We start from the raw sequence: 70,726 nt of genomic DNA on the forward strand, positions 1-70,726 counted from the left end.
AGAAATCCAGATTTTCATCATAGTATCCCTCTGGTAAGTGTCTCTCAGCCCTTTACAAGAGTCACCAGTCCAACCTTTTCATGCTGTAGTAAGAGGATCTGGGACAGGGAATAAAATTCATCTGTTCTTCCCTGCACCCACCCTCCGACATTAAGGAGGAGAAGGAGCTTTCTCAGAGTCAGGTACCTGAGAAAAAAGGCCAAGGATAGAGCCCCGAAGCTCTGATCCCTAAACCTCTGCACCTCTGGTGGCTATACACAGAGGGCTTCTCCCCTTCCCGAGCCTCGATGTTAGTCCCTTGGCCACTGCCAAGTTCATTCCCTGCTCTCATTTCCTTTCTCTGATCTACCCCCTCCAGTAGCTCCAGCACTAAAGTTAGTGTTAGCTAGCTGGTTTATTTCATCTTCGGCATTACCAGGCCTGCTCGGGTCCCTCTCTTAACCAAGAGGCCTGCTTTCATCAGCATCTCGTGTTGGCTGATTTCTGAGAAGGATATAGTGGTGCATGTCTGAAGCTGTTCACATCTTGACTTCCTGTCAGGATAATCAAAAGTGCTTTCTACCAGGAGCTAAAGGAAGATGATCCAGCCAGGGCTCCTCTGGGGCAGAAGACAGAGTCCCCATGGTGCCCTACGCTCTTTAAATTATTTGGACTTCGAAGTGATCTGTTTAGACCTTTAGGCCAACTGAGTGCTGAGAGATAGAATGTCTGCTGTTCTTTGTTTCTTCTAGGAGCTCCATAAGGAAAAGAAAAATAGAGGAGTCTATGAACCCACCATCCCAGTGACCTGGCTGGAGAAAAGGTGTCACCTGCCACGTCAGCCTCTCACCTAGCTATCATGGAGGCTCTTGGAACACTTCCGATCCAAAGAAGGACCTAGAGCAAGGAATGGATATGGTAGGTGCCCAGCCAATATTTGTTGAATAAATAAATGAAGTTTTAATATCTTACAGCATCTCTTCACCATTGAGATTACCCTCACTCTGAAGTAGATAGAGGCTAAAAGAGACAGAAAAGAAATTAAAATGCATTTGGCACCAAGACAGAGTAAAGCTGTGTCTAAACATGAAATGGAAATCGCATCCTCTCTTAGCACCCCAGATTCTCCAAGTGCAACAACTCGGGGGCTGACACTGGTACACAGAAGAAAATGAAAACTTATTTCCTAGACCCCCCAGCCCAGTGAGAGTGTTCTATCTCCATGACCCAAAGAACATCTAGGCCTATTTCTGACCAAAAGAGAGAGATAAAAATTCCTTCTCAGGAAACCCAAATTTTTGCAGAGCTGAAGAACTTGCTATATCACAGCTTTAGCTAAACAACACGAGCTTGATTATCAAATATTAGAATTGGAAGAAACAAGCATTGATGCAAGTAAAAGAATATTCTGCTGCTGATTTAAAGACAAGTGAATCGCTAAATATTTTTATTAGCAGCAAATTTGCTGCTTGCTGGAACTAATTTCACGCCCTGTAGATATGGTGCTTAAGTTGGAAATGGCGTTAAATTGCTCTCTCCTTGAGGCGGGTAAGGCTTCTGGTGGCAACCACCACTAGATGGCACAGACAAGGTAGCTCCTCTAAGATAGGCAGCTTTGGAGCCAATCATAGGGAAGTCCAGAGGAAGTTCCGCCCTACATTTCCCCTCCTTCCAAAGAAAGATTTGTGTCTCAAACATCCAAACCTTTTTAAAAAAGGAGTTGACTAGAAAGGACTATTCCTCCCAAGGTTCTTGAATTTCCCAGTTCAGTCTTTTCTCTAAACTCATACACCTCTAGTTCATATATCCAATTAGTCAACCAACTGTAATTTATATAGTTTCTTATGTGTTAGTCTGGTCTCTTCAACGGCACCATATAGCTTCTAGAAAGGAAAGATTACATTTTATCATCAGAATGGAAACCACAGTGAACAAACAGGTACAACTTGCAGGTCGGGGAGCTAGAATGGAAGAACTGAGATAAAGATGGTAGTGCAAAGGATGAGACCTAGGTTAGACCAAGATGGAACAGAACACACAGAGGTCACTGGAGCCCCCAGGGAAATGAAAGCAGGTGAGTAACCCAAAATGAAGACAAGGCCAGCTCTGAGGGTCAGGGAATGGCTGGGACTCAGAAGCCACAGCCAGAGGACACATTAAATAGTAAAGGTCAGAGTAGGCTGTGGGTGAACAAATAAACCAACAGAATGCAGAACACAAATGCCTAAGGAGAAAAAAAGGCAAGAGGCCAAAGGTCAAAGCAGCAGTCAGGAAATGCGTAGAAGCTAAAGAAGTAGGAGCAAAAGAAAGATTGAGGTGCTTACTTTTTTTTAATTAATTAATTAATTTTTATTTATTTATTTATTTATTTGATTGAGGTGCTTATTAAACAGATGCTTACAGTCAGTTACTACCAAGACCGACACAGGTTCACTAAGTTTTGCCCAAATGAACTCATTTCCCTGTACAGTAGAGTTATGAAGTTGATAAATCAGATCATGCCACTGATTTCTCTTGCTTAAAGACCTCTGAGTTGGCTACAGAATGAAGCCCAAACTCTTTAAAATGGTGGCTGAGGCCCTTCACACTCTCCCACCTTGTTTCCCATCACTCCTATCCTTGAACCTGGCACTCCACCCACATTGGGATATTTGCTCTTCTTGAACCATGAAGGAATGAAGACATGTTTCTTCCATGGTTGGCTTATCCCGTTTCTTCACCCAGAATATCTCCCATCTCCATGCTCTACTCATCTCACAAAAATCCCGCATATCTTTCAAGGCCCAGTTAATGTCACTTCTTTGGTGAAGACTTCCTTTCTCCTTTTTTCCCCATGAAGAAGTAATCTTCCCTTGCTCCAGGTCCTCTGTAAACTTTGCTTATACTGCTAATGTGGATTATGATATAATATATACAAAACCTATTATATTTTACATTGAAAAACAAATATACCCCTAATACAAATTAGAGGTAATGCATATCTAATTATACACACATTAATTTGGAGCTAGTATATATATACGGTTATCACCTCTGCTAAACTGTGAGCTCTTTTAAGACAAGAATGATGTCTTGATCATTTTTGGGTCCTCAGCACCTAACACAGAACCTAGCGGATAGGGGGTCAACAATAAACATTTATTGGTTTGAATGGGAGTCAATGCCAACCACATATATCTTCAAAGTTATCATTATGAATAATGCTGTAAAATGGGTCATTAGGCAAAACTGAAGCTGTCTGAACACATACACAGACAAGAAGGAGGTTTCCAATGCTGCCAAGCTTTATGCTAGACAACACTTTTAATAATGATCCAAATTAACATACAAAGAATGTTTATCAAATGTGCAAGGAGACCCACTAATATCATAGGGAAAAGAATCAAGACTTTAAAAATAAACCTAATAGGCTGGAATCTAGTAGTCTGGAAAACTAACAAGATAAAATTGAAGTAAATGTAAAGTCCTTTATTTAGATTTCAAAAATAAATTGCACATACCGAGTAGGGTGGAGATGTCACTTGGCAGTAATAAATGTGCAGAAGAGTAAGAAGCTTCAGTTAATCATAAGCTTTGAAAGCAGACTGTGAGATGTGACCAGTGACAATCTAAGGACACGAGTCCCTGATGGTTGTGGAGTGTCCTGCTCAAAAGAAGCAGGAATAACGTCACTCTGCTCCAAGCTTATGTGATGTATTATGAGGAATTCTAGCACCAGATTCTAAAAGATGCTTTAATAAGCCTCGGTTCAAGTCCAGACTAAAAATAAACAAACAAACAAACCACAGTTCATCTGTGAACAGATGGTAAAGGAGTCTAGATACGGTAAAGTAAATCAAGAACAAGGGAACTCTGTGTGTGCTTAACTTGGAAAGCTAAAAACTAAGGGAAGGCTTCATTGATATCTTCAAATATTTTAAAAGTGCCTGTTATATGTTGCTACAAATGGCAAAGCTAGACACAGTGAGTACGAATTATGAGGAGGCGGAGTTTGGCTCAGTGTAAGAAAGACCTTTGTAAGATTTACAGCCATCCAACAATCAAGTGGGTAGCTTTGGGAGGATGAGAGCTCTCTAACCCTGAACAGATTCCAGCAGAGGCCAGATAACTAGGTAGGTATCTGTAAGAGACTTACAGAAGAGATTGTTTATATATACAAAATATAAATACCTTCCCTTGTGAAATCTCTCAGTGGCTCATCAGAATCTGCGGGATAATGTCTAAATTCCTCATCATGTTGGGGCGCCTGGACAGCTCAGTCGGTTAAGCATCTGCCTTTGGCTCAGGTCATGATCTCAGGGTCCTGGGATCTAGCCCTGCATTGGGCTCCCTGCCCAGCGGGGAGTCTGTTTGTCCCTCTCCCTCTGCCCTCCCCCGGCTCGCTCTGTCTCTCTCTCAAATAAATAAAAATCTTTAAATTCCTCATCATGTCATGCAAGCCCTTCATGACACAGATCCCAATGACCTCCCTCTCTTCATCTTCTGCCCTTACCCACCTCCCATGCCTTCAGACCCAGAACAATCCATATCACAGACACTCTGAACTCCTCACCTGTCCCCTATTTGTTATTCTCGCTCATACCACTAAGTATTTGCATGTGCTGGTCCTTAGGCCTAGAACCCTTTCCCTCTTATCCTCTGTGGCTAATTTCCAGTCATCCATAAAGACCCTGTTCCAGAGTCAACCTTCCCTGACTCCTCTATTTCCTGCCCTGTACTCAGGAAGCACCCCCAGATTCCCTCTGATGCGGCCTTTATTAGAGTGTTTTTTTCTTGTTTGTCTCAAACAGTAGAATATGAAAAATTTGAAGAAAAAAAAAAAAAGACTGTCTCTGTACCTCCCATTTCTAGAACACTGCCTGATGGATGGCAGATGTTCAGTTTTTGAAGGCCTTTATTCCGTAGGTCAAAACACAACCAAGAAAGGGGTCAGGCAGAATCTAGAATTTACTAAATGGGCAATCATCTCCAGAAATGAGGGTTCGGAGAAATGACCAATTCAGAGAATGGCCATCCTTCTCAACCATAGACCACCTAAATAATTACACACTTCGTGCTTTCTTTTTCTTTAAGGAATCTGGCTTCACTGTCTTCATTCCTCAAGCCTCTGTTCTTTGTCATTCCCTTCATTTCTTCTCCTTGTCCCCCACTTACATGCTCCCTGACTCTCCTATCTCAACCAGCGAAATATGTTGGCAAAGCAACCAAAGAACCAATTCTATTTATCATCATTTTTTTATTAGATTAACTTAAATCACATCTACTGCCTTCAGGGCCTCTTGAGTTTGTGTAACAAACTCATGTTAGTATTTTCTATCGAGGATAGTTTGGCAAGTGCCCCAAACATTAGCAAAACATGGTTCAGGGGCAGAAAATCCAAAAACTGAAATCCTCAAGGCTTCTTTTCCTCCTTGTGGAAAGGGCTCCTTGCCATTAAAAAATGTGGAATATTTATGAGACTACCCTCTCAAGCTGGAATATTTATAAGACTACCCTCTCAAGCTCAAGCCGTACCTAGGTATTTGTGTGCTCCTGAGAGAGTTATATTCCTAAACCTGTTTTACCCCTTAGATCTCCTTCCTAAGTATGAGGTCTTTCAATCCCAGAACACAGCACCAACCTATAAAAAGCCTTTCAATTTGAGTAGCTGGGAGCTCAAATAAGATTTGTGTCCATATTTTAAAATCGCTCCATTCCAGCCATCTCCTCGCATTCAGAGCCCAAGAACGGTGATTTCTACACTACCTACAAGCTCAGCTTGACCCTCTTCCGAAATGCCCTGATGGAACCGACTGAGTGCTTACTGGTGTGACCTCAGCTGAATGGGAGCATTTTTCAGCTGCTTCTCCGGCACAGTGAACTTCACATCTTGTAAGGAAGCATGGAGATCAGGCCTGTCATGGGCTGTAACAATGCCTCAAGACATCTGCTAATCCAGAAACCCCATGGTTCTTCTAATACTCTCACACTTCCCCACAAAGCATGGCGAGTTTCCTTCTCCCACCCACCAAATGTTCCTATATAGGCTCCAGCTGAGTTTTGCCATATATATCCTCCCTGCAGCTGCCTGGTATGTGTCTCTCAGGCTGCCGGCCTCTCCTTCACAAGAATTGGGGAAATCAGAACTCACGGAATCCTTTTGCTGGTTGATCGCTTTATGTCAGCTCTGCAGAAAAGAACGCTTAGACCGTGAACCCAGAGGCTGGGGCCAGTGGCAACAGTGGTAACAGATCCTCCTGCTGTTTGAGGCTTTATATCCTCCTCCCAGTCTGTAGGAGAACAAAGGGACATTAAACTCCACCTTATCATCACCCTTGGCACTCTCCAGGAGAGGATGCCATTTTACAAAGAACAAAGAAATCCCACCCCCACTGGAGATGAGGAGACATGAAATGAGCCTTCGCACCCCACATTCTGGGGAGGAATCACCAAAAGCTACTTAAGGGCTTGGTCTTATGGGAATCAGGCCCCATTCTGACCATAGGTTTTACGAACTGTATTTGGCATACTCATTCTGTGGTTGATCTTGGCAAGTCAAATCCAGTCACTCCTCTGCTCAAAAAGCTTCCAAATGGTTTCCCATGTCACTCAGAGGAAAGCTCAAGGCCTACCAGGCCCCCTGTGCACCGCCCCCGCCCCCAGCTCCAGCCACATTGGCTTCCTTTGCTCTTCTTGGACAATGCCTACAGACCTCGCCTCGAAGGGCCTTTTGCCTGCTGGGCCCTTGGCTCTTCACTCTCTCACTTCCTTTAGGCCACTGCTAAGATGTTACCTCAGGAAAGAGGTCTTCCTTCATGACCCTGTGTCAAATAACACCCCTCAATCTACATGCCCCTCATTATTCTCTACTCCTTTATCCTGCTTTTCTTCTTCATAGCACTTGAAACCCACAGGTGTTTCACATTTATTTGTTGATTATCTGGCTTCTCCCACTAGAATGTAAGTTCCATGAGAGCAAGGACTTTTTTGTTCATTCTTTACCCCCACAGTCTGGAATAGGGCAAGGCATCCAGTGATACTCAGTATAAATATTTGTCAAACGAATGAGCCCATGAATGAATGGCCCTGCACTTAGGCATCCATACTAAAGACATATGATCACTTGCCTTGAGCCAGTGAGCAGACAGTGCCTGACCAGGCAATGGAGCCTCTTGCCCCCTGGCCCAGCTCCTCTCCTAGTTTCCAGAACTCTGGCTTTTCAAATGATTACTAGCATAATCTGAATTCAACTGCTTCTCTACCAACCAGCCTTTTCCTGTTCTTCAGCTTAAGGAATAGACCTTAGAACTCCTTCCAGCATGAAAAACCTTCCCAGCTCTCAAATAAGCCAAATGGACTCAATCTTTTGGCGGCTGAGTAGACTAAAACATGTAATTTGGTTCTTCTTTGTGTGAGCGAAGCAGTCCTTTTGGAAAATAGACAAAATACCTGGCTCTCAGTTGTTGAGCCAACAGGTTGAATTTTCTCTGAAGGACATTCTGACTTGTTAAGAATGGACAAATACTTCAGAAATCAAAAGCCTGTTACTTGTCTCATCTGTTTCGGAGGCCCACCAAAGAGGGAACTCGCCCCTTTCCCCAAACCAGGGGAAGCAGAGGCTTTCATAAGACACAATGCTGCGATAATGCTGAAGGAAGCTGTGCAGGTTTGCTTTCTATCCTATTGTCTTATCCTGTCAGCTCCCTCATCTCCCAGAATCCAGGCTCAATAATTCACAGCGGAAAGACGTTTAATAAACGGCCAGATTGGAGCTGTCAGCTCTGCACAATGGGGCTGTTTGCATCTTTCGCTCGGCTTCAGCACCCGCTCTCCCGGCTTGCTTCGGCTAAAACAATCCCGTTTGCTATTTTCATAAAATTAGTTCCTCTGCAGTTTCTGTTAATCAGAACATTCTTTGGAGAGAATTATACTGGGATTTCATCACCATCGGAGTTCAACCGTTATGTGAATCTGATGAATTTTTATCACCTCTATGACTGGCAGAGAAGGTAAAAAACTTGGGTGGGCTGCGGTAAGTGGGCAGAGAGTTCTCCCCTCATATCAGCTGAGGTCTCAGAGACCTGAGAACCCAAATCAGTCTCCCCTGCCACACATCTGAGCAGTTTTCTCCCACAGACACATCTCTTTTTTATATACCTATAATTCTGAATCTTCTTGGGGTCATGGACTCTTAAAAATCTGAAGAAAGCTATGGATACTCTCCCCAGAAAAGCCTACATATGCACACACCCACTAAGCCTTACCATTCAAGGCGGTCTGTGGACACTCTCCCTCCCTTCTCTGCACATATGGCCCATCCATGGACTCCAGAGTAGTAACTGTGCATCCTATGGCTTCCTAATCATCCTCATCTCCCTGAAGAAACTTAGACTGGAATAGAGACTCAGTCACCTCTGAATTCCTTTGTTGAAGGAGGAAAAGAGATTTTTTTAAAAGAGAAAAAGAATGTAGAAGGAGAAAGTTTTCATCATGGTCATATACCTTTGAGAAATGAGAAAAAAAAAAAGGAAAAACAGAAGACAACTCATATTGGCTGAAATAATGCAAGTCCAAGGATCCATCAACTGATTATTGTGCACTGTATTTGTCAGGGGATCAGAATTAGGAAAGATCTGATGAATTCTCCTTGCCTCCAGACTATACAACACCTATCCCATCCTAAGTAAGATAAGCTCTATATAAGAAAAGACACAGCATGGATGAAGGAAACCTTGGACCAGAGGAACCAGGATTCTAATACCAGCTCTGTCCACAGACTATGTGGTTTTAGGCAAGAAATAATTTATCTCTATCAATGTTAGTTTTTGTTTTGTTTTTTATTGACATGATTTCCAAAGTCTGTTTTGGTTCCAACATTCCATGGGACCTGATTCATTAGAGACCTCTTTAAAAAAAAAAAAGATTTTATTTATTTATTTGAGAGCGATAGATCATGAGCAGGGGCAGAGGGAGGGGGGAAGCAGACTCTCCACTGAGCAGGGAGCCTGATATGGGGGCTCCATCCCAGGACCCTGGGATCATGACCTGAGCCGAAGGCAGATGCTTAGCTGACTGAGCCACCCAGGTGCCCATCATTAGAGACTTCTAAGATAGTAAGGCTCAAAGCTTTTTCTTAATGGCCCAGCAGTAAATATTTCAGGCTTAGGGACCATATAGTCTCTGTATTAACTACTCAGCTCTGATGTTGTAAAGTGAAAGCAGCCATAGACAAACTGCTCGCACACCTGTGTTCCAGCAAAACTTATACTGAGACTTGAGTTTCCTATAGTTTTCACAGTTTTCTTCTTTTGTTTTTTCCCCAACCATTTAAAAATGTAAAATTCATTCTTAGCTTGCCGGTCATACAAAAAATAGATGGCAGGCCAGAAGAGGCCCCCAGACTGTAGTTTGCTGACCCCTGGTCTACAGCATCAGGTAAATATTATGACCTGGAACATCATGGTGGTAATTCTGAATGATCTTAGAAAGCCAGTAACTTGGGTTCAACAAGTGACAATTGTACTGGGTGAAATTTTTGTTTACCCAGTTTCCCAATTAGCAGAATAGAACAATGGTAGCTTTTTAGTCTCAGTTAATAACCAACAATCACTTAAGTGTTGGGTATATTTTCAGACCTACAGAAATGGTCAAATAATCACACAAGAGAAAATTTATATAAAAAAATTTAGGACTCTCTGGCAGAGAAAGTTTTTACTATAAAATAAACATGAAAATTTTATGCCTTCTCCTGAAATCACTCCTTACTCTTTGCCATAGTCTTTTTGCTACCCTACCTCTATCAGACAGCATAACAAATGATTTTACACATTAAAGAAAGAGGCAACTGGGCACTGGTTTGTACTGTTATTGCTTGAACTTTTTGGTTTGTTTAGGAGAAAATAAAATTGTAATTAAACAAATGATATGCATACATATATGGTGCCTAAGTACATTCTACAAGTACAATATTGGCTGTACGTATACAGCAGAGATTTGGAGCAACGTGGAGAGGCACTATATAACACTTGACAGAGGAGACAATTTTTAAAAGGAGAAAGATTGGATAGTCAAGTAATCAATCTTCTCTAGAGTGAACTTTGATTAAGAGATGGCAAAAGAGGGAGCGCTATGGTGATAGCACTTCTCTCAATTTCAATGAGAGGGTAGAATATCATTATTTAATCAGAAAACTAATACCTCCTCCCAGTTAAGGGATGAGATAGAGGTGGGGCTAGCGGGGAGGGTCCCTTGATGTGAGAGGAAACCTAAAATGTTATATCCATTCGGGAAGATGTAAGAGGTCTGAAGTGCCTTCTCAGTTATACCTTATTCTTAATTTATAATTTAACTAAAGTCAGCTTGATCATTTGAAGTATAAGAAGGTTAACTTTTCCAATCTCGAACTTTGGAATACTTTCTCCCCCAAACATTAAGAACTCAGAACTGACCAGTTGGTCTAAACAGTGTTATTTTCCATTATTTGTCTCCACTCTGCTTAGACCAGTCTCCACATTATTCCCCAGATACTCAGTGCTCATTCTTGTCTCAATCTCTTTGTTCAAACTATTTTCTTTCCCTGGATTCCCTTCCATCTCTGTTCCACCTTTTCCATTCCTACCCATATTCCAGGGCCCAGCATTCATGCTAGCTATACCAAGAAGACCCCCAATTAACTCCAGCCAAAACACTATTTCCCCAAAGAATATGAGTGAAGAAGTGCTCTTAAACCTACAAAATGCTCTGCAAATATGAAGTATTATTATTATTATGGGGGCAATTAAGTTTGGCTCACGTTATATCTTGCCTTAAAGTGTTTCCTAATTGTTTCATATGCTGTTGGCAGTAACAAACCACAGCTTATTAAGGAGCGCAGGAATCACATGGTATTTTTTGTATCCTCATAGTCCCTACCAGTGCTTAGCTACAGTTAACACTCAATTCCAATGAAATGAATTAATCAAAATAATGGTTTTCTTAACCTCAGAACTCCGCATTGGGCCAAGTGGTTCACTTGTTAAACACCTAAGAAATAGTGGTTAGGACATATGACTACAAATGAAACCTTGAAAGTAAATTTGAGACTTACATTCAATGGAATTCAACCATCTTCTTCCATTTTACTCATAAAGCTATGATGCAGGAGCTGAATTCCTTACATCAGAGCTTCAATGTTCCAGGACTGAATAGATTGCTTCATGATGTTTCAGAATGATGTCTAAGGTCAAAAGTTCAAGTACTGCAGTTCTCAAATTTGGTATTGTTTGTTTTGAGTGTTGCCTGTTTTCCCTTCCTGATTCAGCCGTGGAGCATGAGTCCTCCGTCCTGTTTCCACTGGTTGGCCTGATTTATGGATGTTTTGGTCTAACGGGCCTTACATAGCTTTGGAACAAAATCACGGCGAGTTTTCGTTTGCAGTTAGGTAAGAGCAGTCTGCTAAAGCATGGACGGACCAGTTCCAGCTGCCTGGAGGCGTGGCTACAGATTTACTTGATTGACCCTGGCCTCGCTTCCTCAGTCTGTCCCATGAGAAGAATGATCCTTGCCATAGTCTACTTCCTAAGGCTAACACAAGAACAACTCCAAATAAAGTACGGCGAGGTAAGGATAAATGAAAATATGATGCTGGTACATACAACTTGTGCTTCGGACTCGGTTCCGTCCGGGGATGGGAGGTTTTAGGGACCCTTAATGACAGGGCCTGACCCCAGCTCTCCGAGGCCTAATCTGACTTGCCCCCGGAGTCCCGCCGCCCACCCAAACCAGTGGGTCGGGGACTGAGACGTTTATCAAACTCCGAAACAGAGATTAACGTCTAGACTGCTGTACAAATCTCCGGACTTCGAGACGAGGGGAAGGGGTTGCCTTCCTCCGCTTCACAACCTGGCTGTACAGTCTCCATAGTAACAGCGAGGGAGGCCGGGAGAGCAGCTCTCTCCCGCCTAACAACCCGCCCCCACGCTAGACTGACCAATGGTTCTGGGGGTTACCTAAGAGATGGTGTGATTGACAACGAGGTGGGACGGGAGGCGGAGCCCGGACTGCCTCGATCCAATCGAACTTGAGGCCGGTCTCGGGACCAATAGCACCGACCAATCGGAGGGCGTAACGAAGTGCGACGTGCCCACCCACCACGCCTGGCGTTGCCTGGAGGCGCTGCGGACGTAAGCAAATGAGAAAGAAGCTGGGTGTTGAAAGAGCAGCGCGGATTAGCGAATATGGAATCGCCTGGATGAAAGCCCACTTGTGATTCGTCGTAAGTAGACCGAAGCCTCTGTGGGCTGGAACGGGCCGGACGGTGAGATGTGAGTAGGGGACCTGGGAGAGGGAGAGCCAGGTGAGGGGGAGGCGAGGAAAGTGGGGGGGGGCTGCGAAGGGAGAATGGCCGAGGCTGGGGCTGAGGCTGGAAGACCGCGTGGGCGGATGGCTGTGCTCGGACTCTCACATCACTCTTACCGCCGATCTGGACCCAAGGCCCGGCGGCCAATAAATACTTAATTGGGGCTGAGAAAGAGGGGATGCTTTCTTTGTCGTGCTCCTAAGAAAGGGAAATGTCAGTGTCTGGTTCAAATACCTTATGACCGAGACCTTAATCTCTCCAACTACTGGGAGGTCGCCTGACGAACAGTCTGAAGTTGAGACCTGGGGCGACGTTTTCCTGCGGCCAGTTTGAACTAGCCGCAGGGCTTGGGAGAGACGCTAGAGCCCTAGTTCCTGGGGTGTTGACTCCAGCGCGTGCTGCTGCTGTCCGGAGAGCCCCTGGCGAGATAGCTTACAGACGGTCCACACACCGCCCAGGAAGAAGGGTGGAAGGACGTGTCTGGATCCACTGATCCCCCCCCCCCCTCTTTTCTCTCATTGAGTTAAGAGATAATGCCACATCGATGGCATTTAGGTAGCTCCGCGGTTTATTTTTCCCAGGCTTGCATTTTACTTAATTACAGAGGTAGAAGCATTATCCTGATACATTAAAATTCAAACCGTAGTGAAATGTTTACTGTAGAAAAATAAACGTGTGACCCCCGCCCCCCCCCATTATATTTGAAGGTTTGGAACGGTTATAAAGGAAAGTGGAAAGGAATCCTGAAGAAGGGCCATTCATTCCTGTAATAGCTGTTTTCTGCTGCCTTCAAGGCCTTGACTCTGAAAATGTAGGAATGGGTGAGATATCTAGCTCCCACCAGCAGCAGCACTAGGGCCAACTTACGCTCCATGGAATCCACATTTGTACTGGACTGTAAGACATCCTATAATGGCCATTAGTATTCTCACACATGATCGACAGTCATGGCGAGCAGTATATTTTTCATCTATTAGGCTGTATGTGCAGGGGTCACAGCTCAGAGCTGTGAGAAAGGGTATGTAGAACCAACAGTAAATGAATGAGCAGTGCACTCACTATACAGACCTCTAAAAGTTTTGGACAATCTCTTTCCACAGAAAGACCTCACAGCAGGAGCACAGAGGGGGAAGATTGGCCCTGGAGTTGCTCTGGTTGTCAGCTACTAAACAGGGTGTTCAAATTGAGACATTATTTTATTCTGACTCTAGTCTACCTGCTTTAAATGCCAGAGAGTTAAGTAAATGGACTTACTCAGGAAACCAGGTTGGCTAAACCATCTGTTCTCAAAGAAGGTTTGAAAAAGTCCTGGACATGAATCCAAAACACCACTGTTTTAATTTTTTAATCATATTTACTCAGTAATTTGCTATTACAGTATGGGAAATAATCACAAGTATTATTCCCACACAGAATTAACAAGATAAAATGACCAGATGTTCACTTCTTTTCCACAGCAGCACTCTATACTATATCCAGGCTTTCCTTTCCATGCTTAACCAGAAAATGTACACAGTTTGGTTATAAAGTGATGAACCGTATTCTTATAAGAGCTTGGGGGTATTTATCTCATTACTTTAAAGCCATGCCATATATGGACTCCCAGTGTCTCATGAACCTTTAATATTCCATAGGGGATTGAAAGGCCATGTTTCTAACGGTACCACCTTCGACCACCACTTGCCCTGTATTCTAGGCATTAGAGTTGGTCCAAGTTTTACAGGTTATTTTTATAATTTATCCAAAACAGCAATTAAACTTAACTAGTTATCTTGCTAGGGTAGTACTATCAGCTCAGTCAACCAAGCAGGAAACCCGAGTCATCTCTAACACCTTTTCCCTTTTCTCCTTTCCATTTCCACAGCTAAGACAGGAGTCCAGACCCTCATCATCCTTTATCCAGAGAGTCCCCTACTGGTCACCAATCTGGTCTCTGATCTCGACTCATAGGCACTGAGCCACCAGCTACCTCTTTAAAAATTAAGAATTCTTTCAAGAATTTCATAAATAGAGAATATTACACTGGGTAGTATAACAGATACCTATGCTCTACTAACTAGATTAACAAACATTAACATTTTGGCACATCTGCTTAAGTTTTTTCTTTTAAGTAAATAAAACATCACATTTAATTGAGATCCCTTTTGTTCTCTTTTCTGGCCCCATTTGCCTTCCTTCTTCCCTCCCAAGAGGCAGACACTCTTTTGAAATGGTGCATCATTCATGCCCATGTATTTATATTTGTACAGTATATATGTACTTCATAAACAATATATTACTTTTTTTAAGATTTATTTATTTGAGAGAGAGCATGTGTGAGAGAGTGCAGGACGGGGAGGGGGGCAGAGGAAGAGGGAGAGAGAAGCTTAAGCAGACTCCACGCTGAGTGAGAGCCCTACGCAGAGCTCTATCTCATGACCCTGAGATCATGACCTGAGCTGAAACCAAGAATAAAATGCTTACTTTGCACCACTGAGTGGCACAGTTGGTTACTTTTACTACTTCTTAAATTTTGAAAATAGTAGTATCATACTGTGGGCTTCATTTGGTAATTTGCTTTTATCACTCAACATTGTTTTCGAGATAACATTCATATCAATACAGATAGTCAGGTTCATTCTAAGTGTTCATTATGAGTATATAATATTGTATCCATTCCCTTATTGGTGGACACTTAGGTTTTTTCAGATGTTTTGCTATTTCGAAAAAAACTGCAATGAACATCCTTGTACACGTCTCTTTATGCAAGAGTTTTTCTAGAGCATTGGTTCTCCAAGGGGATGGTACCGCCCTATTGGTCATTTTGGAATTTGTGAGAGCACATTTGGTTATTATTGTGATTTGGAGGCACTACCGGGGTTTACGGAGCAGGGCTGGGGATGCTAGATATTCTGCAGTGAAGAGTTGTCCTGCATCCTGTACCATTTTCGAGTGTCCCACAGGATACTCATTTCTAATCTCAGCCTAGAACCTAACTCCATTTTTCATATAAACATAATGTCTCTTTTGGCACAGTTTGACATAGTAAAATTTCCAGGAATGCAACGCAAATGTAAATGAAGGGGAAATTATACTTACTTGTGTTTTGGAACTTTAACAAGAGTTGTTCATCACTTGAGAAAATCACATAGCTGAAGGCAGCCCAGCTCGTGGTATTTGAGTTACCATACAGCACACCTGCATGAGCCCACGTTTGTAGCTTTTGCGCTCATGGTGATTCTAAGTTTAGGCGCAAGCATCTGACTGCTGTACTTCATTATGTATTCTAGTGTAGTCAGCCTGAACATTTGTATATTTAAACATATGCTGTTTTATTATGAATTACTTTCCATTTAAAATTGGCTTGTATATGACATAAAGTAGAGGTCGAGTATTACCATTTTCTGATTGGATGATCGTTTGTCCCAACACCATCGATGAAATCCTTTACCTGCTGAATCAGAACCAACTCTGTCCTGTACCAAGTTCTTATAAATGCAGGGATCTGCTTCTGGGCTGTCTGTTTTATTCCACTGATCCATGTGTCTTTATGCCATATCACACTGTTTTAATTACCTTGGTTTTATAATGTGTCTTACGGCAGTTGGTAACAAGAAAGGCAAGTCTCCATCCTAGTTCTCAAAATTGTTTTCACTATTCTTGGGCTTTTGCTCTTACATATGAATTTAGGATACGTTTTCAAGTTCCATGAGCTCCACAAAAATTTGAGATTTTGGTTAGAATTGCATTGAATTGATACTGAGATCTTTTAATATTGAACCATCCCGTCCAGGAATGTCGGTTATTTTTCTACTCAGGTCTGTTTTGTTATTCTGTTCAGGCCTTTAAAAAAAAAAATACCTTTGGGGGCGCCTGGGTGGCTCAGTTGGTTGAGCGTCCAACTCTTGATTTTGGCTCAGGTCATGATATCAGGGTCATGAGATCGAGCCCTGTCTTGAGCTCCTCACTCAGCACAGAGTCTCTTTGTCCCTCTCCCCACTCCCACCACAAGTTCTCTAATAGACAGACAGATAGATAGATAGATAGATAAATAAATAAAATATTTTTAAAAATACCTTTGAATAAAGTTTAACAATTTTTGCTGTAAAAATCTTACACACCTTTCACATACTTATTGGCCATTCATATACCCACTTCTAAGTTTCTGAGAGAGGTATATCAAAATCTCCACTAAATTTGTGGGTTTGTCCATTTATTGCAGTGATTCCTTTTGACTTGTATATTTTAAAGGTTTGTCTTGGGTTCATTTTTGTCCTGAGTTGTATTTTTTTGTTAAGTTTTTCTTTTTGTGAATATAACTCTTAATACCTTTCAAAGCTTTCCATTCTATTTTGTTTGATACTAATATTGCTTCACCAGATTTTATTTTGTTTGGTTTAGGTTTTTTTTTAATTGGGGTTTAAAAAAAAAAAACAAAAACCCCACACACCTAAAATTTACCATCTTAACCATGTTTAAGTGTTTGGTTAAGTATTCTTAAGGATATTCACATTGTTGTGCAAGGGATCTTGAAGCATAATCTGTGTGTGTTTACTATGATTACTGTTATATTTGGATTTATTTTACAATCTTATTTTGTATTTTCTGTTTTCCTTGCTTTTTGTTTCTTTCCCCTCCTGTCTTCTGCCTTCTTCCTTTATTTTTTTCACTCTATTAGTGTGAAGGTTACTTACCCTGTTTCTTTTATTTGGTGTTTACCTGTGTATTTTTAACATGCAGATTTAGCTTAACAAAGCCTACAGGTAATCATTAACTTTCATCTCCTCCAGTGCAAAGTAATAACCAAGGATTTCACTTGGAACTGTTCTTTCTCATCTTCCATGTAACTGTTAACAAATACTTTAGCTCTTCTTTGTTTTTATTTTTTTATTATTGAAGTGTAATTGACATACAGTGTTATATTAGTTTCAGGTGTACATCATATTGAATCTCCGTGACTTACTGATTTTATAAGTGGAAGTTTGTACCTTTTAATCCCCTTCATCTATTTCACCTGTACTCCTCATACCTTCCTCTAAGGCAACCACCAATTTGTTCTCTGTATTTAAGAGTCTGGCCTTTTGTTTGTTCACTTGTTTTGTTTCTGAAATTGCACATATGCTGAAATCATATGGTATTTGTCTTTCTCTGACTGACTTATTTCAGTTAGCATAATACTCTCTAGGTCCATCCATGTTGTCGCAAATGGCAAGATTTCATTCTTTTTTATGGCTGAGTAATATTCCACGTGTGTATATGTGTGTGTGCCAGCCAGATCTTTATCCATTCTTCTATCCATGGACACTTAGGTTGCTTCCATATCTTGGCTAGTGTAAATAATGCTTCAGTAAACATAGGGCTGCTCAAATTAGTGTTTCCATTTTCTTTGGGTAAATTTCCAGTAGTGGAATTATTGAATCATAGGGTATTTCTATTTTTAATTTTTTGAGGAACCTCCATACTGTTTTCCAAGTGGTTGTACCAATTTACGTTCCACCAGTAGTGTATGAGGGTTCCTTTTTCTCCACATCCACACTAACCCTTGTTATTTCTTGTTTTTTTTTTTTTCTTGTCTAGCCATTCTGACTAGTGTGATGTAATATATCATTGTGGTTTTGATTTGCATTTCCCTGATGATGAGTGATGTTGAGCATCTTTTCATGTGTCTCTTGGCCATCTGGATGTCTTTGGAAAAATGTTTATTCAGGTCATCTACCCATTTTTTCATTAGATTGTTTTTTGGTGTTGAATTATAGAAGTTCTTTATGTATTTTGGGTATTAACCCCTTATGGGATATATCATTTGCAAATATCTTTTCCCATTCACTAGGTTGCCTTTATGTTTTATGGATAGTTTCCTTTGTTCAAAAGCTTTTTATTTTGGTGTAATCCTCATAGTTTATTTTTGCTATCCCTTGCGTGAGGAGACATATCCATAAATGTGTTGCTGTTGTTCTTCCTTGTTTTTAACTCCTCAAACAATTAGGCCTTCTTATCATTTCAGAAATCTTTACTATCAATATTACCCAGTATTTTTCTTACCATTCCTCTTTACATCTCATGCCTTCTTTCTTGGTTCATTTTCATTCTTGCTCAAGTACAGCAGTGACAGGTGAACTCCATTTCAGTCTTTGTGTAAAAATATTTTTATTTTGTACCCAACTTGGTGAGAGCCTTGCATGCTGACTTGTGTGGCATCCCTACAGAGAGGTTTCAGTTGTCTCTGCCGGGATCTTACAAGTTTCTCACTTTTAGACTGGTTTTATGTGAATCTTACTTCTCGAGATTCCCATACCACTTTGGTAGTATGATTTGAACCCCACACTTGCATGTGGTGTCGGATTGGGATTCAGATTTCTCTTGGGTTAGTCTTTTTTCACTCATGGCCTGAGGTACTCGGCCAACTTTGTTCCAACAAAGTCAGCAGCAAATGTTTTAGTCCCTATGTCGAAGACAGGTGGGCCCTTTCTGGGTTTATCTTTATGCCTTGTTCTCAGTTCTGGTTCTCTGTATCATGGGTCTGAGACCTCATCTGTCCAGGAGGGACCACTCCAAAGGTCTGCAGCTGGTTTCAGTACCCCTATAGACCTTTGGGCTCAGCTCCTGCTTACCACTCAGATTTTGAATTATGCTTTCATTTATGGTACTTAAGGATTTTCCTTTATTGCTTCCGAGCTCCGCTGTGTATTGAATTCTTTTTGCTCACTTTTACTAAGCATTTCTATGTGTTCACTATCATAACATTCATTACATGTGAGGTACTTCCCTTGTTAGGTCTGTACAGCATATTGACCAGAAGTTACAGTCCTCTTTCTAAAGCTAAATATGATCCTATCAGCCCTTCACTTAATTTCTATGGACTTGTTAGCACTGCTTCATTATTCATCGAATGAATATTTCTTGCTTATAATGTCTGTGCTAACAACTGGGGATACCGTGGTGAGCAAGATATAAAAATCTCTGCCCTCGTAGAGTTTGCTATACTGGTTGGAGACATAGAAGGTAAACCTGTAAATAGTAAGTAAAAATGTGAACTATAGTTTGTGAAATGTACCCTGAAGGAAATAAGGAGTGAGGGAGAGTAATTGTTTGGGGTTACTTTAGCCAGAGCCATCAGGGAAGACCTTTCTGAGGAGGTCACATTTATTTTATTTTATTTATTTATTTATTTATTTTTAAGATTTTATTTATTTATTTGACAGAGAGAGACACAGCGAGAGAGGGAACACAGCAGGGGGAGGGGGAGAGGGAGAAGCAGGCTTCCCACGGAGCAGGGAGCCCGATGCGGGGCTCGATCCCAGGACCCTGAGATAATGACCTGAGCCGAAGGCAGACGCTTAAGGACTGAGCCACCCAGGCGCCCCGAGGAGGTCACATTTAAAGCTGAGATCAGACAGATGAGGAGAAGCCAGCCCTGCAAATAGTGGAAGGTTCGCTGGGGGCTGTGGGTTAATTCCAGGCAGTGGAAACAGCAAGTACAAGGACCCAGAGGTAGGGAAACACTTGGCAGTTTAGAGTTACTGAGGTAATACTGTGCGCTCTAAATTGGGGGGTGTGTGTGCCCCAGTTAGGTTAGAGAGGCAAGTGAGAGCCCAGCCCATCTGCTGCCACTCCTCTCTTGGGCCACCCCTCCCCCTGCCTGTCATCTTGCCACACTGATTCTTTCCCATCTGGGCCTGTGGGAAGTCACCTCCTTGGTGAAGCCCTTCTCCCTTTGCACTACCTCACGTCCCACTTTTTCCCACTTTGTACTTTGTCTGCTTATCAGAGTGTGGCGTGGATAGTTGTTTACGTGACAGTGTTCTCCAGTGGGCCTGCAGCTTCTGTCAGAAGATATGTCTTATTTACCCTTGTGATCCCCAGACTGTGGCACAGAATAGTTTTTGATTGAATAAATGTTTGTTTGTTTGTTTGGCAGTTTATGCCCAGGGCTTTCTTTCCAATCTTTCCAATGCCTTTATAACAGAACTTGTCATAGATAATAATTTTTGTGGTATTTAAACCATCAGGGTAAAGAAAACCATCAAGGAGGAATTTATTTGCTTAAGATTTGTCTCTGATACTAAAGGGGAAAACTGGGGGGGTGCTCTAGACTCAGTGGGGTGGGTCAAATGGTGGCCCCCAAAAAGACTGTGCCCACATCCTAATCCCTGGAACCCGTGAATGTGACCTTATGTGGAAGAAGGGTCTTTGCAGACATAATTAAGGATCTTGAGAAGAGATCAAACCAAATTCTTTGGGTGGACCCTAAATCCACTACAAGTGTCCTCATAAGAGACAGAGGAGGAAGACAATGCTGGGCCCTCCAGACACTAGAACAGCCTGGAAGCATTCTCTCCTAGAGCCTTTGGAGGAAGCTCGGCCTGGCTGGCACCTTGATTTCAGATTTCTGGCCTCCAGAACTGTGAGAGAATGCTGTTCTACTGTAAGCCACCAGTTTGTTAATACATAGCCCTTCGCATTACACCTCAGTTATGTTTTCTGTGACACGGCTGTAATAAGACCTACCTCTGAGGCCTGTTGCCGTGATTAAATGAAACGTGTTTGTAAGGTACTTAGCACACCGTGAATGCTCAAATAGAGTGGTGGCTCCTTTCTTCTTCATCGTCCTCATCTTCTGCAAGGACTTAGGAGTTTGCTTCCTTTTGTGAAGAAAAACTCAACAATAGAGGGGGACATTTCTGTCTTGTGATCGTCCGGGGAGTCAAAGCTCACACCAGAGACTTACCCTGAGAGCCTCAGTGTCCCCATGGGCTCCGTAGCGCTTGGCTCCTTGTGCCTTCCCAACCCTCCATTAGCATTTGTGTCAGGAGAGAGTTCAGCTTGCTGCTGTGGGTCGGGAAAGCCAAACTAGAACTCAGATAGCAGATTTGAAGTGATCCACACAGAGCAGAAAGCAACTTCTCTGTCCTCACCTAAAACAAAGGCTTGGGGTTTTAAGTTTCTTTCCTGCCTCCCTCCCTTCCCTCCCTCCCTCCCTCCTTCCTTCCTTCCTTCCTTCCTTCCTTCCTTCTTTCCTTCCTTCCTCTTCCCTCCCACTTTCCTTCCATTCATTCAAGATTTTATTCATTTATCTGTCAGAGAGCTAGTGAGAGAGCACAAGCAGGGGGAGTGGGAGAGGGAGAAGCAGGCTTCCCGCTGAGCAGGGAGTCCGATGCGGGACTCAATCATGACCTGAGACGAAGGCAGATGCTTAACTGACTGAGCCACCCAGGCGCCCCAGGGTTTTAATTTTCTAATTCCTATAAAGGGACTGGACTTCCCCAAAGACCTGTACCAGTTAATCCTCCTATCACACCAATCATCAGAAGTTCATCAGACTGAGTTCAGACTTTCTGTATTTGTATTTGCATTTGTCTGCAGACCCTCACACAAGGCGGGAGCAGGAGGAAGACAGGCAGAACTGGTGCAGAAGGCATGGGGTGCATGGTGCCTGGGGGGGCCCCGGGGCTGAGTGGGGTGCAGTGCTCACGCTTCGTCTCCCCTGCAGATGGCTGGCACCGTGCTCGGGGTGGGGGCCGGCGTGTTCATCTTAGCCCTGCTCTGGGTGTTGGTGCTGCTGCTGTGTGCGCTGCTATCCAGAGCCTCCGGGCTAGCCAGGTAAGGCCTCCTCTCCAGCTGGCAGTCCAAGGTAAAAGCAGTTAGAAGTGAAACCGCTGATGCTCACTAAACATTTAGAATCCAGAAGATCATTTTTGTAATTACTGGCAGTTTGAATGAGTTGCATTTTAACCTGGTATCATAAGCACTGACTGTGTTATTTATGCTCTGATGCAGAGGAGAAAGCAAGTGGTATTTTCCAGCTCTCACTGTGGAGGTGACGGGGGGGGGGGGGGGGGGGGGGGGGGGGACAGAAGCGACAAAAAGGAAATGCGTGTTCGCTGCCTGTTGAATTTCTTGGGCGTGTATGTGTGTGTTTCAGAATTGTTCAGACTTAGGGCACATGCTTGGTCCAGTCCCTGAGGCTCTAACCTGGGCCTGGGGACACTGCAGACGCGCTGATGGCCGCAGAGTTGCGCTCTGGCCAGACAGTGTCGGGATGAAGCGGCGAGCTACGTGATTTACCAGAGTCTTCCAGCTAAAGACAGACAAAGAAGTTAAGAAGAGGGAAGGGCTGATTAGATTTTTCATGATTACAAATGCACAGAGACAAAATAAAAAGTACCCATTCCCATTCTTAGGAATTTGGAATTATCAGGAATCAACAGGAATGCATCCAGTTGGGGACCTGTCTAGGAAGAAGGGCTCTGGGCTGAAGGGGAGAGCATTTCTAAATTCCCTGGACAGTGTGGGCAGCAGGGCTCTGGGCCCTATTAAGAGACTGGAACTTAGAATATTGGCTCCAGGGGAGAGCCTCTCCAGACCTAACTGATGAGAGAGGAATCCGTAAACCGTGCTCATAACATTCTGTCTTTTGACCCCAGGTTCTCTGTCGTTTTTGTGTTCCTCGGTGCTCTGATCATCACATCAGTTCTGCTGCTCTTCCCTCGAGCCAGTGAAGTCCCAGCCCCAGAGGTTGAAATGAAGGTAAAACTATTGGCTTTATTTTGCCTCCTGCGTCATAACTCTTGTCTCCCTTGGTCTGAGCTGTTCTCTCAATGTCAGGCTGGCCGAAATATGTTAGAAGCATAAAGTTAACACGAGGGTGGGGAAAGCTCAGAGGGAGCTTTACATTCCCTTGTCCTTTCACCTAGGACAAGAATCTCATTCTGATTCCCACATGCAATACCACGGGGCAGTTAGTTGCCTGATTTGAGGGCATCCCCCCTGGGCACCGAGCTGCACAAGCGGTGTGTCCAAAAGCCACCTGACACTGTGGGGCTGGAGAAGAGGAAATGAGTTCGGAATAGGAACGGGGCCTGGCCCTGAAATGCAAGTGTCCCCATCCCGGTAGTCTGGGTGCAGAAACTCAGATCCCAGCCAAAGCGTATGCGGTGCCTTGGGCGTGCTGAACGGCATGCTTGTCCATCTCCGTGTGTTTGGTTCCTCCACGTGTGCGGTGAAGAGAGTACTTTCCATAGAGAAGATAGGTGGAGAAAGAGCATTTCTATGGGAAGCAGAGGTTGTTGACACAGCTGAATGCAGCAGTGACAGCCGTCTGAACCGACTGAGCCACCCAGGCACCTGTCTAGCATTTTTTAAGGGATTACTGTGTGTGAGGTTGTTTGCTAAGCACCTTGTTTGCCTTATCTCACTTAAACCTAAGACAACCCTAACCCGTATAAAGTAGGTGCTATTATTATCCCCAAGGACACTGAGGCTGTAAGAGGTTAAGTAAATTGCCCAGGGTCATACATTTATGGGAAGAGTCAGAGCAAGGATTCCAGCTGAGGTCTGTCTGCAAACCTTCATTGCTGGGGACTCGTCAGAATATTGGGGGCCATCACAGAGAGTTCATGGGTGAGCCTCGACACTAGACCACAGTACACAAAATTATACAACTTCCGAACTAAAACTGGCACACGTTTCTAACTCTGTCTAGGACTAATCATGACAAAAGGGAGGAAATTCATTCTGAAAAGTCCACAGGACATAATGCCACACACATGTAAGGAATCATTTCCATACGTGTCAGGGACTTTTGTCAGCATTTGAAAACCACTCTGTCGGTGCAAGTACCAAGTGTGGGGGCCAGGAATAGACTCCCACCTCCGTTTCCCCGTCGGAGAGGGAGCGAGTGGTGAAGGGCCGTATTTCTGGATGGCTATGGATGTGAATATTGGGAGAAGGGCACAGAGCAAACACTGTTTTGAATTCAATCCCTCTATCCTCTGTCCTATGAGTTGCAGACCCAGGAGAGAAGAAGGAGGTTTGCGCAAAATATGTCCGTCAGCGTGGCCCGCAGAACCGGTGTTCTCATTTTCAGGTTTTGAGAACTGGCCCCTGCAGCAGCCTGACTTGATACTGTATCAATAATACATGACCTGGGCCTTCTGCACCAAAGGGCTGCTAATCGGCTAATTAAAAAGTGAAACGTGTCAAACGAGCAAACATGTAGCCCGCGAGAGACTTGTTCAGTACCAGAGCCAAGGTCAAAGTTATGTTAAAGCTGTTTTATCAAACTGACCTTTGTTGTAAGTTGGCTGTTGGGGTAATCTCTGGAGCAGCCCTTTTCTTCTTGGTATCTTTGGATCTCAGCGATCAGAGCAGTGTGAGGACTTGGCAGGTCCTCTGTGTCATGCCACAGTATTAGCCTCCTGTTGCTGCTGTAACAAATCACCACCGGCTTCGTGCCTTACAACACAGATGGATTTTCTTTCAGTTCTGTGAGTTAGAAGTCCAAATGCAGGCTCCCTGGGCTAGAGTCAGGGGTTGGCAGGGCTGCATTCCTTCCTGGAGGTTCTGGAGAAGAATTTGTTTCTTTGTCTGCCCAGCTTCTAGAGGCCGCCCTTGGCTAGCGGCCCCGATGCTCCATCTTCAGAGCCAGCGAGGTAACATCTCGATGACTCTACTTGCATTCTGTCCATCTCTTCCTTGACCTTCTCTTCCGCCTCCCTCTTCCAGGTTTAAGGACCCTTGTGATTACACTGGGCCCACCGGGATTGGATAATCCAGGCTAATCTCCCTATTTTAAAGGTCAGGCAATTAGCAATCTCAATTCCATTTACAACCCTATTTCTCCTTTGCCATGTAATCTAACATATTCACCATTTCTGGAGGTTAGGATGTGGACATTTGGGATAGACATATTCTGTCTACCACAATTGCCTCTCAGGTATTTTGGGTTCCCTTTCCTTTGGGAAGTTCTGAAGTCACCCTGCCACTTGGTTCATGTTCCTGCTCCATTAGGTCCATCAGATTAATTTACTTTTTCCTGCCCTGATTTAAGCACCGCCATTTGGATCTGGGGAGAGTAGAGCTCTGGAAGCGGACAGTAGCCAGGTGGGTAGAGCCAACTCTAAGTGTAGGTTTTGTCAGCAAAGACCAACAGCTTTGGGGCTCCAAGTATGACTGGTTGCCAGGCAGCCAGCTGGATGATTTGGGGCACGTTGTCTATCCTTTCAACATTTTAGTGTCTCAGGCAAACGGCCATTTAGCCCAAGCCTTGGAGTGCTGGATTATGAATGTTAGGGTTCAGGACTCTTCTGATGAAAGTTTTAAAGAATCACCTTTCCATTCTGAAAAGGAACCCTCCTGAATCAGCAATGGGTTGATGATTTGGGGGCTTGATCTTGGATATATGGGGGTTATTATACTATTATCTTTCTATATGTGTTTAAAATTCTCCATAATAAAAAAGTTAACAACAAAAATGAGCTTTTCTAAGACCAAGCAAACAAGCTTCTCATGAACTCTTTCAGATAACTGATGTCAGAACATAAAAGAGCTCATCCAAGGGGCGCCTGGGTGGCTCAGTTGGTTAAGCAACTGCCTTCAGCTCAGGTCACGATCCTGGAGTCCCAGGATCGAGTCCCGCATCGGGCTCCCTACTGAGCAGGGAGTCTGCTTCTCCCTCTCCCACTCCCCCCTCTTGTGCTCTGTCTCTAAAATAAATAAATAAAATCTTTAAAAAAAAAAAGAGCTCATCCAAGGTCTTCACAGTGTTTGTGAACCTCCTCCTAAATTGAGCCATTTTCCCCCTGTACTTCATTAATTTTTTCTTTATCTTGTATTTCCGGCGCAGGAAGTCAAGAAAAGGTTCTTTCCTAGCCATTTACAGAAGAGACTCAGAGCAGGATATTACTGGAAGTCACAAATACAAACAGACTCTGGGCCCACTCATCAAAGATTTCAGATGAGCACAAGCTGAAGTGATCGTAATTTCATTTTTGATGTTTCTCTCTACAGATTGTGGATTCCTTTTTCATTGGCCGCTATGTCCTGCTGGCTTTCCTCACTGCTGTCTTTCTTGGAAGCCTCTTTTTGGTTCTCATTCATCATATCCTAGAGCCAATCTATGCCAAACCACTGCGGTCCTACTGAGCACTGTTCAGGAAAACCAAGACCCTGTTCTGTCCTTCACTTTTTATGTCACTGGTGAGCAGAAAGGTACTATTCAGAGCCTTGTTTTGACAGCCTTTATGCCTTAAGATCAGAGAAATATCCATTCACAACTAGGACAAATCCCTTGAATCTTGGCTTCCGGAAATGGGGTTGCAAAAATGGCCCTGTGGAGATGATTCTCACCATCTTCAAAGGGATGTTGCAGTCTTCTTTGCACTTGTTCCTCAGGTTTTCTATCTGTTTTGAAAGGGAAATAGTAACAGTGATCGGCTTCCGGTAGATTTTCAATCAAGACATCAGTAAGTGGATTTTGGGAAAAGGAGCAATTTGGCTTCTGTGGTCCAGGAGATGGAAGAATCTCATCCTTTCGATAATACACAAGATTCTTAGTTGCAAGGGTGGGATCATTAGGAAAGGAAAGGCACTCCAAGTTCAAAAGTTGATTTAAATGTGATGAGTTGGAAGACTTACCCAGGTGTTGGTTGTTGACCAGTGTGTATGTGGTGCCACAGAATCTATACAAGCAATCAGTGTCCCTTCCCTCTGCTCTAATAAAGCAATAAACAACCCAAGGACTCACTTTCACTTCAGACTCTTGGCCACAGCTTTCCCAGTCTATATTCTATATTTCAAATTTGTTTGAAATTGGAAGGGTATGGGAGTGTTGGTTTTTGTCTTGCTGCTATAGATCTCTGGCTTCTTTCTCTTTCAGAATTTGGTAGCCTTCGTGTGCCTTATTTATTTATTGTAGAGTCCATTTTGGGTTATGATCATTTCTTTTTAGCTTTGTAGCCCTTTCTCCAAAGCTGATGAGGAATATACATTCCCAGGATTAGATACAACTTTATACCTGTCTGAGATCCCACATCAACCGAAATTTATTATTAAATGGAGGGTTTCTGGGCTGGTTCCACTTTGGAAGTCTCCTCCTGACTCCCTAGAACTAAATGAAGAAGGATCTTCTGGCTTAAAATTAAGAACAAGGAAACAAGTTGGAAAGAGGCCTTTGGGCATGTGCTATAGGCCAGCAGTAGACTAGTTCCCTTGTAATTCAATGTCTTTAAATTTTACAACAATATATGTATTATCATCCGGTTTTAAAGTAGAAAAAAGTAAGGCTCAAAGAGATGAACTGACTTGCCTAGGCGTCACATAACAGCCAGCGCGCACACCGAGGGGTAGCAGGCTCCGGGGTCTGTCTCAGACCAGAAAGAAAACCCACTGAGCTTTGTGGAGCTTTGATTGAGAGCTTGAGGAAGTCAGGGCCATGTCTCCTTCACTTTCTCTCCCAGATCCTGTTGTCAGGGTAGAGATGATACCCCAGTGGGGGCTAAGCTCTAAATTAAAAGAGGAGAGAATGGGTGACTCGGGGGGAGTCATGGACTGGTGAGGGCCAGGTGTATTTATTTCTGCACTTGAACTGTCTCTGTCTTACTGGGTTTGGAAAACCTTTGCAGATAAGGCTTTGTCACAGAACAATTCAAAGGAAATGGTCTCTTCATCTGGCCTCGAGCCCACAGGTGAGAAAAGAAAGAAGAAACATCCCTCCAAGCAGATTGGAGGGGAGAAAGAAGAATGCAGACACGCAGAGGGAAGTGGGGCAAGGCGGCAGTCAGGCTATGTGCTCCTCTCTGGGGACACTTGCTCTGAAGCTTCCAGATAGCTGTGAATCTCTGTGCAGAGACGTTGAGCCAGCCCGAGTGGAGCCTGGACTCCTAATCAGCATAGGCTGCCATGTGTCACCTCCTGAGAGACTTGCTGACAAAGCAAATCTGGGAGAAGTTGTAGGTTCTGACCTTGAATCCATCTTTTTTATTCCCCAACAAAGGTGTCCAACTATGAGATCAATGGATAATAGCTATGAAGTTTTGGGTGACTACTTAGGTGGAGAAATATGTGTTAAGGTTGGAAACTAGAACACCATGGCTTTCTAACACATGCGCGCGCGTGTGTGTGTTTTCCACAGATATAAATGGCAGGTTGGTGTGGTAAGGGCAAAAAATATACTTTGTACAAAGTGTATGTTACCAGTTGTGGGGAAATGACTGATAGATTACTCTCTGCCTTCATACTCAAAGCAGTCATGGCCAACCCAATAAAACCCCCCACAGGAGTGGGGTAAGAAGTAGAAGGCTAAAACATGACTCTCACTGAGAGCTCTACATGGGGCCCGCCTACAGTGACTGAATTGGCACCCCTTGGGCTCACCGCCTTCCTGGAGAGAGGGCTTAGAGGTCATCTGAGTGTCCCATTCATCATTCTTTGGTCAATGTCCTTCAAGCAGGGGGTGCTTCATTGTACCTTACCCAGGGGGGATCCTGTAGCAGAGAGACTGTGGTAATCCCCACCGTTTACAAGGTGGAGAGGGAGAGTAAATCAGGAGTTCTACATGAAAAACAGGTGATTTCAGAGCCTCTTAAAATTGTATCCTGACGAAAGCTAAATTAGCAGGACACCACTACCCCACGACGCAGACATTGGTCCAGTTCGCTAGGTGGCACTGCGTGTTCTATTTCAGACAGTCAGTCCCTCAAGCCCGCAAAACACACTTAACTAGGTAATTTTTTGACAAGTTCCTTGAATTTCTCATTTATAAAAATGGAAGTAAAGCTGACATTCTTTACTGATACACAGTATCAGCTATTTAATCTAAAAATTCATCAAAATTATTGTACCAACGTTCAGGTCCTAGGAAATGCCTAACCATTCGTTCGTGCTTTGTACTGCATGTGCAGCCGTTCATGTCACCCTAACAGATGGCAATCCATTTCTCGTTCTGCTCTCTAAGACATCAACTCTTCTATCAACTCTATCCCACTGCTGCTGCAGTTGCAGCATTTTTATTTTACTTTGTTTTTTTTTCAAAGTGTAAAGAAACCTGCTGCAATTATTTTATGGAAGAGAAACAGGCAGAGAGAGAGCGGAAGGGATTTTAGAAGTTTCCCCGTGTTAATAGTGGGGCTCAAACCTGACATCAGGATTCCTGACCTCTCACTCCTCAGATAATTTAAAGATCATTTTTGGCTCGCAAACAACTCCTTATTTCTATATTGGTTAATACTATTTTGTAGCTATTGGTCCCCGTCCTTTCCCTAACCCATGTCTTTAAAAAGGTAAAACTTTCATTACCGAATTTTTGATTGGCATCTAGAGTACAAATAACCAATATTTTATCATAACTTCTTGGCTTAAACCTTCAAGTATTTGGCTGTTGTTACGTAGGAACAAGTTTCCAGATGTGGGAATCATCCTCACAGGAACTCAGGGTTGGAAGGGATTTTGTAGTTCATAGGGTCCAATCTTTAATCTCTATTTCCACCCCAATATTTGGAAATATTCTATTCCTCACAGGCTGAAATCACAGTTTTTATATTTACCAAACATGTTCTAAGCATTTTTCTAAATGCTTTGTAAATATTAAGTAATCCTCATAAGCAACCCTATGAAGTGGGTGCTCTGAGTATCCCCACTTCATGGATGGGGGAGGGGTACAGAGTGGCGAGGTGATTTGCTTGAAGTCACTTAGCTCAGGGTTAAATAGGAGTCAGTGTTTGAAGTCAGGTGGTTTGGCTCCAGTCTAAGCTTTTATGTACTTTATATTATATTGTGTTGCTCCATAAAATAAAAAGAAAGAAAAACGAGGGACCAAGGTCAAGCAACACAAATCCAGTTGATAGAAATACCAAAAAGCAGCAGCTGAGTCTAGTGGAAAACCCAGAATCGGGATTGGGCAAGAGTCTGAGACAAAGCAGTTAAAAGCCACATGGGACCTCAGAGACAACTGCACTCATCCACCCTGTGCTTTTGGTGGGTCTTGGCCTGTTGGACTTTGGCTCCTCGCTGGCTGAGAGTGTGGAGGAGCCCATAGGCTGAGTTTTCAAGGACATACCCAGCTGTCTCTCTCTTAAGCGCCGTCCACCTGGAATGTTTGATACTTGGGTTCGTTTTTCAGAGGTGCCAATGGAAGAACCAAAGTCACAAACCAAGAATGTATTTGTTTCTTGGTCTCTGTTTCTAACAAATCATCATTGGTGGTCGCTGTTTACTCAAAAAAAAAAAAGTTTCCAGTGCCCAGCCCCACCCCAACACAAACCCTCACATCTCAGTTTCTGGGACCTAAGAAAGGACAGTAGGGATCAAAATCAGGGCCCAACGCCACAAACAGAATGAGAAAGTTTCTTTTTCTGGTTTTCATCACACCATGTTGGGTACTGTAAAGGATGTGCCAGGCAGTGTCCTCAGAGAACTTGGGGTAGTCATAGAGGCAGCATTAACCCCGAACCTAAATGCTACATAGCCATTCCCTCCATGTTTTCTTTTAATCTTTGGGGATTTCTTTGGTTTTTCTGTCTTCATATTGATGTTGCCTCAGGTTGACACTGGGGAACAGGTTATGACTTCCTATTGCTGTAGTAACAAAGTACCACCAACTCAGTGGTTTAGAACAATAGGGATTTCTTATCTTACAGTTTTGGAGGTGAGAAATCTGCAGTAGGTTTCACGAGGCTCATATACAGGTTTTGGAGGCTCTAGGGGAGAATCGCATTTCCTTTCTTTTTCTAGTTTCCAGGGACTGTCCACAATCCTGGGCCAGTGTACCCTTCTGTCTTCAGAGCCCCACCTTCTAATCTGACCACTGACACTCTTGCTGCCCTCTTTGATTTATAAGGGGCCTTGTGGACACACTGGGCTCACACTGACTGTCCAGGATAGTCTCCCCATCTCATGGTCCTTCATCACATCTGCAGGTAGCATATTCACGGGTCCTGGGAATTCGAATGTGGGCATCTTTGGGGGGAGGGAGTGTTACTCTGCCCCCCATAGAATCTACGGCCCCACCCTCTGGGTCTAAGGCTTGCTTCCTTCCACCCTCCAGTTTCTGTCCTCTCCCACCTCCTGGCTTTCTATAGGAGGTCTGCCCCTTTATCTCCAGGAGCACTCTCCGGTGCCCATGATGTGCTGAGCCTCCTTCCCCTCAACTTCAGTCTCGCTGAAAGCCTCAGAGTGCCAAGAGTTCCCTATCTTTTCATTACTTCTTTCCTCCCTGCGCCCCCCCCCCCCCCCGCAACCGCACACCACCCCAGCCTCCCAATGGCTTTCTAAAGGAGAAATGCAAAGAGTTATTGCTTTTTAATTACAAGTGCTATTGTAACATCTATAAGGAAGAACACTTTAAGCTTAATTGAGACCAAATGTGAAGTTAAATTAAATGAATAACTAATTAACGCAATGCTCCTGCATTAGCCCCAAGTGAGTGCTGAGGCCCAGAGAGAAGGCAGGTAGCAGGCTTCCGGGGAACAGTCAGTGCCCAGAGCCGAGGTCGGGCAGGGAACCTGGGGCCTGGGAGGCCTTGCGGAGGGGCACATCTCAGGACCGGGGTTCCTCCGCCTTTGCCATCTCCCCCGGACTCCCGCCCACAGCCCCCCTCCTCGTTGCCGAGACCAGGCGCCGAGCTCCGCACGCCTTCTGCGGACCCAGGGCCCCACTGACCCCCGCGCCGGGCACGAGCGGGCACGGCCCGCCGCTCCTCCGGTCCCCACGCTGCACTTGGAGGGGCTTGCTCAGCATTCCTTTCAACGTCCTCCCGCTCGCAGGCGCCCTCCTACCTTATCAAACTAGCCGCCTGCCCGAGTCCCATTCGTCCTTCCTCCCCCCGCGGCCCTGGGACCGCCCTCCTGGCCGCCCCTCGCCCTTCAGGCTGGACCGGCGCACGGGGAAGCCTCTCCGCTCCAGTCACCATCTCCAGTGTTGCCCCCGTACTGTTCAGAAGTGTGTCCGTCTGTCCATCTTCCGCCTTTCCCAGACAAGCGCCGCAGGCGCAGGCAGCGTGCTGGACACTGACGCGTGTCCCTTCGCGCCCGTCCTCCGGGCTCACGTCAGGACCGGCTTCTAGGCGAGCACCCAGGCTCCGCGGTCGCCAGTGGGGAGGCGACGGAGTCTCCCAGGCATCCCACCCTGACCCGAAACGGAAAGTTGGTGAACAACGGAGCGCCCTCTGCTCGCGTCTCCCCGCCGGGACGCGGGAAGAGTGCGCGGGCCCACGCCGGGTTCGGCCGGGGGGTGATGGCGCCATCTAGTGGCTTCCCTCCGCCAGGCGCGCCGATGCCTCTGCTCTGAAGGAAGCCTCGGAGAAAGCTGTCTGTGAGGCCATGCCCTGTAGCACCGGCCCGGGGCGGGGGGCTGAGGACCTAGAGGTCCCGGACCGTCTCCTGCTTTCAAAGCCCCAGGGAGTTAGCGTCAGGCAGTTGGAGGCTTCCCAGTTTGTCACGAGGGCAGTGTGTACTGTGTCAGTGTTGCCCTGGCCAACGCCACAGCTGTACCGCCCGCGGGGTCGCGAGCATTGCTCGGGGAACCCGACACCCCGACAACCCGTGCGGCCCGCCAAGCCCCGACGAGGACGAGCGCGGGCGCGGCGGGCCGAAGGCATCTGTATTGTGCTGACGCGCGGCGTCGGAGGTCCGCGAGCAAAGCCAAGAGCCGGCCCGGCGTGCCGCAGTGCGGGAGCCGGGGGGCCGGGAGCGGGACGGCAGGAACACGGGCGCGAGGGGGCGGGGGGCCGCAGAGAGCTCGGGCCACTGCCCGGGTCACACGGGCCTGAACGAACCAGCAGCCTGCCTTCTTGCTAGTCTCATCACCCTGGGCCCTGTGCTCAGGGCGTAAGTCCTTCTTCCGGGCCCACCGTCCACTCCGTTCCCAGAGCAGGGCTCGCGTGCGGGGAGCCCTCGGTCGTCACCGGCACCAGTGGCTTCAGTCAGGCCTGCCCCACTCCCGGCACTGTCCGGACATGTGCTCCTTCCCTGGGGACACGGAGGACTGGGACGACGAGACTGGGGCCAGGGAGGCCCTCCCGCTCCGGGGAGGCCCAGCCCCAGGCCCAAGGGCGATACCTCCCTAACTACCCGCCCCTCAGCACCTCCCTTGCCTCTCCCTGGTCCTGGCCCCGGAGGATTCAGCAACAACAACACTTTAATTGGCTCGGGTCAGGAGTCAGAAAGAGGATCCAATGCAGGGTAGAAGGGCTTCCAACATGGGGAAATACACGAGAGAACTGGCTCGTGGACAAAGGAAGGAAGCGAGGATGGGCGGCTCTGAAACAGGGTCAGAAATCCATGGACAGGGACAGGCCGATCACTGAGGTTCACTTTCCACATGGGAAGGAGAGACACACCTTTGCCAGGCCTTGGCCCATGTCAGGCCCCTGCCTTCTGTCTTGGAATCTGAACAAGCAAGAGTCTGAGCATATCCTTCCCTTACCAAGCTGGAGACACCACTCAGCTCTGATCCCCAACCCTTCTGCTTGCGCTTCCAGAGCTCAGGGCCGTGAGTCCTGCATCCCTCATGCTGGCAGGCCCCTTCCCGCCGAGAACCTCCCAGCCTCTCTGCGGCCCTGTCAGCCCGTCTGTGGCCGGTTCCATTGTCTTGCCCCCAGTGAGGGGGCAGGAGGGAGCACTTTGGGCATCAGCTGGGGCCCTCCGTGCTTCTCTTCGAATCAGGACTTCATATCTCTTTATACCTGCAGGAGGGGAGAGAGGCAAGCGAAGAGAAAGTCAGACACAGACAGGTTCATAAGCTCCTGCCCCAGTGGAGGAATAGGCAAGGCAGGTTCGTAGGGTCCCTTACTAATTGCCTCTCATCCCTGGTCTTTGTCATTAGGGCTCCCTTCTTCCCTGTCAGCAGCAAATAGCAAGCCAGGATGATAATGAAAACCTTGCAATGTTGGTGCCACATCTGACAGTCTGACCAAGCGGGATCACAGATCCCATCCCGTCCTCAGCCTCAGATCACCTTGTCGGGTGCTTAGGGATGAGCACCCCCATGTTACACACATAAGCATGTGGCGGCTCAGAGGATATGCCCAGTCTTATTAATGAAAGTGAGCCAAGAAGTCAGGATCGGCCGAGGATTTCGGGTTCTAGGCCCAGTGCTCCCCCTGCGCTAGCAAATTCCTCCGCTCCCCACACACCGGCCTTCCTCAGAGGCGGCCCAGCTCAGGGTGGCAGGATTCCAGAGAAAAGCAAGCCCCCACACACCTGGGTTCAAATTTAGGCTCTGCTGGAGGCCTTAGGCACATTCCCTGAGTTCTGAGCCTCTGTTCTGTCATCTAGAGATGACTCAATTCCAGGCACGGAGCAGATGCTGACTAAATATTCCCCCCCCCCCCCCCTTCCTGCTGCTTTTCTCCCCCTCCCAGTGTCCCCTCAGGCCGGGCCCAGGAAGGCAGGCAGGGGGCAGCACCAGTCCCCCTCCTCCCTCCTCCAGGGCAGGCATGATAGACGCTGCTCATGCCTCCTGCTCTCAGTGTTGCTGCCCCTGAACCTGGAAGACGCCATCCTTCAGGGGAAGAGCTTCCCCGGATGTTGTGCTGGTCACCATGACCCCAGGGGCTCTTTCCACACATTCGCCATCCAGGACCAGGTCCACGGCTCCGGCCAGCTCCTCATTAGCCAGAACCTCCTGCTCAGAAGGAGAGCCAGAACGGCCAGAGAGAACATTCGCCTCAGCACCAGCACACAGCCCAGCCTCTTGCTGGCTCTGCCTTGGCCACGACCTTATCTGTGCAGCTCCCATACCCACCACCGCTGGGCAACAGACAGAGAACACACCAGGCCAGCCACCGAGGCTTGATTTGAGTTTTATCCCAGAGGCTTTGATTGGTTGTTGCTTTTTTCTGTACACCCCAGGCAGAAGGGCCAGAAGATCTTGGCTTCTGAACTTTAGGAGGCACGTAGGGCTCAGAGTCTGAGTTCAGAGGCAAAACGATTTCCCTGGATCCTGCCTCCATCCTAGGGGTACAGCCAAAGCCCTACCGCTCCCCCTAAGGAGAAGAGTCTGCCAAGCTCTGTGGCAGCTCAGGCTCCTTAGGAAACACTTCCCAAGCACCAAAGCTCTGCTCAGGTGGAGAGTCTTCGGAGCTGGCCCCCAAGGAACAAGAGGAAGTTGGAAAAAATCACACTGGAGGTGAGAGGATTTGCATGCAGGCCCCACTCTAAGGGCACATTAGCCACCAACTTGAAGAAAATACTCACAAAGTCATGGGACTTGAGGAAAATACTACCGCGGGTGGGTTAGGGCCAGACTAGAGCTATGGAGACACATGGGGACAACAGAGGACACATTAGTGGGGCTGGGGGTAGGGGTGCAGGGAGCACCTCCAGGGTCCGGCCCCAGTCCGGGCTGCAGGTGGGCTCAGACTGGGTGCGGAGAAGTGAGCACTGGTTTTCACTCCATAAGAGGTGAGGTTGGGGAGATGAGGCCACAGCTGTCTGGAGGACTGGACTCACCCTCTGTCTCTGCTCAGGGATGACTTCCAGGCTAGGAGCTCTTTGTACACCAACCGGCAGAGGAGCTGTGTCCGAGGCACAGAGGGAGGGGAGGGCGACATTAGCCTTGACCACACGGTTAGTCCCCAGTGCTAGGTGACTGGGGGAGGGGGGCTGGCAGGAAGGAAGGTCGTGGGCACACAGTTTCATGTGGCAGGGGGTGACCCACGGGAGGAAAGGGATTCTGAGTGTCGGGCAGCTGATCTCATTGTCCCAGATACCCTCATGGCCAATGCTTTGGACCTCCAAGTTTCCAGCCTGGCAGGACAGGACATTCACCCCCACCAATACCCATCTGTGTACCCCCAAGAACTCATACCAAGCAGGCCAGAATGTCGGCAGAGATGAGCATGTAGAAGACATTGTTCCAGCCTGTGGGGGAAATCAGCCCGGCTAGCAGAGGCCCCAGAGCAGCACCTGCGCAGAACACAACGTCAGAGAAGGGCACCCGACAAGGGGCCCTAAGCTCCCTGCCCACCTGAGGGCGGCATTCCGAGAAGTGTGCTCAAGACAAGGCTCAGGGCTCAGCTGCCAGGGGCCAGAAGCTAGAGTCACAGACCTATGGACCCAGTGCCGTCGATGATGGCCGTGACAGTGGAGAGTGCCTTTGAGTTGCCCTTCAGGCTCTTGTGAGTTCCCTGGGGAGAGAGAACGGGGTGGAGAGGCCAACTGCAGAGGCAGCTCCAGGACTGGGAGTGGGACTAACTCGGGGCCAGGCAGCAACTGGGCCTTGGAGTTGAGAGGAAAGGGGGGGGGCGATGGCGGATTCTGAAGGACTTTGAGGATCTCCTATACCAGGATCTCTGTGCACCAGGGAGGGGGTAGGAATGTGGGGTATTGGACTTGGAGACCCCAGGCCCTGACGAAGCCCCCAGAGTCATGCCCAGCCCCAGGGAGGCAGCCCGCTTACCAGGTCAGCAGAGACCGCAGTGGTGATGAGCGCGTAAGGGCCGTTGACCAGGGCCCCACAGACGATCAGCATTACTGAGGCAGTGACAGAGACAGCTGGTTAGGGATGAGGGGGCCACCTCCAGCCCCAGCCCCAAAGCAGGTGAGAGCCCCAGCCCCAAAGCAGGTGAGACCCCCAGGCATGAGGCTGAGAGCCTCCACTTCCCTGTACCTCCCACCAACGCCCCCAAGCCAGCTTCCTGGGGCCCCCAAGGCAACGCTCTTCCTGTATGCAGGCCAGACCTGCGGCCACCCCCTCACCTATGGAGTTGGTAATCCCGTTCTGGCCAATGTAGTTATACAGGAACATCTGAGAGAGGAAAACGGAGAGGCAGAGTCACACCCAGGCCTCCCCATGGGCTGCCTGGGTTAGACTGGAGCCCAGAAGTCTGGCACACCCTCTCCTGCCAAGGAACCCCAGAGGCCACCTTACTCCTTTTCCTTCTCAAACCCAGACCTCTTGGTCTTTAATGTTCCCCGGGATGGGATGGAGTGTCTAAGATGTGGGAAGCTGTTGTTTCCTATTTCTCAAAAAGGCTTCTGTCCTATCTAACCTTAATTTTTTATTCTTTCCTGGGCCAGAAAGTTTAGCAGCTGACCTCCCCCTTCTCCACCAAGACCAAATCCTTGCTAACCCCTTTCCAAAATTCTCGGTCTGAATCTCTTTCCTGTGCCGCCCCAGGCTTCTCCTCCCCCAGCGTGCCCACAGATGTACACGCACACAGAGAGACAGGCGTGTGCATAAACGCTCAGGTGCGCACACATTTCAGCAGGTACGTGCGAGCATGCGCGCTTCGCTCCTGAGGTTATACGCACCATGGGGGCGGCCAAGATCAGCATGACGCAGCAGGTGGTGGCCCTGCCATTGGTGTAGTCCGAGATGAGCCCTGCCATGATGCCGCCTGGAACACAACCCAGCTGCTCCAGGTGTGACCATGGCCTCCCGCTAGCGCGGCACCCCAAGCTTTGCCCCCCACCCCACTCGCCCAGGCATGGGCATCCGGAACCAGCAGAGCTTCTCCCTGTGAAGCCCTCCCCGCACCCACTGCTTTATGGGAAGATCAAACACGAGGGTCAACTTTCTTAGTTGGGCAGGAGCCCTTTTTTCTCTGATGCCACCTACCCAGGTCACGTCACACTGGACCCGTCCCTTCCTTCTGCACCCCCACAAGAGAAAGGGGGAATACTGCCCAGGGCAGAATACGGTAGGGCCTCACCCATGATGCCACCAACATCGAAGAGGGTAGACAGGTCCCCGGCCTGTTTGGCACTAAAGTGAGCTGTGGAAAACACAAACATGTGGTCAGACCTGAGGGCTCGGAGCAAACGTCGTGGAGTGCCACGGCCAGAAAAAGCCCTGCGGAGCACCTGACCCAGTCCCACTGCCTCCGGTGTCAGAGGAAGGAGTGCGGACCCGTGGGAAGTCATTGGCCAGGGTCACAAGTAAATTTGCAGCAGTCTGAGGCAGGACACCCTTTCTGCCCCTCCACCCCATCCTGTACTTCCTTCTCCCCTTGCAGGTTGGCTCTGACCTCTCAGAAAAGCCTTCCCCTGAAAGCACTGGGGTCTGGCCCGGGAGAACCCTGTCCCACTGGGCCACTTTGGGCAGCTCAGCCAGCCCCCTTCGTGCTCTGCTCCTGAGCTCCTGGCCCGCCTCCACCAGGAGCCTCCACACCCATGTGATGTCTCCGCTAATAAACAGAGCCAGGAAGGAGACTCACAGGCAAATGGGGACCTCAGGATTGGATAAAGGAGGGTCCAGAAGCTGGACCTGTAGCCTAACCCTCAAGGTTGACTCACTGTGAAGTCGGCACCAAGGCCACAAAACAGAGTCCCAGTGTCCACAGAGCTGCTCTGGTGCACTCCCTCTATCTTTAGAGAGGCCCTGTGACGAGGCTGTTGGGCAAGTTATGGGCTGGGATTTGGCCTTGCCACCCTGGGGGGTGGAGGCCCTGGGCCCTGGCAGAGCTCTGAGGGCAGAGGCGGGGAGAGTGGGCCCAGAAGGAGGGTGCTGCCGCTGACCCAGGCACCAGGCATCAATCCCAGGAGGCTCCTGGCAGCCCCTGGGGAGACGAGAGCGGGGTTCACCACCAGGCTTCAGGCAGGGGGGTAGCTCACCAGGCCCTCTTCCTGGGGGTGCAGGAGGCTTTCAAAGGCAAATCTGTCCCTGCACCATCCAGTCCCTCCCATCTACGACGAGCCAAGCAGGTGGAGGTGGGTGCTCCTACACTCAGGGCTGGAGAGGAAGTTAGGAAGGATGACAGAACACAACTTTGGGTTCCTAACCCCCAGCTCTGGTCCAAGGGAAGAAAGGTGGCTGGACTCAGGGTCTATGAGGTGGTGTACAAGGTCTACCTTCCGACTGAAACTAAATAAGTAAATAAAGTCTCCCTTTGCCCTAGGAGAGGTTCCTCAGACATCCTGACTATGTTCTGGAGTCACGCGCATCACATGACAGATTTCCTCTCCCCATCAGAGAGGGCCTTGGCCTCCTCTGAGACCCCGTCCCCCCTCTTCTGCCCCTTGCTCTTACCCACATTGAAGATGTAGAGGGGCAGCCAGTAAAGGAAGGTGTAGCTGACCAGCTTGGCAAAGAGCAGGCACAAGGAGAACTCAACCACACCCTGGAGAGCACGACAGAGGGTGTGACGAAAGGCACACAAGACATGTTTGGCCAGGGCTAGCCCCGGGACTGGCTCGGCAGCCCCAGCACCACCACCACCTACCGCACAAAGCAACCTCAAGTACATCTCCATCTCAGTCAAAGCAATGCTGCGTCAGGACAAGCTTCCCATGCTACCCTCCCCAAGTTGGCGACTCACCCTAAGCACCTCGTATAAAGAAATTCTGGAAGCCACAGATCCCCCTGAGCATCCCCCCATCTCCTGACATCCATCAGGGACATCTAGAGAGCCTCTCGCTCCCCTCCATTCCTTCTCACCGGGATCCGGAGCGCCCCAAGGAAGCTGATGGCGGCAGGCTGAGCTCTTGGCTCCTTGGAGCACCTGGCCGCACTCTCCAGACTGCTCTCCTTGTTAATGCAGGGACCGTTCCCAAGGTCCGCAGGGTTGTCCTGGTTCTCGTCCAGCCCATCCTGGACAGAGGGGAGCCCTGGCTGTGGGCACAGCCAAGTACCACCGCCCACCAGCTGGGGGGATAACCCACGTGAGAGGTAGAGGCTCCTAAGCTGGAGGAGGTACGCGCCCCCCTCCGGGACCGAACAAACGTCCTGCCAGGCCCGATCAGGCAATCGGGGAGCCAACCCAAGGGCCTGGCATTGAGCCTGTGAGGTAACTGTGGGCGCACGGGCCCCTCCCCCAACTCCCTAGTCCTCTCTGGGACCTGCCCCTGCGGATGGAGTAGCAGGGCAGGGGGCGGGCTGGGGGGGCTCACACTTGTGTGGTGCTGAGGAGTCGTGCAGTCCACATCTTCTGGGTCTGAAAAAAAACCAAACTCCTAAGAAGGTTCTAGGCCTGGTGTCACTAACTGCCTTGCGGACCTTCATTCTCTGGCTCCCAAGTGGCCACACTAGCGGGCTGAGCTGTGTCCCAAGGCCCTCAGGGAACGCGGAAGAGGACAGCGGGGGAGGAGCGTCCTGTCACCCGCCCCATCCCCGGCTCACACTTCAGAACCAGCACTTGCTGAGCACACCACGGGCCAGGCAACCAGGGGCCAAGTGCACAGCTCCCCGGGCGCTTAACCCACCCTAGCAAGTAGAGGCTGTTCTTCTTTCACAGACGAGACAACTGAGGCCCAGAGAGGCTCTTTGTGCCAGGCCACCCACACCGGTAACCCTCTGCTAGAACCAGCTGCCTTCTCCCAGGCCCCGAGAGGAGAAGGGCAGGCTCAGTGCTGAGCCCTGTGGGGAGGGAGGGGGCCACTCACATTCGATGAGAAAGAGGAAGGTGAGGACACCCATGGCAGCAGTGAGGACGCCCGGTACCACAAACGACAGGCCCCACTGCTCGTTCACCCACATGCCAGCGATCAGGGAGCCCAGGATGTTGCCCACGGATGTGTGTGAGTTCCAGATGCCCATGATGAGCCCCCGCCTGGAGGGGAGGGAGGCAGGCCAGGGAAGGAAAGGGGAGAAGAGTAAAAGAAAGTCAAAAGAGAAGCACAGGGTTCATCACAACCGCCCTGGCCAAGTGCAAAAAGCTGGCTGCCTCCAGCCTGCAAAGCCCAAAGACAACCAGTCAGGGAGGTGGGGGAGGGCTTGCCTGGTGCCAAGCAAGTGACCGCAAAGCCTGGGGCCCTGCGCCCCTCAGTCAGCAACTGGAGCCAGCTCACAGAGGCCTTCCAGATGGAGCTCTCCCCACCCCGGGGACATCCAGCCCCCACCCCTCTCCTCCCTCTTGTCCCATGGCTGCTACTCTACAGCACTTGCTGGTCCTCAACCATGGCCACCCTGCCTCCACGGGACATGGGCAGTGCCTGGAGATTTTTAACTGTCCCAGCCCCAGGTACCCTACCAGCATCTAGAGGGTAGATGCTGCTAAACGTCCTGCCATGGGTAAGATCACCATCCGGCCCCAAATGTCCAGTAGGGCTGAGCTGGAGAAACCCTGCTCAAAAGCAACTTTTTTTTTCTTTTTACCCAAAAGCCAGTCAAGTATAAAATAATAATAATAATAATACAGTTTTATAGGCTTCATTTTTGCCTTCATGCAAAATGGAAATTCGTCGATTATGAGGAGAAAGTGTAACTAAGGTGGGCTGTTTTGTGGACTAAAACCTTAACCATGAGAAAATCAGTAATGCTTTTCAGTTACTAAAACATTTAACTAAACGTGAAAGTCGGCAAGACGGACACAAGTTTCTAACCTTTCACCCTGAAATCACACTAGGGGCCATGAGTGACCTCCTCCCTCCCCACACTCACTTTCCCTTCCCGAACCAGTTGCCAACGCAGGTCACCACGGAGGGCCAGCCTGTGGTCTGGACAAGTCCGTTACAGATCTGTAGGGAGACTGGACGTAAATGGGACAGGCCTGGGCCGTGCCGCAAACTCCCTCTGCCCCCTCCCGGGCTGTGGGGCCCTCCACAGCCCACACTACGAGCACCCCCTTCACACACACACACACACACACACACACACACACACTGCCACAGGTGGATTTCTCCTCTGGCCCAAGACCCTTTCCTGCGGAGACCGAGGCTCTCGGGCAAACTTACTGAACAAAAAAATGTGTGATCTGCATGATGGTGAGAAGTGGGAAGAAGGACCCCAAAGCTTAAGAGAGGAGCACTGGGCTCGGAAGGGGTTATTCACCGCCCAAATCTGTTATTCACCACCCAAATCTGCCATGACCAGGGGGTAGCTGGGAAGGACTAGGGGCCTCCGCAAGGTCTGAGTGCAAGACCTCTCGTACCTGGATGAGCACAAAGTACCAGAGCATGTGGATGTTCCAGAAATATCCTAGGCCAAAGAGCGAGGTGAAAAGGCCACTGAGCAGCATTCCAGCTGAAAGGTAGTAACGGAGGGGGAGCCGCTCCCCAAAAGTCCCGCTGGAGAAGAGAGTTGGACCTGTGGTTAATCACCAGCTGCGCTCCTCAGCTCGGCCACCTGCTTCCTCCCCGACCACACCACTGAGCCAGCCCTGGCCCCGGGGACCACCGATGACCCCTGTGCTGTCTGCCACCTATCGGGGGGGGCCCTTGGGTCCCCACTCACTGGACCTCCCTGCCTTAGTTGCCACTGATGAACATGCTCCTTGAAATGTTCTCTCCTTGGCCTCCTCACCCCCTGCCCTTGGCTGACCGCTCCTTCTCACTGACTTTCCCTGGGGCGCAGTCCCTTGCATCAATTCTATGGCTTCAACTACCACCTACATGTTACATAGCTCCAACCCGGCATCTTCCCCCCCGATCTCTCCCCCTGCGGGATCACACCCAGATGCCTTCTGGACATCTTAACTTGGATGCCCCCCAAACACATGCAGCTCAGCACTCTAAGACTGAACTCTCCCTCCTCCTTCCCCACTCGGTCCCTTGGCGTGCGCCCCTCGGCTGAGTGAGTGTGGCACTGCCATCCTCTGTCTCTGAGCCACCACACTGGTGCGGAAGCAGCTGTTGATGAATCGGGCACCTCCGCTAGGCTGTGAGCCGTTGGAAGGAAGTACCCTACCTTCTTCACCTTTGGTTCCTGGCAAGAGACAGCAGGCTTGCTGCATCAAAGCCATGTTTGCTGGGCTAATTGAGGCCCAGGAGAGAATGGGGCTTTTCCTAGCCATGTCTGTGTCCAGGGCCACCCATGAAGGATCCCAGTTCAGAAAAAAAACCATACTCCAGCCATACCACGGCCACTGCCATCTGAGAGAATAACCTCAGAGGGAGCATCCAGGGAAAGGCTTTCCAGGAAAAGAAGCTACTAAAAACGGGATCTGCCAGGTGAAGGAGTAGGCCGGGTGACCGTGGGAAGGAAAGGAGAATGGCCAGGGGCTGGTGGTGTGTGCCCACGTCTTGGCCTCCTATCCGCCTGGGGGAGCCATCAGCTCTGGACCCCCCCACTCTGGGACAGTCGCAGGCTCGGCCTGTCCCTTACCTGATGAACATGCCGATGGCGTAGGCCACAAGGAAGGCGTTGTCCACGGCCCCCAGTAACTCCTTGTAGTTGTTCTTATCTGACAACAGATGGGAGAGACAGAGAGCTCGGGCTTGGCTGCCCCCGCAAGAAGCCCTTTCTGGCCCCAGACAACCTCTTCCGGGGGTGGGAAGATGGCCAGTGGGGAAGAGCATCTTGCGCCGTTCCTACCAAATGGAGCCCAGTCGCACCACGTCGTGTCGTTGAGGCTGTAGCTGTCGTTGATGGGCTTGACCAGCTCCGAGCAGTTCTGGTGCAGACGGCTCTGAAGAGGCAAGAGGGTGCACAGGTCAGGGGTCACCTCCCAGAACCAGAGCCCACTCAGCCCAGAGACGAGCAGACAGTCTCCCTCCCCAGCCACACCAACCACCCCGCTCCTTCCTCTGGCATCTCCCCCTGCAGGAACTGGCTACGGGGCGAGTGGCCGCGTCAGACCCTCGGTGAAGGCCAAGGAGAGTCTGAGCAGAGCCCGTAGGGCCCAGGGTCCCTGCCCTCCTGTTCCACCCACAGCCAGCAACACTGCTGTCAAAAGGAGCACCCAGGGAAAGCTCTCTAGGAAGAGCAACTACTAAAAGAACAACTGCTAAAGTCGGCCATGTGAAGACGTTGTCTCCGTGACTACGGTTAGGGATTAAGTTCCAGACCATTCTACTAGAGTTTATTTCTGGGGGCGCCCAGCATCTCCTGCATTCTTCCTTACCGCCGGGCCAGCCTCACCTTGACGACACTGATGGGCTTCCTGGACATGTGATAACAGGTATAGATGAAGAAGGTCAGCAGCAGGATGAAGCCTCGGAACCTGCAGGGAGAGGCAGCTGTCTGGGTTAGCAGGAAGCGGGCCTCAGCTGGAAGCTCAGGCGAAGTATCCCACGGGGCCCTCTCTGGCAACCCCAGGGCCTCAGCACCACCGACGCTCCAGCTCAGGGTCCCCACCAGACACAAGTTCCTTGGGACAGAGGCCAAGGGGAGGGTGGGAACAGATGCCCAGAGGCCAGGGTGCAGAGAGCCCTCTCTCTCTGGTCCCCAACGCCTGAGGCCTTCCAGCAGAGCTGGCCCAGCACCAGCCCCCTAGACAACACAAATTATGCCCGCCCTCTGTCCCCCCGACCGCTCTTGTCACCTCCCGTCACCTCTACTGTCCTATGACCTCATGAAGGTCAGGACACCCCTGTGTGTGCCTATGTATACTGCTGAGACAGGGTAGCAGCCAAGTAGAATTGTTTTTAAACTTCCAGAAATGGTGGGAGCAGGTGGGAGGCTGCCGTGGCGTACGGGTCTGTCTCTAGAGGGAGCGCACTACTCCTCTTAAGCCTTGAACACACCCGGTATAGCAGCTGCTGCAGCCTAGCGGGGAGCAGAGCCCAGACAGCGTTGGGAATGTAGCAACGGTGGAAAAGCCCGTACCAGAATCCACATCCTCGTCCCCAGGCCCAGTCTGGTCCCTCCCACTGGACAGAAGGATCATTCTTTCCATCTGTGGCTCACACATCACATGTGCCCTCTCCTTCCCCCGCTTCTCATCCCAAGGACCGGTCTGGGATGGAAAGAACAGTTCAGCGAGGCACCACTCAAGTGTCTACCCCACGCCCGGCCCCTGCCCTTCTCCGAGGATCTGGGGGATGGGGCTCGATGTCCTCCTGAGTCAGTGTCTGCTTCCCCAGCAGAGCATCAGCTGAGCTGAGTCAGCAGCCAGCAGCCAGGAAGTACATGGAAAACAGACCTCAGAATGGACCCACAACCCAGGAGAAAGGGGAAGGCATTAGGAAAGATCCAGAGCCTTGGGTTATTCGAGATCTCATAGAGAAGGATGGGGAAGGGTAGGAGGGGCCCTGAAGCCCTTTCTATCCCTCAGCTCCATGAACCTAAGGGACAGGCATGGGAGCTCACTCTGCCCTCTTTAGGGATCTGCCTCCAAACCCCAAACTCACTTCCCCCAAATGTGCCATGAAGGTTACCGCTTGTGAAATACAGGGGGATTTCAGAAGAGCCTGGATTTAGGTTGGGCTCCCCGGCCGCTTCTTCCTTCACCCTGGACTTGAGCCTCCTACCTGGGTTCTCTGACTCCCCTCTCTCCGCAACCAGCGGTCTAACCCCGTTCCCAGCCACCCTGCTCCTCCCACACGCACTCCCCACCTCCATTCCATTGCTGAGCCTGCAGTGGGATGGAGCAGAGACTCTGGCCTGCTGTGGCCTGCCCAGATGCTCCCTGGAGAGCAGATAAGGAGGATCAGCAGGGGCCCACACTAATATCCTGACCTGTGAGATTCCAGCCCTGCCCTCCTCCAGGGGCCCGGCCTGCCCTTTCCCCCAGCTCTGACCCCAACCTCCAGTAGAAAACCTGACACCCAAGAGAGCAGAAGAGTCATGATTCTGGGGGGAGTGGGGTGTAGGGCGGGCAGGAGGTCCTCAAACATGTCAGGCCTGGCATCAGTGCGCTCACAGACTTCCTCCCTGGACTCCAGAGAGGCTCAGGGAGGAGCTCAGAGTCCCATGGCTCGCTGGGCAGAGCATCCTTGCAGCCAGGCCTCCTGTTGGTCCGATCCACTTCCCATTCTGCAGTCCTCTTTCCATTCCATTCCACCTCGGCAGCTGTTCTGAGAAGGCAGCCAAGGTGCCACCGTTCAAAGGGGCCTGGGGCCACTGATCAGGTGGAGGGCTGAGCTAAGCTGATCAAGGGCTGCCAGACTCAGAGTCTCTCACAGGAAAGACAGCTGAGGGGCTCCTGGGCGTGTGGAACCACAGGTTTCACTTCCCTTCTCATGAGCCCTTTCTTCAGAATCAAGAGGCCCCAGGAAGGGAGTAGGGACCATCTGCACAGCGGGCCCCGGGGGGCTGTGCGGGGAGGCATGGCTGCCGGGGTGCTGGGCCAGGCTGGGCTGGCAGGCCAGGGACGATGAGGCCCCCCGACGGTTCCAGGTGAGGCCGGCTGCCCCGTCACCCTCTAAATCTTTGTTAGCAGACAGTGGCACTTCTTAGAATCCTCCCCTCCCCCAGCCCAAACTGGTCACTCAGTAACCAAGTTAGATAGAGGCGAACTAGCTATCTCTTAACTGCTAGCAGGCCGTCCAGACTTGGCACTGGGACTTCTTCTGAGGTAAGGACAAGGATCAATGTGTCCCAAAGCAGCAACAGGTTAAAAACAAACAAAAACCCCTCAGGACCTACTACGGCCCGCCAGCACAACAACCCCAAACCACAAGCAGCAGCACAGGAGAGGGGCTTTGGCCTGAGGAGGTGGAGAGCAGCCCCCGTGCCCCGGCAGCTACCCAGTCAGCCCCAGGGCCTGCTTCCTTGCTTTGCAGCCACATTGCGACCCTCCCCACCCCCGGTCAGGACAGTGGGGACTTAAGCGCCCTCATCAGCCATCCCCTACGTCCCCGGGCCTCAATAAGGGGCTGCTGGTAGATGCCTAGGCTGCTCAGGTAGCCAGGTGACAGACTGGCTGTGGCTGCCCGTGAGCTGGGCGCTTGCCCTGAGGAAATGGGACTTGGTGGCCTGTCCTTGGACGTGCCTATTCTGGGACTCCGCAGATTGTAAAGGATAGAGGCTGGGAACAGTAAGAACCAGGCCAATGGCGAGAGTGCCACCACCCCAGCCCCTCCCAAATCCTCCACTGCCCCTGGGAGACACCCCGGGCGGGGAGAGGCCAGCCTGGAACGGATGCCACAGGGCTGAGCCTGGAGCCAGGCCTTCAGCATCAGGATGGGGCAGGGGCAGGCCACGTCTGGGAGGGCCCAAAGCCCTCCTGGGGCAGAAAGTCAGCCCAAGCAATCCTCTACTTGTTCCCTTTCCTCCAGCTGGGACTCAGGAGCTTGCTCAGAGAGATCAGCTTGACTCAGAGCTTGGTCCCAAGATCCTTTCCAGCAAAGGGAGTGATTGGCCGGTAGGCACAAGAAGCCCAGGACTTTATAGGAGAAATGAGTAGAGAAGATCATGATCACTTTTAGGAAAGAGGAGAGCTTGGAGAAGGAAGCTCTGTAAGGGAACCCCGAGTGCTCAGACAGAATGGAAAGACATGGCTTTCAGCTACAGCGTGATGTTTTGTTTAGGCAATTGGAAACCTCTGGAAGAGTCTGAGAGTTGGAAGGGTTTGGAAGGGGTGGTCGACGCTATGCAAACAGCACAGATGGAAATGCGCTGAGGATGGCAGAGAGTCTCTCTGAGACTCCTCTCGAGAGCCTCGCGAGGCCTAGCCCCATGCCTCGCCCTCATGCACCCCTGCCCCTGAGCGTGAAGGATCCGGGGTACGAGGCATGAGCCGGAGGCCCAGAGGACAGCAGCTGCACTGCCCCCCGCCCCCAACACACACACCAACTCAGGGACAGTCATGTGGGGGATCGTGGCCTTCAGAGACTCTGCCCCTGGTGTCTGACCTCCATCCTGTTGTTACTTTGGGGTGGTTCCACTCCGACCTCAGCACTCAGTCGGTACAGTTTGAATGGAAGAAGTAAGGCCTTGGCCAACCACATCGATCATTCCAGACCCACCCCGGGCCCTAAGTCAGATAACCTCCGCAAAGCCAAAGGATGTCTGAGTCTGCTCTGCAAGAAGGGAAAGAGGAAACGGCAGGGAGGAAGAGGAAGCAGAAGGTGGCTGGGGCGAGGGCATCAATCATGAGGGCGGGGGAGGGGACACCACAGGGTCATGTGCTCTGTGACCAGCTCTGACCCTGGGGGGTGGGGGCAGGGACAATAACGTGTCCCCCAGTTTCTCCTCCCGGATCTCCAGTCCTTTCCAGAGCAGCCCCTCACGGCCACAGCTCATGGTAGGGAGCTTTCTGTGGCCCTTACCAAGCACTTCTTCGCAGTTACCAGGAAAGCCAGACAACACAAAGCTACTCAGGCGGCATCGGGGGCCCCCGCAGAACAGGGAAAATAACGTCAGACTGAGACCAAAAGAGGCTGAGTCCTGACGCTGACCGTGGCCTTGGGCAAGTTGTTGAACTCTCTGAGCCTCAGTTTGATGTTCTTTTAAATAAAGAAAGAATAAATAAATAATCAGGTCCTGCACGCAAGAGTGTGAGAGAGTTGAGTGAGATGGAGTGGGTGAGGAAGCATCGGGCGAACGGCAGGGTCTGGGGCTGCATTCGAAGGTCTTCTGTGTCTGCTGAGGGTGGGCGCTCGGATCTGGCAGTGGGAGCCCTTGGCAAACTCTGGAACGAGAGCCATTTGTTCTGGTGGCAGCCAGTCGGCAGCCTTTGCCTTTCCAGCTCACAGGGGAAGATTAGGGCATGGGGAACAAACAGTGATGTGGGAGGTCACAGCCCCTGACTTCCTGCCTGCCCAAAGCCTTCCTCCCCCCGGATTCCTGCTCATCCAGCTGGTCCCTCCTCCCATAGGCTCCTCTCCTCCTTGTCCTGAGCGCCTCTCCCTCACAGGGCCCCAGGAAACGGCCCCAGCCCCGTAAGCACCGGCCACAGTCATCTCTGGCCAGGGGCCCATGTTCCCAGCTGCCCCCAGACGTGCCCTCGCAGACACGAGGCCAGAAGGCAGGCACCGGCCTGGGCCCGGGCTGGGGGCACTCTCAGGCCATGAAGGAGCTCCCCACCCCATCCCGACACAGAGGAGGAGGGGCAGGACAAACACCTGCCTGGGCAGAAACCTCTGGGGCTCTGACTTTCGTTCGCACACTCCCGGCTGCCTGTCTCTCTCAGGCTGGTCCTCAGGGACCGCTCCTTCCACACCCTGGGCCCCTGCCAGCTGCAGCTACATGGTGTCAGTCCCCAGCAGAGCGGAGCCACCGAGCTAAGGCGGCCTTTTCCTCCTCTCGAGGTTGGATCCATCCCTCCGTCCACGGAAATGCACAAGCGCTTAGTGGTGACCAAGGACTGACTAAGCTAGGCACTGGGCCAAGTGCGTCCCACAGCTTCTCATTTAATTTCACCATAACCCTGTGGTGTAGGCACACCGTTACTTCCATCTGAAGCCTCAAAGGGATCGAGGGACTTGTGTGAGGCCAGCCAGCCCCGTGATCTCTCCCCTCCCACACTCTCAGCAGGAGGAGAGCAGCAAGACCCCCGGGCCTGGGAGTCGGACTAACCTGGATGCAAATTCCGGCTCAGTCGTGTACTAACTAGGCAGGGCTGGACAAGCTATGAAACTTCTCTGTGCCTCATTACACCCATATGTGAGGCGGGGAAACAAATCATGACTAATCCACAATGTCTGGCACAGAGTAGTAGAAACAGCGAGGAGAAGGACAGTCAATAATTCAGGTCTAGTCAGTGCTTAGTATGAGCCTGGCCCTGGTCAAAGTACTTTACACGTTGTACCTCACGTAAGGCTCACACAATCTTGTGAGGTAGGCATCCCTAGTATCCCCCGCTCGCCACACAAGGAATCCAGCCTCCGGTGTCCTAGCCCAGGAAGGTCTAGCTAGATCTGCTTTCTTCAATTCTGCTTAAATGCCCTCCTTGGGGACACATGGAAGCAGTAAGTTTGAGAAGAGGTTGATCCTTAGTTCTAAGAAGGTAGGACCAGGTCTTAATCATTACTATGAGCCCCAGAGTTCAAAATAATAATGTGCCTCCGGTAGGCACCACATTAAATGTTTAGTGTTTGATAGGAGTCCAGACCTACACCCAGCAGGAAAGAAGGAAAAGGACACTTACTGAGGGCCCTTCATCAGCCATGGGAAGTCAAGAATGTTCTCATATCGTGTTTATCCTCCAGAACCCACCTAATTTTCACTGATGGGGAAACCGAAGCTTAGAGAAATTAATTGCACAAGGCATACAGTGGTGAAAGGGTTTCAATCCAGATCTGTCTTAAATCTGAGAGATGTTGGAGAACACAGTACATAATTGGAGTGATACTTTAAAAAGTATGCGTCAGGGGCACCTGGGTGGCTCAGTCGTTAAGCATCTGCCTTCGGCTCAGGTCATGATCCCGGGGTCCTGGGATCGAGCCCCACATCGGGCTCCCTGCTCTGTCTGCTTCTCCCTCTCCTGCTCCCCCTGCTTGTGTTCCCTCTGGCTGTCTCTCTTTCTCTGTCAAATAAATAAAATCTTTAAAAAAAAAAGTGTGCGTCATCCTTTAAATGACATGTGTGGTTGTGGAAAGCTGTGTCAGGTGTATCCATGAGCTCTTCTAAAATGCTGGTATGGGACAGGCTGTTTCTAATTACCTACCCTCCCCAAACCTATTTTCTCTAAAAGAGAAGTTACTCTGGTTAAAGGGTACAATTAATATATATGAATGAAACTCTATTAGGAATAATAGTGGCAGACACGTACAATTTGGCATACACAGTGATGAGATTTTTTTTTTTATTATTAAGAAGAGAAAAAGAGAAGTTTTATCCTAAAGTAAAATGACTGGTCATTCCAGAATAAGAAAGAGGACAATAAAGGACAAAACCTGAATGGATAAATTTATAAAAGGCTTGTGAAAAGAGAATTTGATTTGCTTTGGATGATAGTAGGTGCAAATAATGAGTCTGAAAATAAATAATTATGTTAAAGTTTTGTCCAAATCTGGTTCAGTTTTCATTTATTCATATTATTTTCAAAAAGAGGCTGTGGTTCCTTTAGTATCAAATATATCGATGTGAGAGTAGAGTTTGGTTTTCTCTCTGTAAAAGTGACAAAATTTTCTTGAATGTTGGTTATTGGTCTGCTCCTAAAGAGAGGTTGTAAAATGTTATTCTTTTACCTCGTGGGTAATCTGCCTAGATCGCAAAAATCTGGTGTCTTACAGAAAAATTTTCCATACTTTTTAAAACAAACATTTTTAGGAAACAGCTAAGTTTCTTTACAATGTTATCTTCCATGTTTATTTTTTAATGAACTATCGTCACTTTCAAATGGGTAGACAAGAACAGTTTCTTAGGCACGCATGATAAGCATTCAAATGTCCTAATAACTTTTGAATTTTTGCCTTCCCAAAATCAAGTCCTAAATGCAAAATAAAATAAAACTTTCTGGACATCTTTTATACCTAGAATTATCAATGAGATGTCCAAGAGGGCCCCTGGAAAATTTGTTTTTTCACTTTTTAAAAAGAGAGGTGCTGCAAATAATTAGTTTTATTTGATATGTTGCTATTGACCAACTGCATGGAAATAATTGTGAAATCAGAAGAGACACTCAGCCTCGTCTAGGTTAAATTTCTAAAGGTAAAATGTTATTATTTATATAAATATTTCACAAATTGTATGCTACATGAGCAGTTCCTCCAGATTTCTCAGTGCCCTCCGGGTCCATGATCTGCTCCCGTGAATCAGCGCCCCGGAGGTGCTCTGTCTGATGATAACAATACAGGGCGACCAGTCACGATTTCAGTTCTGATTTAAAATGTTACCTGGGCTGCAACCTTACTTCTTTAATTTGAATCGAACACCTTCTAGGTCAGTGGTTTTCAACTCGTGATGTACATCAGATTTCCTAGGGAGTTTTATTAAAATACAGAGGTGTAGGGGCACCTGGCTGGCTCAGTAGGAAGAGTGTGTGACTCTTGATCTCGAGGTTGGGAGTTTGAGCCCCATGCTGGGTGTGGAGGTTACTTTTATAAATACATAAAATACACATGTGTAGGACATACTCCAGACTTACTGAATCTCCTGAGTTGATATTCTTGGTATGTCCTTGGTATATTATATAAATTATACCTCAGGATTTTTAAATATCTCAAGATTTTTTTCTCCTTACAAATTGTGTTCATCCATTTTTATAAATCAAGATGTAGTGTTCACCATCTTCTTTGCATTTACCTTACTATGTTTGTAGATGTTGTCTAGATTTTTAATTGGCTTGATTTCGTTTTGCATAGCTCAGGAACAACCACATTTCCTGGTTAGCCACATTATTCTTGTCATGAATTCTCATCAGGTTGTTCACTTTGGAAAAGTATCTCTGTCACTTACAGTTTTTTTCATTCTGATGCTTCCTAAAGGCTCTGCAATCAGCTATAGACCAAAGGTTTTATCTTTACCAATCGAGAACTATCTCGGAAAAGCACCGTACCAGGCATTCAGTCTTGGGGACAGGCTTCCCATGGCATTGCTTACACATCTTTAAGAACATACCAGTGCATTGAGTCAGGATTTCCAGAACTCTAGTGAAGAAGCAGACAGATTTATGAGATTGCTAACCCAAGATTCAGGGGAGTAAGAATCACATAGGCCTAAGTGAACTGATGAGGGATGGCTGTCATTTATGTTTGGAGTATTGTTGATATTATAGTGTTCGATTTTCTGGAAATAAGGAAGCCCTTTCCATTTCTTCTTCAGCGGTGAATAATCCATAAGGATTTAGTAGACTCTGTTTTTGTAAACTAAAACGAAACACTTAACAAATATCTTATTCTCCCTACCAGACAGCCCCACCCCCCAAATTCAGAAACTTTTGTTGAGTCTTCCCGCTTTTCATAACAATATGGTTATTAATAAAAGTTCAATAAGAAACTGTCCTTCCGTTGTTGTTTTTGAAGTAGGCTCCATGCCCAGTGTGGAGCCCAGTGTGGGGCTCCAATTCACGTCCCTGAGATCAAGACCTGAGCCGAAATCAAGAGTCAGATGCTCAACCGACTAAGTCACCCAGGTGTCCTGTCCTTTTTTTTTTTTTAAACACGGATGTAATTAGAAAAATTGATTATATAACCAAGGCCTTATGTGGAATGTCATATTTGACACTGATGATCCTTTAATCAGATATAGCCAGCCCCTTTTAAGGAACTAAGGTGACTGCGTGGAGCCAATACTAATAAAACCCTCCCAAGAAAACTGGCTCACTGTGCTCCCTTATAGGCAAATAGGAAGGTCATTCCCCAACAGGCCCAGGATAATTAGGATATTTGGGGGACTTCAAGAAAAGAGGAATTTGCCCACATTTATAGGTACAGCAGTAAAACCTAGTGTGAAAACCAGTGTCGTGGCTTCCTAATCTCAAAACAGTAAATGATAAATAATAATAAATAAAGGCTTTTAAAAGTCCAATCTAAGATTTCTTTTTTTTTTTTTTTTTTTTTTTAAAAAAAAAAATTTTTTTTTTTTCTTTTTTTTTTTTTTTTTTTTTAAAGATTTTATTTATTTATTTGAGAGAGAGAATGAGAGAGAGAGAACACATGAGAGGGGATAGGGTCAGAGGACGAAGCAGACTCCCTGCCAAGCAGGGAGCCCGATGCGGGACTCGATCCCGGGACTCCAGGACCATGACCTGAGCCGAAGGCAGTCGCTCAACCAACTGAGCCACCCAGGCGCCCCCAATCTAAGATTTCTTATGAAAACTTCCAGCAAAGCAACTCAGCAAGGCCTATACTGTAGATTAACACTCTTGCTGTACCTATATACAGAATCAGATCAAATCTAATGAGACCGGCCTTATTTTGTGATCAAGAATAATCTTTGCAACTATTTTTGATCAAAGCAGGGGAGACTTTAGGGAAAAAAAAGTTTCCTTGGGAAACTGCATTGTCTAGAGGACACCCCTCCACTTATCAGATTTTAGCCTTTCCTTGACTTTGGGCTTTTATAATTCTTTGAAGTGGTAGGTAACTGATAAGTCATACAAACTATGTGTATGAAATGACAGTCTCAAGTTAATAGTCTTTCCTCTCAACCTGTGGAAAAACCAGTTTTGTCTCAATATTCCTGATTTACAAATGGGCAAGTTCTTCAGATTCTTTTTTAATTGTGGTAAAATATACATAACACAAAATTTACCATTTTGAAGTGGCATGAAGTACCTTTGCGTTGTCGTGCAACCATCCCCACCATCCATCCCCAGAACTTTCCATCTTCCCAAGCTGAAACGCCGTGCCCATTAAAAAGTAACTCCCTCTTCCCCCCTTCCTGGACTTTTTAACTGATCATAACATTTTCTGCCTCTCTCATTATAAGTAAAATAAAATCTTTAACACATGTTCGTTTTTATATCCTATCAGAGTCATGATTTCATCTTTTAATGAAAAATATTTTAACAGGCCTAAACTCAAGAAGGATCAAATAAGTAATGTAAATGAGTGAAGAAGGCTGGAAGCGAGTGAGGGCGGTCACCAATTGGCAAGCACTGTGGGTGATCAACCATCCCAATTTGCCCAGGACGGAGGGGGTTGGGTATGTAGGATTTTCTGTCTTAAAACCAATAAGTTGGTCATCTTAGGAGCACCCACCCTATCTAAAGGTGATCCTCAACCCCTAGTAATATAATTTGGGAATTTAGGCCTGGTGTTGCTAAACTGTTTTTCAAGAGAAGCCAGGGATCTGGCTATTTACGTTAAATTTTACAATTTGTAAATGATGGCAACTAACACAATGTTCAAAAAACACTGTGTAGACCAAGCAAACTGCTCCAGTGTGTGGCCTGTGATGGAGAGGGAGCTGAAAGCCCTCCACCGCACCGCACAGCCCAGCGTGGTCAGGAGGAAGGCTACTGCAGGAACCCGGGCACTCCTTGGTGGGGGGACGGTTCAGCCGACGAGCAGCTGCGGCTCTGATCTGAGAGGTATGGCCCTCGGGGCCCCGGACCCCCTCTAGGTGAGGTCCCAGGACCCCTGAGTTCTGGCCTCTGTCTTATCCAAGGAGTAGGAGGGAACAAAAGGGACACTCCGCCACCCCACCGGCCCCTGGGCTCCGTTGCCCAGCATGCAAGCCCAGGTTCGGTGGCGCGCGTGAGGCGGCCTGTCCAGCGGCACCCGGCTCGTCCCCCCGCCCCCGCTGCCCCACCCCCCACCCCGGCCCGGCCGCCGGCGCTCCCTGCCCCCGGCGCTCCGGAGCGCCGAGCGCCCCCCTCCCCCAGCCCCGCTCACCAGCTGTCCCTGGAGAAGGTGCGCAGGAAGCAAACACCCGGAGCCAAGGAAGACCGCATCGCGCCCGGCCCGTATCCGAAGCGGAGAGGGTGGCCGACGGAGGGCGCGGAGCCGGTGGCCGACGGAGGGCGCGGAGCCGGGCGCGTGTCCCTCTCTGGCAGTCCGCCGGTTTTAAATGCCCCGCGGCCCGGCCCGCCCCGGCTCGGCGGCCAGTCGCCCGGAGCCCCCGCCCCCTTGCATCTGAAGGCCCTCAGGGTCGGACCCGTCGCAAACCGACCCGCCAACCTCTGGCACCTGCATTTTCTTGGGCTCGGCCTCGCCGCTAGGGACTGGCGGCCCTCGGAGCTTCTAGGGGCTCCTCCCGCTTTGCACTTTTGTTCACTTCCCGCCTGGGTACCGAAAGCTGCGAGCCCAGACTGTCAGCTCTCTGTGACCTTCCGTCGGCCCCGCAGCTGGTTCCTGCAGCGCCCCTCTGTCCCGAGAAGGAGTGGCTCCTGGTAGACACACCGGGAAGCTGAGGCACGCGGGGGTGGGGGCAGTACTGACATGACACCTGGTGGTCCCCCTATTACACTGATCTGAGTGCAGGTGCACCCTCAGAGCACAGGAGGTTTTTCAGGGCATTACAGTATTGACCCAAACATATCTCTCAGGCCCACCTGCGGCTTCCTGTCCCAATCCGATTCCAGGCTATGTATTGAGCCAGACAGGACTCTACCACTCCCCCTCCCCAGGGAGACTGGCCCCCCATCTACTCTTGCGGGACAATCTTACAGCCAATCCTGCTCTCCCTTCTGGAGGCGAGCAGCCAGGCAGCAGGGAAGGAGCACAGAAGTCTGTGCCCTTAAAAGTATTCCTCAGGCCTCGAGCCTGAAGACTTCCAGGGTGTTTCCTCCTATAAAAAGAAGATATTGTGAGATCTTTGGATATGAACCCAAGGGTGAACTAGACAGGGCTAGACAAGAAGCATTCACCTGGAGAATAAAGTTGTGAATAGAACATAAAATAGGAACATGCCTGTGCAAATTGGTTTCAGCCCTACCACCACCCTGCCCCTAACTCCTAGGAGTGCTTAGGACCTCCGTGCAAGGTCAGAGAAATGGAGCAACAACTCCGCCAAACAGGTCGGGGCCCAGAATAATGGGCTTGGCTGTTCCCAGCCCTGGAATCAAGCATAAGGAGGTTAAGCAGAGTTGTAAAACCCCGTAAACGCCGGGCAGTCAGGGGGCAGAGGTCTGGTGGCAGAGATGAAGACAACAACAAGCAGGGGACAGGAGGTAAAGGGAGAGAGGAAAGAAGGAAAGAGATGGAAGGAAGGAGCCAGGGCTGGATTAGGTGCGGTACAGGGAGGTCACACGCCGAAGGAAGAGCCCAGCAAACAGCAGCTAGCTTAATCCTCAATTCGACCACTCACTGTGCCGAGATGTCCATTCATTTCATTCTTACAAGTCAGTGAGATGGGCATAACCCGTCTGGGAAGGGTGAGTCTATGTCCTGGTTTACTTGGGACAATCCCAGGAGACACCTGCTGTCCCAGAATGTATGATGGACCAGTCCTGGGTCAGTAACACCCAACAGACAGGAAGCCTGAAAGTCAGCAGGTGAAGGAATAGAAAACAAACTAGAATAATCAGCTGATATCCCCAGGAAGACAGCTACTTGTTTCTCAGGTGCTAAAGGGAAGGATAAAGTTGAAATACAAATGAACCAAGAAAGCCGCTGATGTTACTTGGTGCTAGCGGGGAGGGGGACATGGACAGTACTGGAGGAATGGAAGGAGCCATCTCCAGGGCTCCAGAGGGGCTACCCAGACTTCAGGAGCGTGAGACACCTGTCTATTTCTGACAGCAAGAAGTCGAGGAATAAGACCTATGACTGCTCGTTTCACATGTCCCTCTGGAGACATTGCGTTTGTGCCTCTTAGGGGACCATGCTTGTCCGGGGCTGGAACTTTCAGAGAGACCTTAACAGTACGCCCTCCTGGTGGTATGGCGATTATTCATGGAGTGCCAACAAGCAGCTGGGAGCAGGGCCAGTCCTGACATAGTCTTTGACTTGTTCCAGTTACTTCCTGTGAATTCCAGCCATATATCCCTGTTCAGGGGCCAGGATGGCAACCGGAACACTCTTACCAACGTTCCTTACTTGCTCCTGGGGGTGAGCTGGGCAATCTCTTTGCTTCCTGCAGCTTGGGAGAGTGACAAAGAGGATGTTATGGCTCAGATACTCCTTTCACTCACCTACACAAGCTCTTGACTCTTGACTCACCTTCCTGTTATCCGGCACCCCTTATATACACTCCTCTGACCCTGCAGGGTGTGGACAGTAGTATCCAAAGGAAATAAGGAGGGAAGGGACGAGTTACTGAATCTAAGACTAAAGGAAAACATCTTCAGTTCTTGTTGTGGATAGCCCTATCATTTGTCAAAAATGCTGGCTATGTTTTAGTATCAGACACTTGTGGGACAGGAGCTGAAGGTTAATGACCTTTTTGCCTATCAAATGCCAGTTCCTACTGCTAGGTAGGAGTTCCTAGTTCCTACTGGTTCACTGACCACCCACAGGACTTTCTGGGTAGCCAGTGATCTGTATAGACCCCTTTAGATATGGTAACAGTGTCCTTCCCTATTTTTTTCCAAGGGACCCAGGGACCCAAAGGCTAGAGAACAAGAGCCATGAGAATAAGCCATTAGGCAACAGAACTCCAAAATCCCACCACACACACAAGCAATATTCTCTGAACACCTCTCCCTCCTCCCACTTCCGTCTTACTGAACAGAGGTTGGCATATTTTTTGTGACAGAATCAAGAACCCGACCCTCGATTAATGGGGGAGGAGTTGGGATCTTAGAGGAAATAGAGATTCTTCAACTTTTTAAAGATTCGATTTCATATTAGGCTTTTTTATTAAGATGCTGAGTGTCGTAGTGAAAAGAACATGGGCTTTGAGGCAGAGTGAATCCTGGCTCAGATACTACTACTTCCCTGAATCTCAGCTCCTCTGTCTGTAAAATGTGGGTAATAACATCTGCCCTTGCAGGGTAGCTATAAGAATAAAAAATAATGCATATAAAAAGTGCCTGGCCAGGGGCACGTGAGGTGGCTCAGTCAGTTAAGTGCCTGACTCTCGATTTCGGCTCAGGTCGTGCCAGGTGTACAGCCTGCGTCAGATTCTCTCTCTCCCCCTCCCTTTGCCCCTCCCCCAACCCTCTCTAAAAAAGCGGGGGGAGCCTGGGTGACACAGCTGGTTAAGTGCCCAACTCTTGGTTTCGGCTCAGGATGGTGAGATCCAGCCCCCCCACCGCCTGCTGCCTGTTTGGGCTCTGCCCTGGGCATGGAGTCTGCTTGGAGATTCTCTCTCCCTCTCCCTCTGCCCCTTCTGCTCGTGCTCTCTTTCTCTAAAATCAATCAATCAATCAATCTTTTTTTTTTAAAGTGCTTGGCCATATTAAGTAGATTTTGTAAGTGGAGCAATTATTATATATGCACGAGATACTGACTACAATGGATAGACACCAATGGCCATTACAAATGGTAATAAAATATAGGGGTCAAGATCAGGGTCCTTAAAAAGTGCCAATGAATATAGCAGAATAGGTTTGACCTGTATATCCTTAATATCCTGCGTGTGTATACATGTATGTGTGTGAATGTTTGTATGTGGGTATCTATGTATATATGACTTTACTCACTGAAGTTATTGTAAACATCATGATAACACATGTTGAATAATTTGGGGTTGACAAGGATGGATGTATGGGTTGAGTAAAGTGTCTAAAAAAAATGAAAGAATCTATTATTATTTCAAATATGTCAGATGCTGACATTTCCCTAAGAATTGCTACTAAATTGCTTCCAGCCAACAGTCAAAAGATAGATAAGCAAAGTGACCATGTATCCCAAAGGATTTTGTTTCAATGAAAGACAAAGAAAGTCCTAGTCTTGATATAACTGGTCAAAAGTAAGGGCTTCAATCTGTTCAAGGCAGGACTGATGGTTCATACTGGCCTGAAGAATGGGCTTTGGAGACCACTATCAGCCAAGCAAGGAGACAGCCCTGCTCTCAAACAGTCAACCAGTGATGGCAGCAAATATCTATGAGGATAACCTGAGAGCAGATTGGGGAAGTGGTTAAATTATTAGTCTCCTGAAGTCATTTTGTTGGTTCTGGGCAGAAATAAAAAAGAAGATACGGTAATGAAAAAAGTGCGGTAGCCTCAGGCAGCCTTGTTGTACAAGCTGAGGACAATTTTCAGTTGCTCTAGTATCTGAAAGTAACAATTCATTCATCTATTCATTTCATAAACACGTGTTAAGTGTCAACTGTATGCCAGGCACAGCATTAGGTGCTAGGGATACATTGAGAAATACGACAGGTGCCGGCCCGAACCTCAAAGAATGTACAGTGGAATGGGACAGATGCACAGGGACATAATTCCACCTTAAAGAGCTCCAGTAGAATAAATGAATTCAAGCAAGAAATAGCTTGTAGAATTATGTTCATTCTGCTATGGTGGCACCGAGAAGGGATCAGATAACTGGGAAAGTCTTGAAAGGCTTCACAGTAGGTAATATAAGAAGCAGAACTGAAGTATATAGCTCGGTGCCTGCCAAGTAGAGAGGAGGAGACGGGAGCAGCGGAGTGCACACGCCCTAGTGTGTGCTCAACAAGGAGCCTGACAAAGCAAGGTATATTTAAGAAGTGGTGCATGTGAAATCCATGTAGCTGGAAAATGCATGCTCTAAGTGTAGAGTTGCAGACATAGGACTCTTATTACTGGTTTTAAGATACCGAAAGAGCCTTAAAAAGTCCATGTTAAGGGCTTGGGATTTTATCCTTTGGACAGGATATGACAAGGAGGTTTTATGTTTGTTTTTGAGGTGGGGGGAAGAGGGAAAGGGAGAGAGAGAATCCTAAGGAGGATCCAAGCTCAGTGCAGAGCCTGATGCAGGGCCTGCTCTCACGACCCTGAGATCATGACCTGAGCTGAAATCGAGAGTCAGATGCTTAACGAACTGAGCTACCCAGGTGCCCCAAAGAAGAGGTTTTTAAGGAGAGTTGAGACATGATCAGATTTATGTTATTAGAGGAGAAATGGCCATTTAAAAGCCCTTTGTCAGATTTCTGGTTCTGGATCAAGATGGAATAGACCCACTTCTCCCTAGTATTTAGTATTCTCACTAAATACTAAAAACCCTGGCGATATATGTATATATAGCAACATAAGAAGACTCTGAAAAAGTAGAAAGAAAAAGGCAGATGAGCTTTGTATCTCGATTGTGGTATTTGCCCAAATCAGCATGTGGAAATGGCATATACAAAACTATACATACATAGTGTACAAATGCCAATTTTCTGGTTTTGATATTATACTATAGTTACATAAAATATAACCATTGGGGGAAACTGGATGGAGCCTACACAGGACGTATACTTTTGCAACTTCCTGTATATCTAAAATGATTTTGTAAGAAGTTTTATAAAAAGCAAAGAAAAGGGGCACCTGGGTGGCTCAGTCATTAAGCGTCTGCCTTCGGCTCAGGTCATGATCCCAGTGTCCTGGGATCGAGCCCCGCATCGGGCTCTCTGCTCAGCCACGGGCCTGCTTCTCCCTCTCCCACTCCCCCTGCTTGTGATCCTTCTCTCACTGTGTCTCTCTCTGTCAAATAAATAAAATCTTAAAAAAAAAAAAAAAAGCAAAGAAAAAAAAGGCAGTCTTTCATCAACTTTTAAATTCCTTCTAGTAGGTCTCAGCGTGCTAATTCTAGAAACAGGAGATATAAGAAATAAGAAATTTACCTTGTAAATATAAATCTTTCTTTTTGAGAATATGCTATGGAGTGGCAGGATCAGCCATCAGTGTTAACTCAGGTTAATGTCAGGCAAGATTTCAGGACTGTTCCTTAGATTCCAAGTTCTTAGTTCTTACCTCACGCCTTCCTCTGCACCACTGGATAGCCAGGAGATAATGCTCCTCCCCATTCCCTAGACACGGAGATTTAAGCTTATAGAGAACTGGCATGCCCAATTCACGCAGTGATCGTGATAGAAAGATGAGCTACCATCTCTTCCCAAGGACCACAGCATACGTAAAATCAAATTCCCTCCTAGCACCTGGGAAAAGTGTGGGAATGCCTCCCCACTTACACTGCCATTCTCTTAGGTCTACAATTAGGAACACATTTTTATTGTAACACTGTGAAGCAAGAGGAATGAAACAGGGAGAACAGGTTGGACAAATAAAAAGTGGAAATTTGGTTCAGAAGCATGTGACTTCAAAGAACCATGATACTTTTCACAGGCAAGGACTGGAAGGTCTTCAAGGGAAGTTTTCCTAGCAAGATTTTAAAAGGCCTGAGTAAACAAACCAGTACCACACAATAAAGACTGAAGATATTCCTGCTACTCCTAGATGTCTGTGGCAGCCAAGGCAGGCCCCAGGTCTGGAAAAACTCTCTTAAATCTCCTTTGGCCCAGCAATACATTCACCCTAGAATTTCTCCACAAAACTCTTGAGTACTGGCCTCAGATCCCGGGCTCCTAGTTCCTACTGGCAGGCCTTATAAAATACATGAAGGACAGACAGGCTGCAAGATGCAGCAACCAAGTCCAAGACTGAAATTCCTGGGACAAAGAGTCCTAATCCTAGACCTGCCTTCTGAGAAACTCATATTCTCAGTCCCAAACCTTCCCTTCTCTAGAATCAGTATCATCTATATGTTCACTGTATGCCAAGGTAGGCTCTAATCATTTCTATTTACTGAGCACTGTTTCTAAACCTTGTTTTCCCCTTCCTAACAATGAACTTGGACAGGTTCTTCTTAGCCTATAATGACAGAGCTTCAGCCAGAGAGAGGGTGATATTCCTAGGCCTCTCAAGAAAAAAACTAAAAACAAAAAACCCAGAAAATTCATTGGTTTCTTTCAAGAATTTGTGTGTTGCCTTATCAAGTTCTTCAAGTTGTATCTATTTATTGCACCTAAATGAAGTTTAAGACACACACTCATAAACCTCAAAATTTAAAAATCCAATCAGGTTGAAAACAGATGAACTAAACAGTCCAGTTAATTAACAAGTATTTTAAAAATCAAATCTGAGATTCCTCCAAAAAACCTCCAGCAAAGCAAACTTAAGAAGACTGTATGGTAAATTACCACTCTTGTTGCACCTATATAAATAATCAGATCCAATCTAACAAGACCAACCTTAGTTTGTGATCAAGACTAGTCTTTCTTCTTTCTTTCCCTTTCTTTTCCCCCTGCTTCAGGTCTTTTCTGATTTGTTTAGAATATATTTTCTGGGGACGCTGTTACCCTGTTAGCATTTTGTTCTCTCATTAATCTATTCTCCTCTGCACAAAATGACAAGATGGAAAAAACCACCTCAACAAAAAGAACAAGAGGTAGTACCGACAGCCAGGGACCTACTCAATACAGACATTAGTACGATGTCGGATCTAGAGTTCAGAATCATCACTTTAATACTAGCTGGGCTTGAAAAAAGCATGGAAGTTATTAGAGAAACCCTTTCTGGAGAAGTAAAAGAACTAAAATCTAACCAAGTTGAAATCAAAAAGGCTATTAATGAGGTGCAATCAAATATGGGGGCGCTAACTGCTAGGATAAATGAGGCAGAAGAGAGAATCAGTGATATAGAAGACCAAATGATGGAAAATAAAGAAGCTGAGAAAAAGAGAGATAAACAACTACTGGATCACGAGGGCAGAATTCGAGAGATAAGCAATACCATAAGACGGAACAACATTAGAATAATTGGGATCCCAGAAGAAGAAGAAAGAGAGAGAGGGGCAGAAGGTATAATGGAGCAAATTATAGCAAAGAACTTCCCTAATTTGGGGAAGGAAACAGGCATCAAAATCCAGGAGGCACAGAGAACCCCTCTCAAAATCAATAAAAATAGGTCAACACCCCGACATCTAATAGTAAAACTTATGAGTCTCAGAAACAAAGAGAAAATCCTGAAACCAGCTCAGGAGAAGAGATATGTAACCTACAATGGTAGAAACATTAGATTGGCAACAGACCTATCCACAGAGACCTGGCAGGCCAGAAAGGACTGGCAGGATATATTCAGAGCACTAAATGAGAAAAATATGCAGCCAAGAATACTATATCCAGCTAGGCTGTCACTGAAAATAGAAGGAGAGATAAAAAGCTTCCAGGACAAACAAAAACTAAAGGAATTTGCAAACATGAAACCAGCCCTACAAGAAATATTGAAAGGGGTCCTCTAAGCAAAGAGAGAGCCTAAAAGCAACATAGACCAGAAAGGAACACAGACAATATACAGTAACAGTCACCTTACAGGCAACACAATGGCACTAAATTCCTATCTTTCAATAGTTACCCTGAATGTAAATGGGCTCAATGCCCCAATCAAAAGACACAGGCTATCAGACTGGATTAAAAAACAAGACCCATCGATATGCTGTCTGCAAGAGACTCATTTTAGACCCAAAGACAGCCCCAGATTGAAAGTGAGGGGGTGGAAAACCATTTACCATGCTAATGGACACCAAAAGAAAGCTGGGGTGGCAATCCTTATATCATACAAATTAGATTTTAAACCAAAGACTGTAATAAGAGATGAGGAAGGACACTATATCCTACTTAAAGGGTCTATCCAACAAGAAGATCTAACAATTGTAAATATCTATGCCCCTAACATAGGAGCAGCCGATTATATAAGGCAATTAATAACAAAAGCAAAGAAACACATTGACAACAATACAATAATAGTGGGGGACTTTAACACCCCCCTCACTGAAATGCACAGATCATCTAAGCTAAGCAAAAGATCAACAAGGAAATAAAGACTTTAAATGACACACTGGACCAAATGGACTTCACAGACATATTCAGAACATTCCATCCCAAAGCAGTGGAATACACATTCTTCTCTAGTGCCCATGGAACATTCTCCAGAATTGATCACATCCTAGGTCATAAATTAGGTCTCAACTGGTACCAAAAGATTGGGATCATTCCGTGCCTATTTTCAGACCACAATGCTTTGAAACTAGAACTCAATCACAAGAGGAAAGTTGGAAAGAACTCAAATACATGGAGGCTAAAGAGCATCCTACTAAAGAATGAATGGGTCAACCAGGAAATTAAAGAAGAATTTAAAAAATTCATGGAAACCAATGAAAATGAAAACCCAACTATTCAAAATCTTTGGGATGCAGCAAAGGCAGTCCTAAGAGGAAAGTATATAGCAATACAAGCCTTTCTCAAGAAACAAGAAAGGTCTCAAGTACACAACCTAACCCTACACCTAAAGGAGCTGGAGAAAGAACAGCAAATAAAGCCTAAACCCAGCAGGAGAAGAGAAATCATAAAGATCAGAGCAGAAATCAATGAAATAGGAACTAAAAGAACAGTAGAACAGATCAATGAAACGAGGAGCTGGTTCTTTGAAAGAATTAACAAGATTGATAAACCCCTGGCCAGACTTATCAAAAAGAAAAGAGAGAGGACCCAAATCAACAAAATCATGAATGAAATAGGAAAGATCACAACCAACACCAAAGAAATACAAACAATTATAAGAATATATTATGAGCAACTCTATGCCAGCAAATTAGATAACCTGGGAGAAATGGATGCATTCCTAGAGATGTATCAACTACCAAAACTGAACCAGGAAGAAATAGAAAACCTGAACAGACCTATAGCCACTAAGGAAATTGAAGCAGTCATCAAAAATCTCCCAACAAACAAAAGCCCTGGGCCAGATGGCTTCCCAGGGGAATTCTACCAAACATTTCAAGAAGAATTAATACCTATTCTTCTGAAACTGTTCCAAAAAGTAGAAATGGAAAGAAAACTTCCAAACTCATTTTATGAGGCCACCATTACCTTGATCCCCAAACCAGACAAAGACCCCATCAAAAAGGAGAATTACAGACCAATATCCCTGATGAACATGGATGCAAAAATTCTCACCAAAATACTAGCCAAAAGGATCCAACAGTACATTAAAAGGATTATTCACCACGACCAAGTGGGATTTATCCCTGGGCTGCAAGGTTGGTTCAACATCCGCAAATCAATCAACGTGACACAATACCTTAACAAAAGAAAGAACAAGAACCATATGATTCTCTCAATAGATGCAGAAAAAGCATTTGACAAAGTACAGCATCCTTTCTTGATCAAAACTCTTCAGACTATAGGCATAGAGGGTACATACCTCAATATCATAAAAGCCATCTATGAAAAACCTACAGCGAATATCATTCTCAATGGGGAAAAACTGAGAGCTTTCCCCCTAAGGTAAGGAACGCGTCAGGGATGTCCACTATCACCACTGCTATTCAACATAGTATTAGAAGTCCTAGCCACAGCAATCAGACAACAAAAAGAAATCAAAGGCATCCAAATCGGCAAAGAAGAAGTCAAACTCTCACTCTTTGCAGATGATATGATACTTTATGTGGAAAACCCAAAATACTCCACCCCAAAACTGCTAGAACTCATACAGGAATTCAGTAAAGTGGCAGGATATAAAATCAATGCACAGAAGTCAGTGGCATTCCTATACACCAACAAGACAGAAGAAAGAGAAATTAAGGAGTCGATCCCACTTACAATTGCACCCAAAACCATAAGATACCTACGAATAAATCTAACCAAAGAGGCGAAGGATCTGTACTCAGAAAACTATAAAATACTCATGAAAAAAATTGAGGAAGACACAAAGAAATGGAAAAACGTTCCATGCTCATGGATTGGAAGAACAAATATTGTGAAGATGTCAATGCTACCTAGAGCAATCTACACATTCAATGCAATCCCCATCAAAATACCATCCACTTTTTTCAAAGAAATGGAACAAATAATCCTAAAATTTGTATGGAACCAGAAAAGACCCTGAATAGCCAGAGGAATGTTGAAAAAGAAAAGCAAAGCTGGCGGCATCACAATTCTGGACTTCCAGCTCTATGACAAAGCTGTCATCATCAAGACAGTATGGTACTGGCACAAAAACAGACACATAGATCAATGGAACAGAATAGAGAGCCCAGAAATGGACCCTCAACTCTATGGTCAACTAATCTTTGACAAAGCAGGAAAGAATGTCCAATGGAAAGAAGACAGTCTCTTCAACAAATGGTGTTGGGAAAATTGGACAGCCACATGCAGAAGAATGAAACTGGACCATTTCCTTACACCACACACAAAAATAGACTCCAAATGGTTGAAAGACCTAAATGTGAGACAGGAGTCCATCAAAATCCTAAAGGAGAATACAGGCAGCAACCTCTTCGACCTCAGCCGCAGCAACTTCTTCCTAGAAACATCGCCAAAGGCAAGGGAAGCAAGGGCAAAAATGAACTATTGGGACTTCATCAAGATAAAAAGCTTTTGCAAAGCAAAGGAAACAGTCAACAAAACCAAAAGACAACAGACAGAATGGGAGAAGATATTTGCAAATGACATATCAGATAAAGGGCTAGTATCCAAAAGCTATAAAGAACTTACCAAACTCAACACCCAAAGAACAAAGAATCCAATCAAGAAATGGGCAGAAGACATGAACAGACATTTTTCCAAAGAAGACATCCAAATGGCCAACAGACACATGAAAAAGTGCTCAACATTGCTCGGCATCAGGGAAATCCAAATCAAAACCTCAATGAGATACCACCTCACACCAGTCAGAATGGCTAAAATTAACAAGTCAGGAAATGACAGATGTTGGCGGGGATGCGGAGAAAGGGGAACCCTCCTACACTGTTGGTGGGAATGCAAGCTGGTGCAGCCACTCTGGAAAACAGTATGGAGGTTCCTCAAAAAGTTGAAAATAGAGCTACCCTATGATCCAGCAATTGCACTACTGGGTATTTACCCCAAAGATACAAATGTAGGGATCCGAAGGGGTACGTGCACCCCGATGTTTATAGCAGCAATGTCCACAATAGCCAAACTGTGCAAAGAGCCAAGATGTCCAATGACAGATGAATGGATAAAGAAGATGTGGTATATATATACAATGGAATATTATGCAGCCATCAAAAGGAATGAGATCTTGCCATTTGCAACGACGTGGATGGAACTGGAGGGTGTTATGCTGAGTGAAATAAGTCAAACAGAGAAAGACATGTATCATATGACCTCACTGATATGAGGAATTCTTAATCTCAGGAAACAAACTGAGGGTTGCTGGAGTGGGGGGTGGGGTGGGAGGGATGGGGTGACTGGGTGATAGACACTGGGGAGGGTATGTGCTCTGGTAAGCACTGTGAATTGTGCAAGACTGTTGAATCTCAGATCTGTACCTCTGAAACAAATAATGCAATATATGTTAAGGGGAAAAAAAAAAAGAAGAAGATAGCAGGAGGGGAAGAATGAAGGGGGGGAAATCGGAGGGGGAGACGAACCATGAGAGACGATGGACTCTGAAAAACAAACTGAGGGTTCTAGAGGGGAAGGGGGTGGGAGGATGGGTTAGCCTGGTGATGGGTATTAAAGAGGGCACGTCCTGCATGGAGCACTGGGTGTTATGCACAAACAATGAATCATGGAGCACTACATCTAAAACTAATGATGTAATGTATGGTGATTAACATAACAATAAAAAATTTTAAAAAAAAAGGACTAGTCTTTCTTTGAGACTAATCTTGATCAAAACAAGGGAAGTGGTAGAAAACATTTTATTATCCACTGTCTAGATAACTGCCCTCCAGGTTATCTGGTTTTAGCCTATATTTGATCTAATTTACAATTCTGCAAATCGTAAATAACTATGGAAAAAATCAATTCTGCCTCCATTTGAATTTTCAGTTCAACATGCCTTTATCCTTAGGAGTATTTTTTTCTTTTACTTTTTCGTAGAACCAGTTAAAACATCTGCTTATTCCCTCATGGGTTAAAGCCTTTATTTTTTTTAAAAGATTTTATTTATTTATTTGATAGAGTTAGCGAGAGAGGGAACACAAGCATGGGGGAGCTGGAGAGGGAGAAGCAGGCTCCCTGCTGAGCAGGGAGCCTGATTGGGGGGGGGGGGGGGCTCGATCCCAGGATGCTAGGATCATGACCTTAGCCGAAGGCAGACGCTTAATGACTGAGCCACCCTGGCGCCCCGGGTTAAAGGCTTTAACACATGTTCATTTAAATATCAACATATGTTCATGTAATATCTACGTGACAGTCACGATTTACTGTTTTTGAAAATTATCTTTTAACATATATAAATAATTATCATTTAAGGCAGAAAAAATATGTGCTCCACAGAGTTACAGGTAGTATACTATGGTTAGGCAGGAGGAATAATTGCTTCGGATTGAGAGAAATCAAAATAACTTTTCGTAGAGGGGATGGTACTAGTACTTTGCCTTAAGGGTAAATAGAATTTTAAAACAGAATAGGAAGGCATTTCAAGTGACCGAAAGGTCTGTTAATCCTAAGGGACTCTCCTAACCCTAACGTTATTAGCCAGCACCCAGCATCTGGGACTCCCAAGGAGAGGTCAGACTCAACCTATGAGATTCATGTAGGGTCAATACCCAGTTTGGAACCAATCTCCCTATGTGTTGGCTGAATACAGTGAATCTCCCTATGTATCATTCTACCTGCCAAGACCTATAGTCCCAACTACTCAGGTGAGAAAGGGCTCCTAGCAAGCACAGGGGCATGAGGCTTGATGGTAACTAGGATAATTGGCTCATTAATTCCGAGCAATGTGTCTTGAAATTGGCATCACAGCCTACTTCCTGTATGCCATATAGCAGAACTATACAGCAGCCTAAATAAATTCCCTATCTCCTACTGCCTCAGTAGGTCAGGTATGTAGTTATATGGATCTAATTGCATTTTACTTCCAGAGTCAAACTAAGTTTCATTAATAGCCATTAGTATACATTTCCATATTGCCAATAGACAAGAGGAAAAGGTAGGTAAGGAGTTCAGAAAATGTAATCGGTAGAAAAATATACATTTAGAAGAGCATTAACTAAGTCTCTGGGTATCCTTGTTTCCCTGTGTCAGATGACATGCCTTCATGAATGAATTTTCCAGCCTGAGCCCCTATCTGTAGGTCTATACTTACTCTATAGCCTTACTGTTACTAACTACAGATACTATAGTGTAGGCCACTAAATGTCACTCTTCTAGACCAGCAACAAATACCTCCACCTTTTTCAGAGACCCATGTCTAGCTAACCTACCGGTTTCTATTGTGTCAGCTCATGCTCAAATCCTGCTCTACTTCAAACTCTTTTCCCTTGACCTTCCATTGCTAATCTTAGTCTCAGTTCCGTTCTTTGCCTTATGCGTCTGTAGCCCCCCCTCCCAGTCTCAGCTCTGCTTCTGGTTCGCCTTCATCTACTATCCCTGGCCCAAGTTACTGGGAAAGTAAGAACAAAGTTATCTTATGGGAAAGAAAACTTCCTGACCCTGAACCCTGTAAGAGCTGTATGATAGTCAGGTTTTATGTGTTGGACATTAAGTACTGATGACTGACAGAAAAAGATGGGTTGGTCAGCTCTATGGCAATTGCTTTGAACTCCTTAGAAAAAAACCCACAGTGCCCACCTATGAAAGCAGGTTAAGGCATGTCCCTCCTCCAGCTGAACCATAACCCAAACTTGATAAGGTGGGTGGAGGGTTGGATGAGGGTACCTATAGTCCTGAGCAGGAAGGATTTTAATGTAGGCATCATCTCACCTCTGGTTGAGCAATAAAGAAGGTGTGCTAATTTGCAATTTAAATGACACACCCATCCATTTGGCAACCAGGCAAACTCTTTCCTGGATTCTCCAACTTAAAAACAAAATCGGGTTTTAGTGGTATAAAAGCTCCATGTAAGATGGAACAATGAATAAAATCAAATAACTAGATGCAAATCAAATATAAATGTCATAATAACCTAGGCATATAGAAAACTTTTTCTCTTAGGCATTAAAAGGTCAAATTGGATGTCCCTATGTTCCTATACCTACCTAGCTCACTCCCAGCTAAAGTATCTGAAGCATCAGGATTCCATGGAGCGCCAACGCAGAGAAGACCTTGCCTCTTACAGTTTTGAACACATGCTAAGCACTATACTATCATATACACATGACCTCACTGCATTCTCACAACAACTCTAGGAAGTAAGCACTATTATTATTCCTATTTCGTAGATGATGAAACTAAGGCACAAAGTTTAAGTAACTTGCTTAAGGCCACACAGCTGGTATGTGGTAGAACCAGGATTTAAACTGGGACTGCGATCTCAGCCACTGTACAAATTATCCTACAGCAGTCGGGCCTTTAAAGATGAGCAAGAAAGAGCTTTGACAACAAAGAGCAATTTTTCAACTTCTGGAAGACTCTATTCAGAGGGAAGATAAGAATTATAAGTGATTTTTCCCATCCCTGAATTGAGCTATATAAATATTCTCTTACTCGCATCTCTCCCTAAGATTTCAAAGCTTCTTTCACAATCACCATTTAGTGGTATTTGTCATTTGTACTCTCATGTTCTCCACGGTCTTTCATCTTTCATCTTCTCAAGTTTTGTATGCCTGGGAATTCACCCAATTATAAAACCAGGTGACTGGGAGCCTATCTGATTAGTTAGGATGTGAGCTATGTGAAGGGAACTTCCATACAGACCTGGCCTGCTGGAATGAACCTAATTTCTATTTAATCACTCCTTCCTATAGAAAGGCCACAAAACGCTGCAGCCCCTAAGTTCTGATAATAATGGATAATAACTACTATGTCAGAAGTCCCACAGCCAAGGGATACTTCTTTCATACCTAAACTTTCTATTATTTAGGGGGGGGGGAGGCAGAGAGAGTGAGAGGACACTTAACAATGCTAACAAGGTTCTTTCAGGCCGAAGGTTTCTAAAATAGTTTTTAAGAAAATTCAAACATACTCAAAAATAGAGTGAATAGC

The 70,726-nt window shown here is 47.2% G+C and overlaps 2 protein-coding genes across 6 annotated transcripts; one reads left to right on the top strand and one right to left on the bottom strand.

Annotated features, from left to right (window-relative positions):
- The first annotated feature begins 12,117 nt into the window (after positions 1–12,117).
- On the top strand, positions 12,118–26,787 carry TMEM218 (transmembrane protein 218). The gene is made up of 4 exons (XM_021696273.2): positions 12,118–12,260; positions 21,765–21,874; positions 22,699–22,801; positions 26,063–26,787. Exons 2-4 carry the CDS (start codon positions 21,765–21,767, stop codon positions 26,195–26,197), a joined length of 348 nt encoding a protein of 115 aa, XP_021551948.1. The 5' UTR covers positions 12,118–12,260; the 3' UTR covers positions 26,198–26,787.
- Positions 26,788–33,167: 6,380 nt separating this feature from the next.
- SLC37A2 (solute carrier family 37 member 2) lies at positions 33,168–54,974 on the bottom strand. Of its 5 annotated transcripts, none has more exons than XM_021696268.1 (19): positions 54,814–54,974; positions 43,787–43,868; positions 43,241–43,334; positions 43,031–43,109; positions 41,859–41,994; positions 41,369–41,445; positions 40,372–40,538; positions 39,880–39,923; positions 39,428–39,580; positions 39,020–39,110; positions 37,704–37,766; positions 37,303–37,388; positions 36,748–36,796; positions 36,449–36,522; positions 36,098–36,176; positions 35,858–35,955; positions 35,500–35,564; positions 35,245–35,300; positions 33,168–33,731 (listed from the first exon to the last, which is right to left on the bottom strand). In XM_021696268.1, exons 1-18 carry the CDS (start codon positions 54,870–54,872, stop codon positions 35,270–35,272), a joined length of 1,527 nt encoding a protein of 508 aa, XP_021551943.1. In that variant the 5' UTR covers positions 54,873–54,974; the 3' UTR covers positions 33,168–33,731; positions 35,245–35,269. The 5 variants fall into 5 exon arrangements, with proteins under 5 accessions (XP_021551943.1, XP_021551946.1, XP_021551945.1 ...); XM_021696271.1 differs by lacking the exon at positions 54,814–54,974 and adding an exon at positions 47,860–47,900; XM_021696270.1 differs by lacking the exon at positions 35,245–35,300.
- Positions 54,975–70,726: the final 15,752 nt, after the last annotated feature.

The sequence above is a fragment of the Neomonachus schauinslandi genome, chromosome 11 (assembly GCF_002201575.2).
Source record: "Neomonachus schauinslandi chromosome 11, ASM220157v2, whole genome shotgun sequence".
Classification (NCBI taxonomy): domain Eukaryota; kingdom Metazoa; phylum Chordata; class Mammalia; order Carnivora; family Phocidae; genus Neomonachus; species Neomonachus schauinslandi.

What these genes read in the sequence shown, in the direction of transcription:
- TMEM218 (XM_021696273.2), top strand. Translation starts at nt 21,765, where the DNA reads ATGGCTGGCACCGTGCTCGGGGTGGGGGCCGGCGTGTTCATCTTAGCC. An exon ending in AGAGCCTCCGGGCTAGCCAG is followed by an intron (nt 21,875 to 22,698) that starts GTAAGGCCTCCT and finishes TTTTGACCCCAG; the next exon opens with GTTCTCTGTCGTTTTTGTGT. An exon ending in CCCCAGAGGTTGAAATGAAG is followed by an intron (nt 22,802 to 26,062) that starts GTAAAACTATTG and finishes TTCTCTCTACAG; the next exon opens with ATTGTGGATTCCTTTTTCAT.
- SLC37A2 (XM_021696268.1), bottom strand. Translation starts at nt 54,872, where the DNA reads ATGCGGTCTTCCTTGGCTCCGGGTGTTTGCTTCCTGCGCACCTTCTCC. An exon ending in CTTCCTCTTTCTCATCGAAT is followed by an intron (nt 39,924 to 40,371) that starts GTGAGTGGCCCC and finishes GTTTTTTTTCAG; the next exon opens with ACCCAGAAGATGTGGACTGC. An exon ending in TTGGGGCGCTCCGGATCCCG is followed by an intron (nt 39,111 to 39,427) that starts GTGAGAAGGAAT and finishes CGTGCTCTCCAG; the next exon opens with GGTGTGGTTGAGTTCTCCTT.